Source organism: Acomys russatus, chromosome X, assembly GCF_903995435.1.
Source record: "Acomys russatus chromosome X, mAcoRus1.1, whole genome shotgun sequence".
Taxonomy (NCBI): domain Eukaryota; kingdom Metazoa; phylum Chordata; class Mammalia; order Rodentia; family Muridae; genus Acomys; species Acomys russatus.
In genome coordinates this window covers 8,744,085-8,816,173 of record NC_067169.1, presented here as the reverse complement: position 1 = coordinate 8,816,173, position 72,089 = coordinate 8,744,085, and the positions used below count along the sequence as shown (strand labels likewise).

At 40.5% G+C, this 72,089-nt stretch overlaps 1 protein-coding gene and 1 pseudogene across 1 annotated transcript; both read left to right on the top strand.

Moving 5' to 3' along the window:
* The first annotated feature begins 24,400 nt into the window (after nt 1-24,400).
* Nucleotides 24,401-50,362, top strand: Rp2 (RP2 activator of ARL3 GTPase). The gene is made up of 5 exons (XM_051141289.1): nt 24,401-24,680; nt 31,451-32,116; nt 37,478-37,592; nt 49,438-49,523; nt 49,802-50,362. Exons 1-5 carry the CDS (start codon nt 24,579-24,581, stop codon nt 49,883-49,885), a joined length of 1,053 nt encoding a protein of 350 aa, XP_050997246.1. The 5' UTR covers nt 24,401-24,578; the 3' UTR covers nt 49,886-50,362.
* An 11,181-nt stretch (nt 50,363-61,543) lies between these two features.
* LOC127184700 (chromodomain-helicase-DNA-binding protein 1-like) lies at nt 61,544-62,113 on the top strand (annotated as a pseudogene).
* The last annotated feature ends 9,976 nt before the right edge of the window (nt 62,114-72,089 follow it).

Here is a 72,089-nt window from a genome sequence, read left to right as displayed (position 1 = left end):
TCCCTTCAGAATTCAGTGTGTCTCTGATAGGTCCTAGAAATCTGTATGTTTTTTAAATTTTTTATTCTTATTTTTATTTATGGTGGCAGAGGCCACATGTGTAAGGTGCCTGAGGAGGCCAAGATGGGCATTGGGTTACAGGGACTGGAGTTACAGGCATCGGATGTGGGTTCAGTAACACAGGTCCTCTGGATCAGAGCCATCTCTCCAGGCCAGGAATTTGTGTTTTCAATACGCTCACCAGCCAGTTTCAGAACAATAATCCAATCAGGCCATCTAACCTTTCATCTAGGAAGTAACACATCACTTCCCTTTCCTGTGTGCTGTCTCTCTCTTCCCCCCCCCCAAGGTTTTTTTTTCAAGTCTCACTACAGCCTAAACTGGCCTCCAAGTTACTATTTGCTTCTCTCAGCATCCAACATGTTGAGATCACAGATGTGTGCAGCCACGCATGGCTTCTTATGGGCCTTTTTCATTGATTTTGTCAGTCCTTTAGGAAAAGGGAACAGCCTGTTTCTCTCTCCTTAATCATGCCCTATCTTGTAATATTCTTATACCAGTAGAAGTATGGGAGTAATGTGTCAGGTCCATGTATTCTTGGACCTTCCATTCATAGTCCGTCATTGTTGGATTAGTTAGACCACAACTCTAAGCCATTCTAACAAATTCCTTTGTATACATAAAGAGAGATTTCATTCTGTAAGTTCTGTTACTTGGGTTTAATGCCTGGTTCTTAAGAGGCCTGGAAATGTTCTTTTTTTTTTTTATTTTAGAAATTATACATAAGAGAACTGGGATGCCCAGTTAAAACCCTCCACCAACTTCATAGCTGTAAGACCAAGGTCATCTAGATTCCTTTACCACTGTGGGACTACCTCAACTGACACCACACAAAGAGGAATCTAGAGGGGCCTGTCATTAGTCCAGGTTCTCTAGAATAACAGAACTTACATAATTGGTATCTCTCCCTCTTACAGGCTGTGTGGTCCAGCTAATCTAAGCTGGGCTGCCAATGAACAGAATGTCCAAGACTCCAGTATTGTTCAGTCCAGGAGACTGGATGGTCCAGCTGGTCTTCAGTATAAACTAGCATCCCAAAGAATACGTTCTAATGCCAGTGAACAAATGGACTTGCTAGCAAGGTGGGTGAGCAAGCAAGCAAAGAACAAAAGTTTTCTTCTTTCAGCAGAAGGTGTGGCCCAAATTAAAGGTGTCTCCTTACCTCAAGCTCTGGATTAGAAGTGGATGTTCCGACTTCAAATTAAGCAAAAAAATCCCCCCACTGGTGGGCCCTCCACTTTTGGATTTTAGTTCATTCCAGATGTAGTCAAGTTGCCAACCAAGAATAGTCAATACAGAGCCCAATGCTAGGCTAAACAGGGCTTTATCGACAACTGCTACATCCACTTAAGGCATCCCTCCACACTTCCGCAAGTTCCTACTGTGAGCAAGTAAATAGGGCTTGACTATGTCCCTAATTTTGGAGTAGACTGTTACAAGGTTATCGGTAACTAAAACATATACCATTAAATTGCTTTGATAATGCTGTTAAAACTTGACAAGCCCAAGATGAGCTAACTCACAATCATCTCTTTAACTTTCCTTTCTGCTAAACTTGCAGCCCAGAAAAATCAGATTTTTACTGCTGCAGTGCTCTTGACTTTGTAGTAAGACATGGGCTTGTGTCAATTTGTGGCCTGGGCTAACTTAGCCAAATTCTCCTAGTTTTACTTTATTCATATGCAATAATAGAAATGGTACTGTGCTGAGATCATGTGTGAGCAGCACACAGCAAATGTTAATAATAACAAAATGGAGCAGGGAGGTGCTGTTCAGTGGTACAGTGCATTGAGAGGTCCTGAGTTTGATCCCAGCACCACAGAAAAATTAGATTAATTACTATCTTGTATTCTAACTGCTCGTCTATTTTCTACCTAGAACACGCTCTATGAGAACAGCACACTTTGTATCTCTGGGGACCAGCATTCTAGATGCACATAATTGATGAATATGTGACTGAATGAATAGAAGTACTAAAACATACGTGGGTTATGTTGACTTCTTCCTTAAGAGCATGGCTTTAGGTATGTGTTAGCTCCATTTATTTAATGATGGGGTGAAGTTGTCTCAGGGTCCAAATTAGCTCATGGGATCACAGGCAGCTTGATCTGATCCCTTGGTTATGATTTTTTGTACTATTTTCTTCCAACACAGATGCTACAGTTAGGATCTTAGTTAATTCTACCTCTGAAAGTGATACATAAATATCTAAATTGTATCTTTTAGAGGGATTTAATTTTTAATTTTTAAAAATATGTTATTGTAATGGGAGAAATCACCATAGTAGGGATGTTTGTTTTTGCAAAGGAAAGGCAATTTTCTATGTACTATACCTAAGCTGCTGCAAGACTGTTGTTTGTTTTTGAGGCATGAGCAAGGAGTAGTCAAGGAGATAGTATCATTACTGGCGTCTAGGAGCTGAAAACATCCAGATGTGTCACATTATTAATTAATCTGCAGCACCATTTTTCCGTCTTATCTTCAAACCCAGTCCCTTGCCACCCTGGTTATTAACAAGTAGCTTAATTTATCCCTTAGAGGCCCAGGGAGTGACATAATTCAGAAGTACAAAACAAAACAGGAAGAATCACATATTTTACACCAAAGCCTGCTAAGAAAGTTAATCAGGCATTTGATGACAATGAACTATAATTTACAGTTTAATGTGCAACTTAGAGAACATGGAAACTGGGACGAAAATGGTGGAGTGTTTTGGGGTTTGAGTGGGTTTTTGGTTGCTTTATTTTGTTTGCTTGTGTTTCTTACAAAGCACACTTTCACCATTCCACACTATAGTCATTGTTGCTGGTTCTTCCCCTTCCAGTTTCTTTCCAGCACACTCCAGTCAGGATATTGTCCCTACTTCGGTGTCACAACCCTTCCCATTTAAGTCCTTTAACAATCCCCATACAAACAAATCCTAGGTTACTTAAGTCTATATAAAAGATTATTCCTTTGGCCTCTCTAGTCTTCTTCTACCTCACCAACTTCTCGACAGTTTGGTTTTTAATATTTTATCTTGAAAAGCAGCAACACAAATACTCTAGAGTGACCCTGTGCAGCCAGCTTTACCCTTACATAGATGTCCATATGAACATACTGTATAATCAAAGTGACATTACAGATATTGTTGGGATTTTAATTTTTTTATATGTGCTTATTCTGAGAGGATAATGTACAGTTTGTTCATACACTCATTTTTACAATCAAGAAACAGAAATGTGGGGTGACCACAAAAATATTTCCCTTGCCATTTCCTTATACTTGTGCTAGTTAGCTTTCTGTAACTGTGACAAATATCCGGAAAAAAAACAAAACTCCTTAAAAGCCAGAGGGTTAGAGTATGGCCAGTGAGACCCTGTGTTTAACCGCTAGGCCTGCAGGAAATACAAAAGGAGGAAAGGTATAGTTTGATTAAAGATTTGATTCCAAGATTGATGGATCCTTTGCTTGCTTTTCGCTTGAAGAAAAACAGAATTTTATGGCAGCAAACAGAAACCTGTGGCAAAGTCGGCTCACTTCCTGGTAGTGATGAACCAGCCTGACTCCGTATTATGATTAGAAGCCATCTTATTACAAGGTTAGAGTAAGTTTGTTTCTTTCTGCTTTCTGTAAAACTTAGATTTCTGTTTCTTGGAATTTGACTTGAACATACCTTGAACCATCTTGGAATTTGACTTGGTCTAGAACCCTGACTGTGCCCTGCCCTACACACCTCCACCCTCATAAGATGTTCAGCCAAATAACTTTGAAATAGTCTGCCAAGTTCCTATATAACCAAAATTCCTGGAAAATTTCCAATCCTTGATTACCCCCTAGCTTTGCAATTTAGGGACTATAAAAAACCCACTTCTATATTTGGAGCTGTCCTCTCAAATCCTGCGTTTAGGGAGAGGTAGTCACCAGACTAGCTATAGTATGCATATATAATAAAGCTTACTTATATTTGGCTAATTTTAGTAGTGGTTTTTACTCTAGTTTGGTAGTATTAACAGTAGCTAAGAAGCAGAAACAAAACAAGACTGGGGTCCACATATACAATCTTTAAGGACATACTCCCAACAACCTACTGCCTCCACCCAGGTCTCACCTGCTACAGTTCTACCACATCCCAATAGTCTATTGAAAATTTGAATCTATCATTGTATTAATCTATTGATGAAGGCATAGTATAATGAAGGAATAGTTAGCTTTAATTATTAACGTGGGAAGAAAATGCCAATGAAAGATTATCTAAATGAGTTTGGCTTATAAGCATGGATGTGGAAGATTATATTACTACAGCCTACTGTAGGAGGCACTATTCCCTAGGTAGAAGATTCTTAACTGTTTAAGAGTGGAGAAAGCAAGCTCAGAACAAGTATACATATAATATTTTTTTTTCTTTTCTGCTTCTTGACTACCATGCAATGTGATCAACTGTCTCTAGCTCCTGCCACTGTGATGTCTCTGAAATAATGGTGGTTTTTCTCTGCCTTTATTTATCTCTCTTGAGGTAGGGCCTCACTATGTATTCCTCGCTGGCCTGGAACTTGCTGTATAGGCCAAGCTGGACTCAAACTCATAGATATCTGCCCGCCTCTGACCCCCCAAGTTCTAATATTAAGGAAATACAACATGACACCTGGCTCCACCTTGTTTTTGAAACAGGGTCTCTCACTGAACCTACAGCCTGAAGAGCAAGCTAAGCTGGTTGACCAGAACGCCCCCAGGAGATGCTTGTTTCACCTCCCCAGCTCCGAGGTGCATTTTTATGGTTTGTGTGGCTCCTTAACTTTTTAGGCTTCTGCATTTTTTTTATTTTTATCATTTCCCAAACCTGCTCAGTTTTTCCCTCTATTGTTCATTTTAGATATTTTCTGTTGATCTATCTTTTGTTTTACTGGCTCTTTCTTCTGTCTCCATTCTGCCATTGCATATATCAAGTGAACTTTTCATTTTAGCTGCTGGATTTTGCAGCTCTGAACTTTCTGTATCTTTTTTCTTTCATGAGAATTTCTATTTTTTCAACAGCTTGAATATTGTTCAGGACTGCTTGTTGGAGTATTTATATGGCAAGTATTTTTAAATCATTGTGAAAGAGATTCGAAACTCTATCATCTTGGTCTACAAAGCGAGTCTAGGACAGCCTAGGCTACACAGAGGAACTCTGTCCCAGAACAAAGCAATACAAAAGTAGCACAGGAGAGGTAAGGGAAGGGGGAGTGTGCGCTGGGGGTGAGGGTGGGGGAAGGGAAGGAGAGAGAGGGAAGCAGGGAAGAGAGGAGAGAGAGAGCATGAGAGAGAGAACCTAAAACATCTGGTTTATATAGTGAATGTCTGGGAGAAAAGAAACCCCACCCCTCAGTAGAGGGCAAGCCATGCAAGCCACGCCCTGCAGCAGGGCCTAACATCCCAGCCTTTCATTGCTATTTAGTGGATAAGGGACATAGAAATCTGGTCTTTTGACTTCTTCAGGCTGACCTTAGGGCAGCAACAGGGTGTCAAAAGACTGAAATGTTGGCCAAGTCCAGGAAAAACAGGCTGTCGTATTTGCTGTCCAGAATCTGTGAGGTCAGCTGTGGCTAAGAAACTGCAAATGCATTCTGGATGCAGCACCTGGCAGGATGCTGGAACACATGGATGATAGGAGCAAGATAAAGTTCAGGAGTTTACATTTGAAACTTTTAGGCCTATGGTCTTGGCAGTTGGGGTAGGGGAGTCCCAAACCCAGGGAACGAGAGAGGATCCCACCCTCTAAAATAAGGAAATACTTATCTGGAGTGTGGCCTATGGATTCCAGTGGATCTCCTTAAGCTTACATAATCTTTTTAAGTTAGAACATTTAACATTTCATTAATGTTAAAGCTCTGAACATTCTAAATACAACAGTAGTATACTGATGGAAAACTTTTTTTCTTTTTTTATGTCCCTTAAATCACTTTCTTATTACCAACCGTAAAACACCTTGGTTAGGACATGAACGGCAGAGCTATACTGAGGAATAGAATCGCACCACGCAGCAGACCCACTTAAGAAGTTCATTAGGGAATACAGAGACAGTCTCTGGAGACACAGGAGAGAGAGAGAGAAAGAGAGAGAGAGAGAAAGACAGAGAGAGAGAGAGACAGAGAGAGAGAGAGACAGAGAGAGACAGAGAGACAGAGAGAGAGAGAGAGAGAGAGAGAGAGGAATGGGAGGAGTTCCCTTTATAAACTACCTAGCACAGAGGGTGCACACGCAGCTTACAGGGCCTGAGTCCTGCCGGTAGGTGGTGACGTGTTTCCGCCAACACGCTTCTGGAGTGACTTTGGTGTTGCCTGTTTTCCCACCGTCATCAGGGCCTTTGGGGATGACTGTATCTGGCTTATTACTAACAACCTTCTCACTCTCAAACACTTCTTAGATCCTCAGACTTTACATAAACTTTCCACTTTTCTGAGAAGACAGTAAAAAGATAGAAAAGTTGTTTTTCAACCCTGGCCACTCAGTACCTTCCGAGATGGCCTCAGGGATGCTCTATACTTTCTGAGAAAAACCACACCCTCATACCTGTCCCGAACACCTGACAACAGCACATGATGTCCCGAACACCTGACGACAGCACATGATGTCCCGAGCACCTGATGACAGCACATGATGTCCCGAGCTCAGCCTGTCCCGAATACCTGACAGCACATGATGTCTGGAGCTGAGCTCTTGCCCCCTCAGGGATAAAATAACCAGTAACCAATCGTTTTAAAGGGCATTCTTTTTTTTTTTTTTTTTTTTTTTTTTTTTTTTTTGGTTTTTCGAGACAGGGTTTCTCTCTGTGTAGCCTTGGCCATCCTGGACTCACTTTGTAGACCAGGCTGGCCTTGAACTCACAGCGATCTGCCTGCCTCTGCCTCCCGAGTGCTGGGATTAAAGGCGTGCACCACCACGCCCGGCCTTAAAGAGCATTCTTAAGACCCAACCATGGTCCAACAACTCTGCTTAACTGCCAATTCTGCTTCTGTAAAAGTATGAAAGACCCAAGCTTTGCTTATTCGGGGTCTTCCAGTTCAATGGAGCTTGGGAGACCCCGTCCTGATGGATCAATAAAGCATCCCCTGCTATTTGCATCGAACTGGACTCTCGTGTCTCATTGGGCTCCGGGAAGTAGGACCTAGGCAGGAAGTAGGACCTATGCGGGAAGTAGGACCTAGCCTTCAGGCCTCACAGCAGCTGAAGCCTTGGTTTTTGCTGTTAAACTAATCTTCAAACCCAGAGACCTGAGAAAGATAAACTGCCACGGGGAGCATAGTCCAAGCGGCCTAAGTATTGATTAATATGACAGAGGCTTACCCATATCCCGAAGGCCTTCCCCATAAGCTTCTATGGAGTCAGTGCCTTCATTCTGGGCACAGATCTTAGGGCAGCATTACAGCATCAGTCCTGGCCCAGCAAATCTGAGAGGTCTTTCTATGGAAGAGGACTTTGGGTGGATATCCGACCTTATTTTGTGTGGGCAAATTGGGGTTGTCATCTCTCTAAATGTCCACAGTTCTGGGCTGGGCCTTTGTAGCAGGCCAGTTAGGGCAGATTTGCCCAGTATCACAGACCAGGCGGAGTCATATCTGGTTGCATCTGAGTCTTCTTGGATGCCTTGGGGTCACCGCTAGAAGCTGTGGTCTCTGTCACATTGAGCTTTTTTACTAAGCATTTAAATGTGCTTATTCTACAGATTCTCTGACAGGGTTGAGGACCATCATCTATAAAAATACAGCTGATCGAGCTGGGCGTGGTGGCGCACGCCTTTAATCCCAGCACTCGGGAGGCAGAGGCAGGCGGATCGCTGTGAGTTCGAGGCCAGCCTGGTCTACAATGTAAGTCCAGGATGGCCAAGGCTACACAGAGAAACCCTGTCTCAAAAAAAAAAAAAAAAAAATACAGCTGATCTAAACAAAAGGTAGCTCCAGGTGAGGGGGTGGGGGGTAGGGCAGTCTTCAGGAATGCCAGAAATGCATAGGCTTCCCTTGGAGGGGCGGGTTTGGAGAGAGGGGTTGGGACCATGTGGGGGAGGGGGAGGGGTGAAAGCACACTTAAAAACAAAACAAAACAAAAAACCTTGGACAGATGCAGTTTGGGAAATTTTTCATGCAGACACCCAGTGGCAATCTTGTCTCCCAGCCTTTGCCAAATCACAAGACTGTGGAAGTGGTGTCCCTATTCGATATCCTGTGACTGCTTAAATTTGGTGAGGTAAATCCATGAACAGATATCTCTGAAATGTGAGATTACCTCGAAACAAAGGTCTGGCTTTGTTCCGGAGGACTCGCTCTCCTATCCTATGGCCACGTCTTCACAGAGCCAAGTCCAAGGGAGTCCTGGACACCCCAAATAGGCACCCGGTGCCTCTTGGCAGCAGGTTGAGGGCAGCCCATGCTAGCCACGCCCCGCAGCAGGACCTAACAGCACCAAAGTAAATGCTTTCAGAAGTACATTCAATTTCTCCTCCTCCAAACTTTGCTGTCTCTGTAAATAAAAATCTTATTCCACAAGGTGCTCAAATCATTCTTTATTTCTCTTTTATGCCTTTCCTATTTAGGCCCATCAGTACTTCTCATTGACTGCCTTTAACAAAAACACATTCCTCAGCATTTGTCCACTCGCCTTCCTGGTTCATCCCAGTATCAACTGTGACCCGGATCACTGCAGTAGCAGCCTGTTTACCCGGCTCGCATTCTGGCCTTCCCTCTGTTCTGCATTTCCACGTGAGCCTTTTGACATGTCAGCCAGACCATATTATACCTTTTTTTTCCAGAAACTTCTTGAGTCCAACTCATAGTTCTGTTTGTGTCCCTGCCTACTCTGATGTTACCAATCCATTTCCCAGATTCTCTACAATATACTTAGATGCGAAGTTGAAAGAAATGGAAAATTTCCTCAAATGTAAATGGATTTATACATTTATATATCTCAATGTAATAACTAATGTGTGTGTGTGTATATATATATATATATATATACATTTATATATCTCAAATAGCAAAAGCAATCTCGATGGCATATGTACGGAGCCATACAAATTACCACTTCATATTCATAGGCCTAGTGAAGCAGCACCTCCCCCACCATGGTAGAGCTTTTCTTGAATGGATGGCACATGTAAATTAGCATGCTAACGTGCCACATGAAACACTTTTTTGTTCCAGATGGAGTGAAATGGGATTTTAAAGTTGAAGTACAGTACTTATGACATCTTGTGTAATAAGCTTGTGTGCAAATATTTCTTGTCCTCTGGGAAATTCTCTAGGCCCAAAAGGCCATTCTAAAAGGTCCCATGGCTCCTGTTTGATAAATCCGTAAAACCATTCACACAGGAAGATTTTGCATTCTAATCACAAGCCTGACCAAAACCAAATCCCCATTCCATGTGAGTGAAAAGAAACCCCCACATACATCTTTGAGTGGTTTTTACTGCCCTAACAAAGGGACACAGACTGGGGAAGGGAGTTTAGTCAACAGAAATGCATTGTCTGACAGAGCTAGAAGTCCAAGATCAAGATATTGGCAGGGTTAGTTCTTCCTGAGGCCCTGGGGTCAAAATTTGGTGTAGATCTCTTTCCTCAGGTGGCTATATTTTCCATGTCTCATCATGCCTTCTTTTCATGGATCTACCTGTGTGCAAATCTCCCTTTTTTATATAAAGACATTAATTCTATTAGATGAATTCTAAGAGCTTCACTTTATCTTAGTTACCCCTGTAAAGACTGTCTCTAGCCTGGCATGGTGGCACATGCCTTTAATCCCAGCACTCGGGAGGCAGAGGCAGGCGGATCACTGTGAGTTTGAGGCCAGCCTGGTCTACAAAGTGAGTCCAGGACAGCCAAGGTTAACACAGAGAAACCCTGTATTGGGAAAAAAAAAGATTGCCTCTAAATAATATCACATCCTTGGGTACAGAGGGTTAGAACCTCAACATACAAGTTCTGGGAAAACTCTGCTTAACTACTACACAGTCTAGCAGGGACTCACCTTGTTCTGTCACTGAAAGGCACTGTTGCTTCTTTGTCTTAGTTGACAGTGCTCAGTATAGTTAGACTAGGAGGTTAGAATGCATAGCATGAAACACATTTTCTGCGATTCTGAAAACCAAAGGAAAGAGTCAATTTGGCCTTAAACTCCAGATTCTTGACTGAAGATGGAGCTTACTGAGCACAATTAGCAGAAGACCCTGGGTTCCATCTCTAGCACAGAAGACAAAACCAAAAGTAAACAAGATCCTTCAGGCTCTTGAGGGACACCCGAATGGCAAACCTCAAATATTGTGATTCAGCTGTAGATTACTGATAATTGTGGAGCAAGAAGTCATGAGACCAGGGGAGTGGGCCTGGAGTAAGAATGTTGTCGTGAAAAGATAGAAAAGTTGTTTTTCAACCCTGGCCACTCGGTATCTTCAGAGATGGCCTCAGGGCTGTTCTATACTTTCTGAGAAAAACCACACCCTCATACCTGTCCCGAACACCTGATGACAGCACATGATGTCCCAAGCTCAGCCTGTCCCGAACACCTGACAGCACATGATGTCTGGAGCTGAGCTCTTGCCCCCTCAGGAATAAAATAACTAGTAACCAATCATTTTAAAGGGCATTCTTAAGACCCAACCATGGTCCAACAACTCTGCTTAACTGCCAATTCTGCTTCTATAAGACTATAAAAGACCCAAGCTTTGCTTATTCGGGGTCTTCCAGCTCAATAGAGCTTGGTAGACCCCGTTGGGATGGATTAATAAAGCATCCCCTGCTATTTGCATCGGACTGGACTCTCGTGTCTCATTGGGCTCCGGGAAGTAGGACCTAGCCTCCAGGTCTTACAGTCAAGGTGTGTCCAAACCCCAGAAATCTCGTTCTGAGATTGGCAGGAGTAGGACCAATCCCTCCCTGCCCCAGGCATGCACCCCTACCTAAGTTAATAATACAAATGAATGGTGTTGAATTACAAGGGTTGGTGGATACCGACGCAGACATCACAATTATTTCAAACAATTTTGGAATCCAAGTTGGCCACTTCAAAAGGTTTATACCGAAATTATAGAGATTGGTAAATTATCCCAAATACAACAAAGCATCCGGTGGTTTAAGTGTATGGGACCAGAAGGGCAGACAGGGAAGCTGAGACCCTATGTGGCTGACATACCCATAAATCTATTGGGAAGGGATCTCTTACAACAATGGGGTACTCAGATTAATATTCCTGCAATTACAGAGATAAGCAATGATGAAGCTAGGGGTGAAATGGTGCATGCTTCTGGGAAAGGTATTAAAATGAATAATCAGAACAACCGCAAGCTATGCCCATTGTCCGGGCTACAGGTCATGTAGCCTGATAGCCTGGTTAAACCTCCTCTCCCCTTATAAAGTCATGTCCATCAGCATTTGGAATTCCACCTTATGCAAATTAGGCACCCACAGTGCCCTGTCCTTGGTCAATAGTGTACACTCACCCCAAAAGTCCCTACTCACACCCAAAGGTTTAAAGTTGCTTTCGTTCCCCCTCATTACTTGAGCTGTCTCACTAAAGCTGTAGCCTAAGATTCTGTTCTCTTTGTAGTCACAGCCACCTGAGGTCTCTTCTGCTCCCAGCTGTTCCACCTTGTCCCCTCTGAGGATCCCCCAGTAGCTATCAATGGCTGAGGCAAGTTGATCCAAGCTGCTAGGGGAGGTGGAGCCTGAATGGCAAGAGCATTGATCAGATTATTCTAGAGTATGTTAATGATTCGGGGCTGGAGAGATGGCTCAGCTGTTGGGTGCACTCCTGCTCTTGCAGGAGACCAGAGTTTGGTTCCCAGTTCCCTTGTCAGGTGACTCATACCACCTGTAACTCTAGGGGCCTGTTTCCACCTCCCATTCCATCATAACTGCTGGCATTGCAGGCATGAGATACTGTATCTGGCTATGAGAGTCCTGGAGATTGAATTCAGGTTACCAGTCTGTTGACAGCAGCCTTACAAGCTGAGTTATCTCACAGACTCTGCATCTGTTTGTTTGTTTGTATTTTTAATGTGGGTTCTACGTGTTAAGTAAACTAAGTATCAAATTTGAGTCTTTGTGTTTGTGCAGCTAGTACTTATATATTAGGAGCCATCTCTCCAGCCCCTCCCGCTAAGATTTTTTTGAGACTGGGTCTCACTATGTAGCCCAGGTTGGCCTTCCTAAATGGTGGCATTACAGGTGTGTGCCATGATGTTTGCCTTGCATGAACTTTAGAAATTGTTCTGGAGTGTCATACAACAAGCCCAGTTAACTTTCAGCCAACTCTGAACCAGGAATTCAATAGGTTTGATACATTTAATATATTTGGTGCAGTTTTCTTTTCAACTTGAAAGCAAAGTATGGATGAAATTTGGGAGTGGGTTTCTTTCTGCTAACAAAGAAACAAATATGATAAGAACTCAGACTTTCTTAATTAGGAAGCATTAGTGTCAGTCTGTAAATGTTTAGAGAAAAGAAAAGCTTGTAGTCATACTAATTTAAATCTGAAATATTGGGCCTGCACATAAATTTCAAGGTACTAACTTAGCTTTCTTAGTGGACGATTGGAAAGTATTTGATTAAATGTGTGCCTCTGGTCATCAGAATGTTTGTGCACTTGCCTTTACGGATTGCTAATGAGTTTAGAATGTATGCATTGGGATTTTTCTTGGGAATATCTGGCTCGAACAGCTAATCCTTGACTGGCTTTCATCAGACTACACCTCTTTGCTTCTCTGCCCCCCCTTGAGGATTTCATGAGCTGTGGCAGATCTGAGGTACTGTAGGCAAACAGTCTTTGTTCATTGCCCATGTACTACGCTCACATGGAGGCATTCAGAAGCCAAAGGGTGTGCTTGCTTCAGCAGCACATATACTAAAATTGGAAGGATACAGAAGCCAAATGGTATGTGAAAAAAAAATAGAGAGCATGTGTACATGCCTCAAGAAATAATATATCTGATACCTTTGGGCAGGCCATGTATTTTACTTGTATTTCATGTGTAGGAGTGTTTTGCCTGCATGTATGTATGTATGTGTAATGTGTGCATGCCTAGTGCCTATGGAGGCCAAAAGAGGACTTCTTTTTTTTTTTTAAGTTTTTTTTTAAAGATTTATTTATTTATTATGTATGTACACCTGCACACCAGAAGAGGGAACCAGATCTCATGATAGATGGTTGTGAGCCACCATGTGGTTCCTGGGAATTGAACTCAGGACCTTTGGAAGAGCAGACAGTGCTCTTAACCGCTGAGCCACCTCTCCAGCCCCAAAAGAGGACTTCTGAGCCCCTGTAACTGGAGTTAAGAATGGTTATGAGCTGCCGTGGAAATGCTGGGAATAGAATCCACGTCCTCTACAAGAACAGTAAAGTACTTTTAATGACTGAGCCATCTCTCCAGCCCCAGTATTTTTTTTTTTTTTTTTGAAGACAGAGTCTCACTATGTAGCCCTTGCTACATAACCTGGGACTTGCTATATAGACCAGGCTAACCTCAGATTCAGAGATCTGACTGTTCCCCCTGCCAAAGTACATGGGTAACACCATGCCCCGCTAGACAGGTAGTTTTACAGTACAGCTAATGAAATGTAAACTTTAGAGCCCTTTGCTTGCATGAATCTTGCATATACCCTAGGAAAAGCCCTGGTTATTTTGCCATAATCATTTTGAACTATTTTTCTTTAAAAGACATGGTACACATTACAAAAAACTTCAGACTCTCTAAGTCTTGAGTTTCTTCTGGTCTTTGAGTGAGTTATTGTTGATTAGACGCCATTTTCTGTACGCCCCTCCCTGACTCCCATGTGCATCCTTGTCTAAAAAATGTGCTTGCTGTGCAGCTGGGTGTTGTGGTGGGGAGAAGCAGAAGTGAAAATTGTACCAAACCTAGCAGAAAAGCTCAGAGGGAAAATGTTAGTCTAGGATAAGCCTTGGTGTGTTTTGTTTGTTTATCTGTTTTGTTTTGTTTTTCTTTGTTAGAAAGCAAAGGGGAGGAAAGGAAAGAAAACAAATTCTACTTTTTATAAGCACCCGGGTGACTGGGTCTGCTTAGGTATAGGCTAGCTGCATAATGCTAACAGTTTTGTGTGTGTGTGTGTGTGTGTGTGTGTGTGTGTGTGTGTGTGTGTGAATTTTTGGAATTGTTATTAGAGATAACTTTTTAAAGGGCATCTGAACTTACTATGTAGTCCAGGCTGAATTACACCTTGTGATTCTCCTGCCCCAGTCTTCTGGATGCTAGGATTACAGGTATGTGCCACATTTGACTTTTATAACATATTTCCTTAACTAAACTTTTGTATTGTGACGTCAGTTATATTGTCCAATCATTCTCTGCAACACACACTGTTTTCAAATTATATAACTGTTGATGGGTGACAATCATGTCAACTGAGATTCTAGGTATCAGATTACTATATACACAGGAAGAGGAAACTAGCAAAATCTTTTATAGGTTGAATGAAATGAGAAGCAGCTCTCTCTTTTTCATAAAGTAAAATCCTAAGGACAAAAACAGATTTTTGAGCTCAGGGCAACACCCCCTTGCTCAACCACAGGCTGCATCTGCCAGAAAATCAGATAGCCTGCAGGCCGACCTTCTCCTCTCTTATCTGTTCCCGAGCAGACCCAATCCCTCTGGCACTGCAACAGAACACCAGCTGCAGCTTCCCTTCCCCCACTCCATGCCTCTCGTGGCTTCCACAGACCTTCCCTTCCTAACCTCCTCCCCTCCCCCAGCTTACTGTTTCCCAGCCTCAAACCCCAGAAGGCATTCCCTAGGAACACATTAGCCCAATGGAGCAGGGCAGTAAAGCAAGTAACACACAGCTGTCCCACTCTCTGAAAATCCAAAGAGGAAACAAAAGAAAAAAAAAAAACAAGGAAGAAAACACCCACCCAACAAAGACAAACCCAGAAATCAGCATCTAGAACTATAATCACCCTAAACCCAGATGCCTAGACACCAGCATGAAAACACAACCAATAACAGCCAGGGTGGTATGTCTCCACTAGAGCCTGGCTATCCGGCCACAGCAGGCCCTAAATATTCCAACATGGCTGTAGTACAAGAAAAAACTTTAAAATTTACTGTAGGAAGATGATAGAAGTCTTTAAAGAGGAAATGAATAAATCCCTTAAAGAAACCCTAAGACCCCCACAAACAAACAATTGGAGGAAATGAATAAATACCATAAAAAAAGCCAGGAAACACAACCAAACAATTGGGGAATTGAATAAACCCCTTAGGGAAACCCATGAAAATAAAAACAAGTGAAGGAAACTAATAAAACTGTTCAAGGCCTGAGATGGAAATAGAAGCAATAAAGAAAACACAAACTGAGGAAATTCTGGAAATGAAAAAAAAATCTAGAATTTCAAACAGAAACTACACAGTCAAGCTTTACCAACAGAATGCAAGAAAGAACCTCGGGCATTGAGGATACCATAGAAGAAATGAATACATCAGTCAAAGAAAATATTAAATCTAAGCTAGGCATGGTGGTGCATGGCTTTACTTTCAGCACTCAGGGAATCAGAGGCAGGCGTATCTCTGTGAGTTCAAGGCCAGCCTGGTCTACAAAATGAGTCCAGGACAGCCAAGGCTACACAGAGAAACCCTGTCTCAAAAACCAAAAATAAATAAATAAATAAATTAATTAATTAATTAAAAAAGAATAAGATAATGATAGATACAAGGCTCAGATATTATGTTGTAGAGGAGTTTATTAAATGAGCATGGGGGAAAAGGGGGAAGGGTTACCCCAGAGAGAGAGAGAGAGAGAGAGAGAGAGAGAGAGAGAGAGAGAGAACATGGAAGATCTGTCTTTTATATGGCCAGGGCAGGGCCACTCCCCTATGGCAGGTAAGTGATAACATCACAGGTAGGCAGACTGAAGCAGAATGCTAACATTTCTACCTTTTCCTATAATTAAAAAAAATGAGGACAGTTGGACTGTTTTTTCTAAGGTAAGTTAAAATATATAAATGTAGGTTCATTGGAGGCAGCATTTGGCTGTCATGTGAGGAGAAAAGAGAGAGAGTAAAAAGCAATAGCAACAAAATGTCCAGATTATATAGTGAAGGGGAAGGAAAAGTTCTGCCGAGGAGTGCTTGGGAAACCTGGAGCTGTTTGTCCTGGACCTGGAGCACACCATTTCAGCCTTTTGCAAATGGACAAGGGGCAAAGCAATCATCTTAACTGCTTCCTGCTGACAGTAGGGTGGCGCTAGAGGGTTTAAAAGGCTGAAATGTTGGCCAGCTTCCCAAAGAACAGGCTGTTGCATTTGCTGTCCAGGGAAATGCAGGTCCAGCTAGGAGGAGCAATGCAGGTCCTGCTGGCATGATCTGTGAGGTTGGACGGGAGCACCTGTGGGTAGCTGCTTTGGTGATGTCCCAAAGTAGGCAGTCTGGCAGGATACTGGAATATATATGTGGGCAGAAGACAAAGTTAGTAGGTTAGGGAGAAAATTCCCTTGAGGTGTACATTTGAAACTCTTGGGAGAGCAAAGAGAAAAGGTTTGAGACAATGCTGAGAATTTGTGAGAATTTTGGGAGAGCAAATAAAAGGTCTGGGTATAGGGAGCTTCCTTTCATTTTACCCGATTGTTGGCAATAATTAAACAGTTTAGTTTTGGATCTAAGTTTGGTTACAGAGGCGTGTTAAGCTTAAAAACCCTTAATGTGGGCATAGGGATTTGAGATTCTCAGAAGGCATCCCAGAGGAGCCTGGAGAAAAGGCATAAGGACTGTTTTTCATGGGGGGTGGGGTGGGCAGCGGAAGCAGAAACAGCGGAAGCCAGTTCCTCCCCCTCCAGCCAGTCATGCAGATGGGGCTTGCCAGCTGGTGTTGCTGCAGAAAGGTGCCAATCAGGTAGTTAGGGAGAGGGGAGTCCAAAACCAGTGAAAACAAGAGGAATCTATGAAAAGACCAAATCTAAGATTAATAGGAATAAAAGAAGAAGAATCCAAGCACAAAGGCCCAGGAAGAAAAAACAATTTTTTTTTTCGAGACAAGGTTTCACTGTGTAGCCCTGGCTGTCCTAGACTCACTTTGTAGACCAGGCTGGCTCTCCCTCTCCCGGTGAGGGTCAATTAGAAAGACAATAGTCCAGGTGGGATTCCCAGGTCTGCTTCCTGAATTCCAGACCCAGGATGGCTCCACTCAGTCTGTCACAAGGTATTCATGGGGTGCCCCAAGGGTAAAGCCCACCAAGACTGCTCCCACCTGTGACAAGGCTTATTTTTTCCCACACATCCCCCTTCTCTTTTAAAAAAAAAATTAAGAACTATATACACACATATACATATATACATAATCATCAGGTATCAAGGACATAACCAAGTCCTTTTATACTCGTTAACCTGAAAGTATTCCACTATCCTACCAAAGAGAGTCCTTTTCTTTCATGAGAAATTGCAATTATCCATCTATAAATGTGTTTTTAATTCTTAAACTAAAGCTTCTAGTAACACTGTGGCTATCTAGTCTTCAATCCCATCAGAGACCCAAGAAGGAAAATCTATCTAATAAAGGACGTGCTGGCAGGCAACTTCCAAGTTTCATAGGACAGAGAGAGCAGACCGCCTGGATAGTCACCGGATTCTCTCCTTCATTGGGGCAATCAGTCTTTAGCCTTATCAGCCCAAAACATCCAACAAACTGCTTTTTGAAGCAGGAAATCCGACGGTCTGGTCCATCTAGCCCCAGGTCTGCTTCCTGAATTCCAGACCCAGGATGGCTCCACTCAGTCTGTCACAAGATATTCATGAGGTGCCCCAAGGGTAAAGTCCGCCAAGACTGCTCCCACCTGTGACAAGGCTTATTCTTTCCCACAGTAGTGGGTCTTAGGTGGCCAACTGAATGCAGTGGAAGTGATGTGTAGCTTCTGAGGTGATGGCATACATAGCCTTATAACATTTGCTTTGGTATCATGACGATTCACTTTTGGAGCCTAAGCACAACATATGAAGTCCAATTCTGCTGAAAAGATGATAAAGAGAGCCCCTGAGATTTCATATAGAATAATCCCTGACCAGCCTTTTCACTATTAGAGCTAGTCAAGCTTAGGCTGTAGACGTACTATGGATCAAAGTTGAGTTGTTGCTGTCAATTTGTACCTAAACTGCAGATTCCTGAGTAAAATGAGCAATTTTTTAAGCCATTGGGTTTTGGATGCTTTGCTATGCGTGAATAGATAACTGAAATGCGCCTCCTCTTCCTTCCTCTTTCTTTGAGATGAAGTATGTCTCCTCAGGTGAGTGCAGACTGAACAAGGGCATGTCTTCTCAACAGAGGGAATTTTCTAGCTAACATTTCTAGAGTTACTGATTTCTTCATGCTGTAAAAACATATGGTTTCTAAATAACAAGGAGGGCCCAAGGGAGGAATAGACATCTGAAGTTGATGGAGGGAGGGAGCAAGTGAGGGGGGAGGGTAGGGAGGAGAACAGGGGTGAGAATCAGGTGTGGGAGAAAAGGAGGAAGGCCGGAAGAGAGAACTGAAATAGGTGTGGGGGCATCTCTAAGATGGGGGAGGCTCAAAAAAACCAAAAAAAAAAAAAAAAAAAAAAGATGGGGGAGGCTCCCAGGAGTCTAGGGTGGTGACCCTAGCTGAGACTCGTAGCAGCAAGGATATGGAGCCTGAAGTGGCTACCTCCTGTAGCCAGGCGGGACTTTCAGTAGAGGGAGAGAGACACCAACCCATACCAAAAACTTTTGACCCAGCCAACCAATGACCGGCTCCACTTGAGTCACATGCCACCACTAATACTATTAATAATATTCTGCTGTACTTGTAGACAGGAGCCTAGCATAACAGTCATCTGAGTGGTTTCATCCATCAGCTGATGAGAACAGATGTAGAGACCCACAGCCAAACATTTGGCAGAGCTCAGGGAAGCTTGTAGAAGAGGGGAAGGAAAGATTGAAACAGCCAGAGAGGTCAAGACACCACAAGAAAACCTACAGAATCAACTAGCCTGGACCCATAGGGACTCACAGAGACTGAATCACCAACCAGAGAGCATCTGTGAGTCAGATCTCGGCCCCACACACATATGTAACAGATGCACAGCTTGGTCCTCATGTGGGACCTCTAACAGCAGGAGCAGGGGCTGTCTCTGACTCAACAGCCTGCCTTTGCATCCCTTTCCCCTAACTGGACAACTTTGCTTAGTATCAATAGAAGATGCGTCCATTCCTACTTGATATGCCAAGGTAAGTTGTTACCCACAGAAGTTCTCCCCTTCTCTGAGAAGAAAAAGAAGGGGGGTATTAAGGGAGGAAAAGGGAGGTGAGAGGGAGGGTCTGGGAGGAGAAGAGGGAGGGTAACTTCTTACCAGGAAGTAAATTTAATTAAGTAATTCATTAAATAATTAATGGAAAAAATAATGACTTCAAAGCTGTCTTCTGAGAACTCGGTCACGTCTATGGTCAAGACATAGGAGAAGCCCGGTGTGGTGGCCCACGCCTTTAATCCCAGCACTCGGGAGGCAGAGGCAGAGGCAGGTGGATCGCTGTGAGTTTGGGGCCGGCCTGGTCTACAAAGAGAGTCCAGGACAGCCAAAGCTAACATAGAGAGACCCTATCTCAAAAAAAAAAAAAAAAAAAGACATAGGAGAACCAGAATTATCTCTGAAGCTTGTGGCCAGGTACTACTCAACACTGTAACACAGATGAATACGTGTATAAAGCTAAACATAAAGGGAAATTTTCCACAGAAAGAAATAACAGGAGTATAAATAGTGAGAAGAGTCCAGGCAGAAGGAATAATTGAACTTTGCTTAGGCCTAGAACAGTACCTTTCCAGGAGTTGTTTACCACCTATGTTATGCCTTTTTGTTGTTGTTGTTGTTGTTTTGTTTGTTTGTTTGTTTTTCGAGACAGGGTTTCTCTGTGTAGCCTTGGCCATCCTGGACTCACTTTGTAGACCAGGCTGGCCTCGAACCCACAGCGATCCACCTGCCTCTGCCTCCTGAGTGCTGGGATTAAAGGCGTGCGCCACCACGCCCGGCTCTGTTATGCTTTTTTGGTTTTTGTTTTGTTTTGTTTCATTTTTGAGGCAGGTTTCTCTGTGTAGCCTTGGCTGTCCTGGACTTGCTTTGTAGACCAGGCTGGCCTTGAGCTCACAGAGATCTGTCTACCTCCCAGAGTGCTAGGAGTTAAAGGCATGGACCACTAAGCCCTGCTCACTACCTACTTTTTTGTTTGTTTGTTTCTTTTGTTTTGTTTTGAGACAAAGTTTCTCTGTGTAACAGAGCCCTGGCTGTCCTGGACTCTTCTTTGTAGACTAGGCTGACCTCAAACTCCCAGAAATCTGCCTGCCTCTGCCTCCCAAGTACTGGGATTAAAAGGCTTGCGCCGTCTCTGCCCCGCCACCACCACCAGGCCACCACCTACTTTTATAATATGGAACTCATTCCTTCCATTGTGACAATTAGAACATGTGTGCATATGCATCTATAGACAATTAACTGGCAAAAAAATTGTCTGATTAGCTCCCTTCAGAGTCTGAATTAACATTAACATTGTATTACTGGGACTGAAAAGCCAGGAAGTCTCAAAGTAGAGTGGCAGTTGGCAACAATGTATATGCTGATTAGGAAGTACAGAGCTGGTTTGCAAAAAAAATAGTCTTGGGAATTCATGGTGAGAAGAGCTAAAGAGAATCAGGGAGAAAAAAGAAAGATGACAAAGGCCCATAATCCCAGCTACTTAGGATATGGAAGCAGGGGGACTCAGTTTAAGACCTGTCCGGATTACCTGGCAATTTAGCCAATTTCTTTAATTTGAATTTTTTAAAAAATTCACTTTACATGGCAATCGTAGCCTCATCCCTTATTTCTTCCAGGTTCCACCCTCCTATCCCTCCCTCTTCCCCCATTATGCCCCCCCTAGTCCACAGAGAGAAGGAGGGAGCCCTTCTCCCCTATCAACTGGCCCCAGCCTACCAAGTCTCATCAGGGACTGCCTGCACCCTCTTCCTCTGTGACCTTGTAAGGCACCACACCAGGGGAAGTGATCAAAGAGCAGGCAACAGAACCCATGGCAGGGACAAACCCTGATCTCCTTCCTAGGGTTTGGGCAGAGCATGGTGCTAATAACACCAAGGTCAAGGGTTTGATCCCTGTATAGGCCACAAGCAGAAAATTTTAGAAGCCCCGGGTGGCTCCGTTGGTAAAGCATCAGACTTTAAGTTTGGAGGTCTGGGGTTCAAACTCAAATTTTAAAGTATTAGCTGTGCGTGGTGGTGCATGCCTTTAATCCCATGACTTGGGAAGCAGAGCCAGGCGGATCGCTGTGAGTTTGAGGCCAGCTTGGTCTACAAAGTGACTCCAGGACAGCCAAGGCTACACAGAGAAACTCTGTCTCAAAAAAACAAAACAAAAAAAATTTTTTAAAGTCTTTTCTAAAGGCACAGGGAGATGTTGAAGATACAGCTTGGTGGCAGAACACTTGCCTAGCATGTGCAAGGCCTTAGTTCAATCCCTAGCACCTTTGAAGAAAAAAAAAGTAAGAGGGAGCAGAAGAGATCACTAATCCTACCTTTGTTTATTAGCTTTCTAGTCTTGCATATTCTTGGGTGGGTAGAGGGCTATGTGGAAAAAAGGAGACATTGTCTCAAGTAGCCCAGGCTGGTCTTGAACTCCCTCCTGCTTTTAACTATTGAATGCAGAAATATATCACCACCCCCAATTTCAATGTAATTTTAGTTTAATTTAATTTGGGATTAGACTGACAGTGGGATGAAAGTTAACAGAGAGGAGTTTCGGCCTTTAGTTCACTTGAAGATATCTGAAAAAAATTACAGGTTGATTCAGGTTTGGTTTCATGTTTGAGTTTCTCATGAAAACGTATTTCTTTTGTTGTTGTTGTTGGCGGTGGTGATGGTGATTTTCGCAGACAAGGTTATTTCTGTGTAGCCTTGGCTGTCCTGAACTCGTTTTGTAGACCAGGCTGACCTCGAACTCACAGTGATCTACCTGCCTCTGCCTCCTGAATTCTGGGATTAAAGGTGTGCGCCACCACCCCTGGCGAGAACGTATTTCTTTTTGTATTTTTTTCATTTTGCTTTACTTTGTTTGTTGATTTCTTTTTTCTTTTGTTCTTTTTTTTATTAATTTATTCATATTACGTCTCAATGGTTATCCCATCCCTTGTATCCTCCCATTCCTCCCTCCCTCCCATTTTCCCCTTACTCCCCTCCCCTATGACTGTGACTGAGGGGGAACCTCCTCCCCCTCTATATGCTCATAGGGTATCAAGTCTCTTCTTGGTAGCCTACTATCTTTCCTCTGAGTGCCACCAGGTCTCCCCATCCAGGGGACATAGTCAAATATGAGGCACCAGAGTACGTGTGAAAGTCAGACCCCACTCTCCACTCATCTGTGGAGAATGTCCTGTCCATTGGCTAGATCTGGGTAGGGGTTTGAAGTTTACAGCCTGTATTGTCTTTGGCTGGTGCCATAGTTTGAGCGGGACCCCTGGGCCCAAGAGAACGTATTTCAAAGCAATAAATTTTAGAGATTATTTCTCCAAAGTTAGTCTTATTGAGATGTGTCTTTGTGTAGAACATTATCCATCAGGGACAGAGCTCCCATAGGCACCAGAAGGCCAAGGCAGATGCATTTCTATTTCTTTATCAATGACAAATTTGAGAGGAAGAAGATGAAGATAGGAAAAGGCTCCAGACACCACAGGATCTGAATTTTTCTAGTTCCTGCTCAATTATTCTCACTGTGGTCACAGAGTCATCTTTGGATCTCTGCTTCTTACTGTACACTCTGCAGTGATCAAAGTTTTATATTCTATGAATATAAACCAGCAGCAAGGCTCTACTACAAAACTACCCTCACATAGAACGTTAATCTGACTACAGAAAAAGGGTATAATGGACAGCTTTTATTGTCCAAGATTTGGAACTTAACTTTTCAGTCTTTTATAATTCTTAAGCACTGTACATTTTTTCCTGATTATCCAAAAGGACAGGAAATGAAAGAAGGAACATTTTAATGCCCCCAATTAAGTCAGATGCTCCTTTTTTTGTTTGTTTGTTTGTTTTCTGAGACAGGGTTTCTCTATGTAGCCTTGGCCATCCTGGACTCACTTTGTAGACCAGGCTGGCCTCAAACTCACAGCGATCCGCCTGCCTCTGCCTCCCGAGTGCTGGGATTAAAGGCGTGCGCCACTATGCCCGGCCAGATGCTCCTTTATAATCCACAGTAAGTTTGACAGGTATGGTCTAGTAAAATGATAACCAAATTTGAAACTGAGATGATGTGCCTTTGATGTCCTATCATGATGATTTAATACTGTATTTCAGAGAAATCAACTTATCTATTATGAAAGCAATGCATGGGTATTATACTCAAAGTCCACCAAAATACAACAAAAGCTAATGCATGTGTATATTTTTCTATCTTCAGGCAAACTGTCCCATTTGCTTTGAACAGATCTGATTGTTTATATGACAGGTTTTACATCCTTTATTGGGCTTTGCACTGCTTGAGTTCTTAAAATCCCTTTTGTGATAACTCCAGATACCTACCTCACCTCTGCAACCAGGTCACTTTCATTGAAAAGACATAGGGGAAAGCTTATATGTGCCTCTGTCATTATATACTTAAAATCATTTGATTGACATGTTATCGAGCACCTAGTCTGAGTGATTCAAAGGTACATGCCCCTTCACCATATCTCTTTGCTCTCAAATCCAATTCCTTACTGTTCTATAAAGGAGGCAATACTCGATTATTTTACGAGATACTTGTCCAATTTTGAAGCCCTCAAGGGGTTAAAGAAATGGCTAAGTGTTTAAGAGCACTTGCCCCTCTGGCAGAGGACCCAGGTTCGGTCCCCAGAACCTACTTGGTGGCTTACAACTATCAGTAACCAGAAGATTTGAGCCCTCCACAACTTGACCAGCTTGTGGGGCCCAGGAAAAGGGTGCTGAGGGGAGGAGTGAAGGACATAAATTTGCCTTACAATGTCAGCAAGAATTCTTTTTCCCTCGCGAGTTACGTCATAAAACAAATCTGCTATTGTACATAGCATCCCCTCCAGAACTTAGAATTTGGAAACTTTGGAAACTTGAGCGCCAGGGAAAGTCAAGATATCAGCCAGCTAGCCAAGCCTAGTCCCTGGAGGGGAGGAACTGGGGGCGGGGCAGGACAGAACTGGGGGCAGGACCTTCAGTGAGAGCCCCAGAGAGGGTCAGCCCCGCAGCTGACGTAAGAGCCAGGCTTGGATTGGTGAATGGGTACTCCAGCCTGAGCTCATAGGTGCAGGGCAGCTTGTGGGACTTTGATTGGCTCAGTGGCTGCTGACCGCTTATTGGTTGCAATAGGTCGTCACGGCAACCGAGGGGTGGAAAAAAAAGGAGAAGGGTGTTGGGCCTGGCGGGAGTGCTGAGGATTGCGGGCGGCTGGGCTGCTCTCCTGGGCGGTGTCCGAGGAGCTGCTGGCCAGGTCGCCCTGGGTTTCCACCATCCTCTGAGAGGTGTCCGAGCGAGTTGGTTCTACTAGCGAGCCCCTTAAGCCGGCGCGATGGGTTGCTGCTTCTCTAAGAAGCAGAAGAGTGAGAAGGAGTCGCGGGCTGAGGGACAGGAGGAGCAGCCCAAGCTGTACAGCTGGGACCAGCGGGAGAAGGTGATGTTTTGGGGGCTTTCCGGCTCTGCGTCCTCCCCGAATGCCTTCTGGGGGTCCCGAAGGAGCAGACAAGAGCGAGGAAGCTTGGCGGGCGGCCCACCACTGCTTTTCTCGCGCGCGCACAGGCAGCTGAAGTCGCACGACTTTGGTGGCGCTCTGTGAAGGGCTCAAAGGAGGCTTAGAGTTGGTCAAGCTAACTAGATCCCCAAGGGCCTTTCCCTAGGCTCTGCACCCTGACTCCCAGGATGGAGTTCTGGGAGGGAAAGAGCCAGGAGGGTGCTGGATCTCCAATCAGCTCTTTTCACCAGCAGCGGCCAAAGGGGTTTGGTCCAGTGGTTGAATTACTCCACACACAAGACTGATTCTCATCTTTTATGCGGCTTGTGTTCCCAAGCTGTTACTCTTTTGTCTTCCTCCCTTGGCAAATCGCTTATGGTGCCTCTTGCTGTTACTCGGTTACTAAATGGACTGTTTCATGTCCACCTTTACTCTCCCTCCTCTTCCATTCACTAGAAAAGAATAATGAACAGTGAGGCAGTCGTGGACTGTATTGTGTAAGGTGAAAGTACCCAGACAAACCAGGAAGTAGTTGCTTTATATGAATGAAAACGCCCTTATTTTTTATCTTATATATATCTAGAACCCCAAAAGGTTTTTTTAAAAAAAAAAGTACCCTAATCTTGCACAAAACACACTTACTTAGGCATACATTTCACAATGGTTCCTCTTTCTACATAGTTCTTCATTTCTGCTTAGGATAGTTACTTAGTAAAACATTTTGATAGTTGGTTTCTCAAGTAAAACGAGAGAGCTTTTTTTTTTTTTTTTTTTTAAATGGGTATCGTGAACAGTTAACTATTGCTTAATGCAACACTTTTGATAAAAGATATTTTATAGGGTCTTATTGATGTTTTGGTATAACAATTTATCCTGTATCATTTCATATTGCAAACAAAATTTAGGCAGTTCATATAAATGAGATTCTCACAGTGTTGTCTTTTTAAAAATGGAAGATTCTGATGGAATTCTCGGGCTCAGCTTTTTGCCTTTGACTCTGAAACCCTTCTTGGGCCATGTGGCCTTTTGTTCCTCTTATAGCAGTATTTTGTCATATAGGAAAGTGATCTAATTCCTGTTTTATAAGAAGATTGTACACATCAAAATTACTTGGTGGGTGGATTTTGAAATATTTTCGACAGCCTTGGGATTTCTAATAGTGCTGTTTAAAATTTTTCTTCCCAGTGCTAGGGATTGAACCATGATAGGCAAGCATTCTACCACTGAGGGGCATTCCTAACTGCTCTTTTAACTTGAACTTCCTGCTCCAGAGAGAATTGGTTTTGTTTGTTTGCTTTTTTGTTTGTTTTATTTTAGCTTTTTGTTTTAAAATAACAGGCAAAATCTGAAAGTGTGCATTGTTACAATAGTTTTGGTTGGCTGTGGTACTGTTTCATAGTAACTGTCTTTCAGCTAACTTCTACTAACAGAGTTCTGATTAGTTGGCCTCTTCTGTTCTTGTTGCTATATTATGTTGTTATTTTTTGCAACAGGATCTTTTTTATTGTATTTTGAGGCAAGGTTTCATGTCAGTCTAGCTAGCCCTGACTACCTTTCTGATTTCCCTGCCTCCGTCTCCTAGAATTGCAAGTATGTATCACCAACTCAGGTTAGAGACAGTGTTTTGTTAGGTACTTCTGGCTAACCTGTGCAGGCTGGCCTTGAATTTCTGGCAATCCACCTGCCTCAGCCTACTGAGTACTGAGATTATGGGCTTGTACTACCACACTCTGATAGTTGGGACCTTTCATGTGGATGTGTTCTGTGATATCCTTTTCTTGTGCGCTTTATCTAAGAAAAGTACTAATAGAAAAAAAAAATAGTGGATACTAACATCTAGATGTCCCCTCCCCTACCATATGAGCATGCATTAAATTTTCTGGTGTAATAAGATCATTTAAATTTTTTTAACATACTTTTATCCAATACAAAGTTGTCAGCCCTGAAACCATATACATACAAACAGTAAAAACAAATTCAGCAGGTTGTGTATATATATATATATATATATATATATATATATATATATATATATTTATGCATACTTACACACACACACACATATATATATATATATATATATATATATATATATATATATAAAAGAAGTCTTTTTGAGAACATTCCTAGCTCCTGTAGTTGTAGAGACATAAGAGCTGTTAGTGGATGTGTAAAATAAGCTCATGCTTCTGGATATGTATATAATACAAGTTCAAATCTCTTTTGTGGTGCGGAGAATAGAACACAGAATGCTAGGCAGGTGCTCTACCACTGATCTGTACCCGCAGCCCTCCAGTGGTGCTTTTACTGAGCTTGGTTTTGCTATCTATTATAACTTTCAGTTTTTTACTAGAAGGAACTGACTGTAAATACACAGCCTACAGAAATAACAGATACATTGTATATTTAGTAACAGAAATGCTTTGTCTTAGGTTTTCATAATGTTATGGAATATCAAAACAATTAGTCAACCTGTAAGACTTTTTTAAAAGAGAGTTGCCTGTAATTTCCATACCATTGGAAAAGTGGTGGTTAAAATTTCGTTAGGTTGTATAATCAGAGTTGATGGGTACCCCATGGGTTTTGGGTTTTGCATTGGGTAATTGGGTCAGCCTTAAGGGACTGAAGCTAGGAGAAATTGTCTCAATTAGAAAGAATGTTTGAGGACTAAGTAGTGTCATGGCAACTCACATACTGCTGTCAACAGTGGAAGAAATTCATTTTCCATTGCTGCTGACTTTGAAAAAAAAACTTACTACACTGACATGATGAAATATTTTTGGATTGCAAGATCTCTGTTTAAATCGTTTAGAAAGAAATGTTTTTTTTTCATTATTTGTATGCTGTATTCAATAGTTCAGCAAATTATTTGATGTATATGTATTCAAACATCAAGGAAGAGCCAAAATTATTATGTTTGCCCTCTAAAAGCTTACTGGTCTTTTGGAGTGGTAACAGGAAATATTGAAGCAAAAATGAGGCGAAGATGAGTGGCAGAAAGGTAGTTTTTAATTTCCAGTTATTCATGCTAATACTCCTAAATAATAGAAATAAGAACTTGTTCTCTTGGCTGGGCGAGGTGATGCGTGCCTATAATCCTAGCAGGATTGGTGCTTGTGAGTTCAGTGCCAGCCTCCTGAGTTTCAGGCTACTGTGTATGAGTGTGGTCATTGTGCGACTGAGATCTTGACTCCCTAGGAAAAAAGAAGAATTAGTTAACTAAATGATAGCCTAAGTATGAAAATTGTGGGTTGAGTCTAAAGAACACACTTGTATCTGCTACATTTGTCTCAAGATTATCAGAAATAGTACTTATTAAAGCCAAAGCCTTAGACCAGAAGTCTATCTGTGCAACCTTGGGTAAACTAGCCAATTTGTGCATTTCAGGTTTCTTAGCTCTAAAGTTTGCTAGTGCTAAAGAGTTCTGCACAATTTAGCAAGGTGGAGGCCTGCCCTAAAGAAAGAGACATTAGACAGTAATTACCATCTCCAGAGACACACTTTGACCATAACTAACAGGAGATCATAATTCCCAGAATTGGTCATCAGTAGAAGGGGTGACTTTGTGGGGGAACCAGTGTCTATGTTAGAACCTTCAGAAGTTGATGATCTGCTACAAAGAAGTATCTGTAGTGGGTAGGAAGTTAGATGCTATTTGCATCATCTTCTAAGTTATATGAGGTAATTAGCTGTCCACTGACATGAACTAAACCATCCCCAAATGTAATACCTTAAAACACTGGCAAATTCTGACTTTGTTTATGACCCTGCCCTTTGTGTATGCCTAAACATGGCTGACTCTATGTGGCATAAACTGTGGCAACTTAAGTAGGGGCTGCAGCATCGACTTCAGGGGCCTTAACTCCAAGGTTGCTGTAGGCATTCAGTTGGGAGCTCAACTGGAGCTGGAGGCCAAGCACTCTCCATTTGTATTCTGGCCTTCAAGGTCTAAGGGTTAGGGTTAGTGACTTTACTGAGTCTAGGAGATGCTACATCTCCCCCCCCCCCCTCCGCAAATAACTATTTCTGATTTCAACATTTTATTACATATATATCTTAAGGTTTTTATTTTACAACTATGTGTGTATATGAGTGTCTTAGTGTAGGTTTGTACACATGAGTTCAGTGCCTATAGAGGGCAAGAGCAAGCTTTAGATCCTTTGGAGGTGGAGTTTTGTGCAGTTATGAGCCATCTGACATGAGTGCTGAGAACCCAGGTCCTCTGCAAGAACAGTATGTACTCTTTTTTTTTTTTTTTTCTTGAGACAGGGTTTTTCTGTGTAGCCTTGGTTGTCCTGGACTCACTTTGTAGAGCAAGAACAGTATGGACTCTTAATGGCTGAGCCATCTCTCTAGCCCTTCATTACATATATTTTAAAAGAAAACCTTTGATGTATGTGGCATCAAAGCTAAAATAAGCGTATCTGCTAAGAGCTGCTTTTTTAAAAAAATATTTATTTAATACTATGTATTATATAGTGTTCTGTTACCTGCAAGCCAGAAGAGAACATCAGATCACATTATAGATGGTTGTGAGCCACCATATGGTTTCTGGGAATTGAACTTAGGACCTCTGGAGGAGCAGTCAGTGCCTTTAACCCTCTGAGCCATCTCTCCAGCCCAAGAGCTGCTTTTTAAAAAGATTTCCATTAAAGTGAGCAAATTCGATTAGTATATCTCAGAATATCATTACCTAAGTTAACTATGGAAATGGAATTTGATGAAAATTTTGGATATTAATATATTAATTCTAACTCCTGCTACACAGCAGGTTTGGAGACTGCCCTCTTAGCTTTAGATAGCTATCTTTTTGCTGTGTCCGTTTGTGACTTTTGTTCTATATGATCTCTGGCTCCATCACTCTTCTTTCCCCATCACGAAGGCCTCTAATTACTTCAAAGTCCCCACCCCACCCCCAAATACCCTGATATTGAAGGCTAGGGCTTCAAAGTAGAAATCTGGGCAAACAGACTGGAGATACAGCTTAGTGGTAGAGCACTTGTCTCACATGCATGAACCCCAGGGTTCAACCCCCAGTAGCATCAGAAATGGGGGAGAATGGATATTAAGTCCACAGCACACTCAAGCCTATTAAACAGCTCAGTAATTTAGCAATAACTCTTTTTTTATTTTTATTTTTATTTTTTGCAATAATTCTTTTGTCAGTATGTGCAACAAGAGATCTTGAGCTGGGCATGGTGGTGCACACCTTTAACCCCAGCACTCGGGAGGCAGAGGCAGGCGGATTGCTGTGAGTTTGAGGCCAGCCTGGTCTACAAAGTGAGTCTAGGACAGCCAAGGCTACACAGAGAAACCCTGTCTCGAAAAACAAAAAAAGAAAAAAAAAGAAGAAATCTTAACTCCTAATATCCTAGTAATGAGTGTATGTGTGTGTGTGTGTGTGTTAATTTGTTTGAATGTGGGCCCACACATGCCCTGGTGTGTTTGTGAAGGTCAGAGGACAGTCTTGGATGTCACTCCTGACTTTCCACATCATTTGAGACACTGTCTCTTGTTCTGTGCTGCCTGGGTCAGGCTGGCTAGCCTGTGAGCTTCCAGAGGTTACACATGTATGTTGCCATGCCTGGCTTTATGTGAATTCTGGGGATCTGAACTCAGATCTTCCTCACACTTGTGCTACAAGTGCTTTTCCCATTGAGCCATGTCCCTATTGCTTTTTTTTAAAAACTAACTTACTTCTCAGATAAATATGCTTACAAATGTTCAAAGTTATCTGTGCCTTACGGAAAGATAGGTTAGCCAGAATCTCCTGCTCCAAATTAATTGTCCACAAAACGCACACACAAAATTTTATATATTCTTGACCCTCATCCTCCTCCATATTATTTTTGTTGCTATACAGATTTAAAATAGGCTGAAAGACTATTAATAGTAGCAATGATCATATGTCACTTGGATTAACTCACAAGAAGACCCAAATCATAGTGTCACACAGACTTCCTTTTAGGTTTGCATGCCCAGGAATGAAATTTGATAGCAGAAAGAGTGGATCCATTTCCTGGGAGGTAGATGTATATTAACCAGGGTTATAAACTTTATATTATATTCACTCCTCTTGTAACCACAATGCTGTTATCACATTTAGAAAATGGGGTGGGGCATAGCTGGGCGGTGGTGGCACATGCCTTTAACCCCAGCTCTCGGGAGGCAGAGGCAGGTGGATCGCTGTGAGGTCGAGGCCAGCCTGGTCTACAAAGCAAGTCCAGGACAGCCAAGGCTACACAGAGAGACCCTGTCTTGAAAAACCAAAAAAAAAGAAAAAAAAAAGAAAAACCCAAAAAACAAAAACAAACAAAACAAAACAAAGAAAATGGGGTGGGGGGGAGCACTTTAAGGCTATCTAAAGGCTTTGTATATGTGTGTGAATATCCCTAGTTGCCTCAAAAAAAAAGCATATTTACAGTTGAAATGGTTCAAACAGGATCAAAGCAATGTGTACACATAGTACTTGGTGAGTGTGCCCTTGAACTTTGGTTTCCTTCCCCCTTTCCTCCCTCATTCATTTTATTTACTGAAAACAAACACAAACAAACAAAAGTGCCCTATTTATTTTCTAGCTTACTGCAAAGTCAATGAGAGTGGGGCACTTTAAGTTTCAGCATTAACAGCAGTGCCTGGCATCCAATGGGCACTTACTTGGTTTGGGTGAATAATGTTAACAATACTCAATGTGATGTGCTTTATCTCTACAGGTTGATCCAAAAGATTACATGTTCAGCGGACTGAAGAACGAAACAGTAGGCCGCTTACCTGGAAAAGTGGCAGGGCAACAGTTTCTCATTCAAGACTGTGAGAACTGTAACATCTATATTTTTGATCACTCAGCTACTATTACCATTGATGACTGCACTAACTGCGTAATTTTTTTGGGACCAGTGAAAGGCAGCGTGTTTTTCCGAAATTGTAGAGATTGCAAGTGCACATTGGCTTGCCAACAATTTCGTGTGAGGGACTGTAGAAAGCTGGAAGTCTTTCTGTGCTGTGCCACTCAACCCATTATTGAATCTTCCACAAACATCAAGTTTGGCTGTTTTCAGTGGTACTACCCTGAATTAGCAGCGCAATTCAAAGATGCGGGGCTCAGTATCTTCAATAACATATGGAGCCATGTTCATGATTTTACACCTGTGTCAGGAGAGCTCAACTGGAGCCTTCTTCCAGAAAATGCCGTGGTTCAAGACTATGTTCCTATTCCAGCTACTGAAGAGTTCAAAGCTGTACGAATTTCCACAGACGCCAACAGAAGCATTGTTCCCATATCCCGGGGCCAGAGACAGAAGAACAGTGATGAATCATGTCTGGTGGTGTTATTTGCTGATGATTATACAACTGCAAATGCAAGGAAACTAATTGACGAGGTAAGGAGAAAGAGAAGAGAAATAGACATAGAGAGGACCATGCTATTTTGGAGAGTTTCTAGGTTTTGTTGTTTTCAGATTAATTATTTAGAAATACTGGCAACCCTTAAGTTGGTCCCCTAACTTCCTGCCTCCCCAAGGTTTGCCTTAGAAGCAGATTGCGTGGGCCTCAAAATCCTTCCTCAGGAAAACTTTTTGGCCAGGCGGTGGTGGCGCACGCCTTTAATCCCAGCACTCAGGAGGCAGAGGCAGGCGGATCGCTGTGAGTTCGAAGCCAGCCTGGTCTACAAAGGGAGTCCAGGACAGCCAAGGCTACACAGAGAAATCCTGTCTCAAAAAAACAAACAAAAAAAAAGAAGAAGAAGAAGAAAGAAAGAAAGAAAAAGAAAACTTTTTAATCTAGTTCAACTCAGCAAGCATTCATTAGCACCAATTCTCAGCAGGTTATTTTGTTACCGTATCTCATTCATTGTCTGATGCATGTTTCCTTTCCACCTCTTTGCTTAAATACCTTGTAATTAGTTGCAACTTAGAAATAATTGATCACAGCTGATGCTGGAAATGAAGGTATAAAGATACAGTTCTCTGCCTCAGAGAATTTTCATCACCATCATCAACAATTTCTCTACACACAACCGGACTGCATATCGAAGCGTGGCCTTTTCTGATATTTACTGAGGAAATTTCTTTGGAAATGTAGTTGGTTGGGAATGACTTTTCCGAATAGAACTTTTAGACGCTGCAGTGACAATGCATATCCCCAGCCCACTCCACACTGGGCTCCTTCTTTTCTTGCCCCATTGCTGCAATAGATGACTATTAAGGATAAGATGGGAACTGAAATGGCAAAAGCTCTTAAGACTTGTGAGTGGTGGCTTTTAGTGAACTCTTTAAGTAGAGAAGAGTTCATGCAGAACAGCTTCCCCTTGAAAAACATTCGAGGAGGGAGAGGTTAAGTCTCCAGAAGCAGCAGTTCTTTTGGTGGTAGGTGCACCAGTAGGAAGATCAAGCAGAGCTTATCCAATAGGATCTGTTTAAACTTAAAAATCAAGCTTCCGGAAGTGGATAAGAAAGTATGTTTTTTCTTTCTTTTCTTTTTTTTCTTTCTTTTTGTTTTTTTGTTTTTGTTTTGTTTTTGAGACAGGGTCTCTCTGCGTAGCCTTGGCTGTCCTGGACTCTGTAAATCAGGCTGGCCTTGAACTCACAGAGATCCACCTGCCTCTGCCTCCTGAGTGCTGGGATTAAAGGCGTGTGTCACCACGCCCGGCAGTAAGTTTCTTTCTAAAGAGATTGTTTTAAAGTTGAAGCATACCAAAAGGAATGATTTTGTTGACAAAAAGTAAAAATGACTAGTTCTCTATAGCTATGCACCTGTAACGCAGAGAATCCATGTCTGAAATCTACAAAGTATGTTTGAGGTATAGATTTTAAAATTATAGAAGCTAAAGCTTGATTTTAAAACTTTGCTATTTTCTTTTTTTTTGCTTTTTGACTTGGGGTGTCTCTGTGTAGCCTTACTTAGTGTGAAACTTAGAAAGTAGACTAGGCTGTGTCTTGAACTTCCAACACTCCTTCTACCTCTGTGTCCCAATGGTTAAAGCCTTTGTGTCTGGCTTCAGATATTGATGTTTTCTTCTGTTATGCCAGTAAGTTTTGTAAAATATAGAAAAATATGCCCGTAGCTTTTGCACTATCTAGTCACATGTTAATTCAATATCTGAGAAGTAAATACCTTCATTATGTTGTATGGCAAATTTATTTTGTATGATGGATTTTTACTATATAATTTTCAAAAGATTAATCATTTACATTAAACTCCTTTGGTAGGTCAGGAGTGGGTATACAGATACATTAACATGCTTACAGGAAAAAAAATCAACACAGTCTTTATTTATGAGTCATGAATGTTCTGAACCTTTTGACCTTTGGTATCTGATGTGTGAAATGACCTTTGCAAGAATATGGCTTAGAAGAATTATGTTCTTTAAGTGTCCTTCTGGAAAGCAAAGGAAAAATCCTACACTAATTATAGTAGCTTACTGCTACATAGTGTTAGATATATAGTTTTGCTGTATGTCAGACACTGTTATAAGGGATTCACGTGAATTAACACAGTGTTCAAAACAACCCTTTGGACCCCAGACAAGGTAAGTAGCTTGGCAAAGGTCACTCAGCTAGCTGGTAAACAGCAGAGCTGTGATTCACCCATGCAGGCTGATAGTGTTCCTTTGTATTAACCTTTAAACATAAAGCTGTTGTGCTGTCCCAGTGCTGCAAGAAAGCTGATGGATGGTGGATGGTAGGTGTAGGAATGTAACCCAATGAATGTTGACTCAGGGGGGCGTCAACCTAGAGGTGCAAACTAGAATTATCTAGTTCTGAAAGCACAAAATTAAGAAATGAATTATTTAAAAATAAAGCTCTTCGGAGGTCAGCAGTGTTCCTGTAAGTAACACCTCATCTGTGCTCCGTAAGTAAGCCCAATGACCTAACTGGTTCACACAAAAAGAAAAAAAAAAAAAGGAAGCATGTGCAAGAGAGAGAAATTGAAAATGAAAATTGCATATGGAGTGTATCAAAGCATGCTGAATAGTAAAAGGCAAGCACATTTTTTATTGTAAAACTTTATTTTTTTTAAAAATAAAATCATTACAGATTTAAAATGTGGGAAAGTTCCTTCCACCTTCCCACCTAAAAAGTTTGTAGTGTGGGCTGTAAAGCATGGTCTTCATTTAAGATGGTAATTTTGGAATAGGTTAAAGATGATTACCACAGGCAGTGCACTTTGCAGCCAGCCGCAGTCCCATAGTTGGTCAGCATCCCTCTCCACAGAATTTGTAGTTTAATTCCTATGTTTAATTAGCAAGGTTAAAGTGCAGAAGGGCACCAGAGTTTTCCATTTGATGTTAATTTGATTGTTTTGTTTTGTGTTTTGTGCTTTTTTTCAAGACAAGGTTTCTCTGTGTAGCCCTGGCTGTCCTGGACTTGCTCTGTGGACCAGGCTGGCTTTGAACTCACAGTGATCCACCTGCCTCTGCCTCCTGGGTGCTGGGATTAAAAGTGTGCACAACCACGCCCAACTTTGATTTTTTTTCGGTTGATTTTTTTTTTTTGTTGTTGTTCCATGGCTATTTTCTTTTGCCTTTTCTCCCCACAAGTGAATATAAGCTTTCTTTGTATATAGCCTAATACTGGCAAGTGACCAATGATGTTTGAATTTGTTGGATCATACATGATTGAGTTTTCTTTCTTTTATTCTTTCTTTCTTTCCTTTTTTTTTTTTTTTTTTTTTTTTTGAGACAGGGTTTCTCTGTATATCCTTGGCTGTCCTGAACTCACTTTGTAGACCAGGCTGGCCTCAAACTCACAGCAGTCTATCTGCCTCTGCCTTAAGTGCTGGGATTAAAGGCGGGTGCCACCATGCCTGGCATGATTGAGTTTTCAATGAGTATCTTCATTGCATCCTCAAAACCATTAATGAATACAAAAGGCATAGGGAGCCCAACTAACACACTGAGGGTCTTCACATCGCAACTCAGTCCGTGATATGTGAAAAGGAGAAAAACCTAAATGTTATATTGAGAGATTACATAGTACTTTAAATATTATTTGTTAGCAAAGAAACAGCTCAAGTTAAGGTATTCTCACAGCACAACTGTGTCAGGATAGCTTAGTCTTGGAAATGCACTTAATATCTCTAGTTTGTTGAGTAGTAGCATAAAACTGCATTTTGTATGGTTTTTACAAATGCAACACATGGGTGTCTGAGCTAGGGAGTATCAAACTTGAGAACGTAGGGCATTCTAGAAAGGCTGATTAAAGCAGAAAGCACCCTGCATAGGGAGTTAAGGGAAGTTACTAAGACTTGGTTTTCTCACCTCTAAAATTACTTGTTTGCTTCTATATGAATCATATATACATACTGGATAAAATCAAGTAAACAAGGTTTGATTTATATAAGTATATTTTATAATCTAAGTGGTTAGTTACCACAATTTGTAAGTCTTCAGAAATAGGATTTTCATGTAAAGGAGTCTCTAAATGTCTTCAGTGAAAATATTAAAATAGATATAGCTGCATAGTTCATGTTTTGTTTTAGATAATGATATTTTTAATTAACCATTTGTTTTGAGAATATGTCTTGTGTATCCTATGTTGGCCTGGGCCTGGGTATGTAGCTAAGATGGCCTTGAATTCTTGATACTCCTGCCTTCACCTCGTGAGTCCTAGGATTATAGGTGTGAACCAACATGCCCAGCCATTTAAGCATAATTTTTTTCATATATATGACTCTAAAATGTCCTCAACATTAGAAACAGTGAGGAGATTGATTCTGATATTTTAAGTAACTTTACAGATACCATCTAGCAGTGCTGTCCATATGATTTTTTTGGTAATTTTTAATGTATTGTTTTGTCTGAGTCAGTGTTGAGTGAGAGTTCTGAAATAGGATTTGAGTTTGATTCAATTTGATGGTAAGATATTCAGTAATATAACCACAGCATAAACATATTATGAGCTGTTACTGCTGCTTTTATAGAATGGGTTGGAAACTGTTCACATTCAAGTATAAGTTTGAAAAACATGTAGATAACTGATTTTTTAAAAGGATCATATCACAACTTTTGGTTTTTTGAGACAGGGTTTCTCTGTGTACTCACTCTGGAACTCACTCTGTAGACCAGGGTGGCCTGGAACTCAGAGAGATTGGTCTGCCTCTGTCTCCTGAGTGCTGAGATTAAAGACATGTGCCACCATTGCCTGGCCTAATAAAGAATTCTTTAATCTAGTGTTTGTTACATTAACTTGAATTAAAACCATAGCTCCATTGACTAATAGTTATATGGCCTTGTACAAGTTTCTTAACCATCTCATGTCTTAGTTGTCTCATGTCTAGAAGGAAGATGGCGGTAGTACTCATTTCATGAGAGGTTAAATATATTATGCTAATATATATAGATAGATTATATGTATAAAATTCAGAAAACTTCATGTACATAGTAAATGCCCCCATAACTGTGGTCTAGCATTCTTACACCAAACTATAAAAATTGATGTGATGGCCTTTAAGATTAACATTAGATAATATTTTTCCATTTTATTATAACATCTTTATTATAGTTAACAGATTATATTTATTATAATGAACTATGGTATTTTTGTATTCAGCAGTTACCATATCATTATATTAAGCTTCCATTTAGTACTTGTAAAGAAAGCACAGCAATGTGAATTAGTCAGCACTAAAGCAAAAATCAGAATGCTATATTGCATTATATACAAAAAAATGCTGAAATAACAAAATCTTGCTTTCATCCCATCAGTTCATTTAAAATCTAAAAAAATATTTATTCTCCACAGATGGTTGGTAAAGGCTTCTCCCTGGTGGAGACAAAGGAAGTGTCAATGAAAGCTGAAGATGCTCAAAGGGTTTTCCGGGAAAAGGCATCCGACTTTGTACTTCTTCTGAACAAAGGTATTTTCTGAATGACTGGGGTACTTTTGTGGTTATTTTCTTGATCGACTTTCTTAATACTTTCTCTTCCTTCTGTGTTGTCTTCTCTTCCTCTTCTGTTTCTCAATAACTAAGAAACCCTATATAGCTCACTTTTTTCTTGTTCTGTGTTAGGTACTTAAACAGTCACATTTTTGTATTATTTTAGTTTTTATTTTATTACTATTTTATCTTTGTTTTGTTGCAAAGCACTTGATAAAGATGTGCTTTAGCCGTACTGAAAAAGGAGTAAGAGAGCCAGGCGTTGTGGTGCACGCCTGTAATCCCAGCATTCAGTGAAGCAGAGGCAGGCAGATCACTGTGAGTTCGAGGCCAGCCTAGTCTACAAAGCAAGTTCAGGACAGCCAAGGCTACATAGAGAGCCCTGTCTAAAACAAAACAAAACAAAACAAACAAAAAACAAAAGAAAGAAAAGAAAAAGTAAGAATATAAAGTCAATATTTTCTATTTTCATATAGTATAATTTCATATAATATAATTAACTTCTCATGAAAAATCAGAATTTTCTCTAGTAAGTGAATACTACCAGTAAATTTCGGATATTGAAGAAATGTATGTAAGAAAGGAGCTGGAGTACATGCCTTGCTGAAGCGCTGCTGCTTGCTTATATTTTCTTAAATGTGTACTGACTCTAGAGGCCAAAGTACTATCTCTCTGTTGGGAGTAGAGACATTGTTTGCTCAAGGCTCCAAGATGATATGAATAGCAATATGCAATGCTAATTAGGTATACCCTATAGACAGGACACAACTGCATGTGTATTCTTTATGTATAAATAAGTTATAATTAACTTTAAAATTGTGTATGAAAAAATTGTAGAACAGTTAAAATAATTTTAATCAGTAATGCTGTGTGTGGGCTGCTAAGTGTTGGCACAATATTTCATATCCTTTTTAAAGTTATTGCAGTAGTGGCAGGGACTTACTCCTACACAGTGTTTGAATCTCCCTCAGAATATATTCTGACATAGGAATATTCAAATGAAATCTTGAAAATGAACCTTAAAACTCTCAACAACTATCAGAAATGGAATTGAGCGATAAGTCTAATGCATCCTAAAGTTGTGAGGGTTAGGGTTGAAGTCAGTAATCTGAATCAAGGGTTTGTGTATTTGTACACAATTAGTAAAGAAGCATTGTAGAACTGATTCAACCTAAATAGTATCTGTCTTTAAATAACATAACGTTTCCCATGGAAATAATAAAATGTTTTGTTGCTTCCAAAAGCAGAACTAAAATCAGTGAGCAGATGTTATAAGAATTTCAGGAAATAAACGTCATACAAAGAAGTCTTAAAAAAAAGAAGATGCCTACAGGAAGCACTCAAAAAAAGACTGACGTGGTCATATAAGGTCAAAGAGCCAACTTGAAGGACTTTCCATTGGCAACATTTGGGGACAGTTTGACCATTGAATAGAATAATGTGTTTGGGGTATACTCAGTGGTAAGAATGCTTGCCTAGTGTGTTTGAGGACTTGGATTCAATTTCTACTATAAATTAATAAATAAACCCAATGAAAAAATAATCAAGGTAATGTAACAACAGCACCTGTGGAAAAGGAGAGGGCCGAGTGAGATGGTTCACACCTGTAATCCCTGTGCTTGGGAGGTAGAGGCAAAGAGTTCAGGAGTTCAGGGCCAGCTTAGGCTGCTTGAGACAAACATGGGAGGTGAGTATTAGGATTACAGGCTGCCTCTTACTTTCTGCCTCTTCTGTCTTTGCTTGTTCTTTTTTTCCATTCTTTCTTTTTCTTTCTTTCATTCTTGTTCTTTGTTTTTTGAGACAGGGTTTCTCTGTGTAGCCTTGGCTGTCCTGGACTTGCTTTGTAGTTTAGGCTGGCCTCGAACTCACAAAGGTCTGCTTGCCTCCACCTCCCCGAGTGCTGGGATTACAGGCCACTGCACTCAGCTCTGTTCTTTTCTTTTTTAAATCTGGAGAAAGGGATTTGTTTTTTCAATCCCTGTGATGTATGAATCAAGATAGGAAAGAAAGTTCCATGACATCACAGGGAAACGATGAAGCAAGTCCAAAATACAAGGCTCCTGTAAGATTTCTTCAGATAAGGGAACTCTTTTGGATTAAAATAATCTAAAGAGATGTAACAGTGAATGCAGTGAGAGAACCTTGATCGGATATGGGATTGATATGGACTAGGCTATTAAAGGGAGAATTTAAACTAGGAGTTTGAAGATGATAGGAGTTGCTTAATTCCCTTAGGTATGGAAATAGTGTTGTAGTTGGGTAGGATGTGCACACTGAGTATCATGGTAGCACCAAAACAAAAATAAAGCATGTTTGTGCACATGACGTATAGTATATAGAGGCCAGGAAAATGACTCAGTCAGTAAAAGCACTTGCCACCAAGCTGGATGACCTGAGTTCATCTCCTCCATCCCCCATGGAAGGGGAGAACTGACCTACATAAGTTGTCCTCTGACTTCCATAAGCATGCCATGACATGAGCACCCACATCTCTAAGAATAAATAGATAAACAAACGAATCAATGTAAAATAAAGAAAACCTTTGTGGCCAAATTTTGACTCTTGGTAACTACAGTTAAAGGTAAGATGAAATTTTTTGATGTTTTTTCTCGTTTGGTTTTTTGAGAAAGGGTTTCTCTACGTAGCCCTCGCTGTCCTGGAACTCACTCTATAGACAGGCTGGCTTCAGATGGTAAGATGGATATTTATGCTGTTCTTTCAGTGTTTTTATAATGTGTGCTTTTTCTTTTTTTCAAAACAAAAATTGGAGGGGTTGGAGTAATGGCCCAGTGGGCAAGAGCACTGGCTGCTCCTCCAGAGGATCCAGGCTGACAACTGGCTAGAATTCCAGTTCCCATGGTTCCGATGCCCTCTTCTGGCCTTTAAAGGCACTGCATGCACATGGTCCATAGGCACTCATTCAGGCAAAACACTCATACACACAAAATAATAAAAAACAAAAATAAAAACTTTTAGTTATAAATTTTTTTCTCATCCCCCCCAATTTGAGAACAAGTCAAGATGCCCACTAGTGAGTATATTAGTTCATGTGGACTAGCAGGCAGACTTGGTGCTAATGTTCTAACAGGGTAGACTGGGCCCTCTATTAAGGTAACGAGTAGTCTTTCTCAGGCAGGATTTCTCAGCCTCAGCACCATTGACATCTTAAGTCATATCATTCTTCGTCCTGGGGAGGGTTGGCCTGTGCACTATAGAATGTTGAACAGCATTTCTGACTCCCGCCCACTAGATACCAATTTCTTTAGTTGTAGCAACAACAACAAAAATGTTTTTAAACATTGCCTGGTGTCCTTTAATGGGCAGAATTGCTCTCAGTTAAAACCATTTTTCAAAAAAAGGGTAGGCTTACTCTTGAAAATGTACTTTTATTGTAATCTACAGCTGAATCTAAATTAGTCTTTAATCACAATTATCTAATTGTAGTTAATAAATATCACTATTTGGCTATTAATAAGAGAATCTGTTGTTGTCCACTCCAAGAGTTCCAAACCTGACTAATCTTAAAAACTATCTGGGATGTTTTAAAAATACACATTTCCAACTACTATCTCAAAGGGAGTGATTTGGAAATCTTTCTGAAGTGGTTTTGGAATGAACGTTTTTGGTAGTTTCTCAGATGATCCTGAGGGTCTTTGTTCCTTTGTTTTAGAGCTTCCTTCTATTCAGCACACACAGTCTGTGAGTGTTAATAGAGAGCAGTTAGACAACACGGCACTTTGTAGGCCACTGCAGGTTTGGTAGTTTAGTCTGAATGAGAGAAGCTAGTAGACATTTTCTTTTTTGTTTGTTTGTTTTTTGTTGTTATTTGGGGTTTTTGTTGGTTTTTTCAAGACTAGGTTTCTCTGTGTAGCCTTGGCTGTCCTGGACTCACTCTGTACACCATGCTGGCTTCGAACTCAGAGATCCACCTGGAGTACTGGGGAGTACTAGGATTAAAGGCTTGTGCCACTGAACCCAGTGCTACTAGACATTTTCATGCTTTTTATTTTTAACACATTTTTAGAATACTTTTAATTTACAGAAAATTTGCAAAGACAGTACAAAGAGTCTGTGTACCCTTTACCTGCCTCTCCAAATGCTAGCACAGCCAAGACACACTTGTCAAAACCAAGAAATTTACATTGGTAAAACGTTAACACATACAATCTGTTCTCATTTCACCAGATTTTGATCATGCAAATCTCAATTCCAGAATCCACCTCCAAATCTCACATTGTCTTTAGTTGCTGTGTTTCCTCCATCGCCCCAACTCTATGACGGTTTTCAACCTTCCTTTTGTTTTTCCTAATCTGAAACGTTGAAACACTTCCAGTTAGTTTGAAGGATATTGCTCTGTCGGGGATTGTCTGCTGTTTTCTTGGGTTATAAGGGGTTGTAGGTCTTGTAGAAGAGGCGAAGAGATGTTGGTCTGCTCTGGCTATTTGCTACAGGATGAATGCAGAAGTCAGGAGATAGCTTGTGGGAGTTGCTTCTCCTCTACCATGTGTACCCCAGGGATGAAACTCGGGTTGTCAGACTTTTACTTTCACTTGCCCATCAGTCTAAAGATTTATATTCTGTTTCATAACTTTAAGTTTGTTCAGCTTTATTGCTGTATAATTACCAGACATTACATTTTAAGGTATCTAATGTAGTGATCTGACTGCGAATATGCCATATATTATAGATGATACCACCAAGCGTTACCTCATACGATTACCTTCACATTTTTGTTTAAAATCTATTATTTTTGTATGAATATATGTAGGTACATTGCCATAGCACAGCTGTAGAAGTCAGAGGCAACTCTGTGAAATCAGTTTTCCGTTTCTACCTTTACTGGGTTCTAGGCTTATGTAGCAAAGTCTACCCGCGAGCCATCTCGATGACCCCTATAATTGCCTTTTTGTGGTAAAAACCTTGAAATTGAATCTTAGCAATTTTCCAGAACGCAATATGGTATTGCTAACTATAGTCACCATGCTACACATTAAGTCTTAAGTACTACCTGTGTGTGTGTGCGCACGCACGCGTGCGTGTGCGTGTGTGTGCAAGACACTATTTTTTGAGACAACACTAGATGACCTGGAGCACACAGATATCTGCCTGCCTCTGTTCTGCAAGTGCCAGGATTAAAGGCATATGTCACCAAGAATGGCTCACATTGTACTTTTTCTTTCCACTCATCTGTCAACAGATCCCTAAAGTTGATTCTATTTCTTGGTTATAGTGAACAGTGCCTCACTGATCATGGGGAATGCAGAACTTCTTTCTGGGTAGTGAGTTGATTTCCTTTGAATATATACCCAGAAGTGGGGTTGCTGGATTATATAGTAGTTCCACTTTGGAGTTTTTGGAGTATTTTCATAATGGCTATAACAACTTACATTCCCACTGGCAGATCACAAGGGTCCCCTTTGCTTCACATCCTTAGCAACACATTTCTCTTCGTAATAACAGCCAACCTAACATATATGAGAAATTGACATCTCATTGTGGGTTTGATTTGCATTTGCTTGATAATTAGTGACATTCGGTACCTTTTCATGTGATGTTTCTAATTTCATTGATAGTTTCAAAGCAGTGCTTTGCATTTCACTTTTCTTTTCAATTCCATTAGGTTTCTGTTCTCATATTTATTCTTTCCTTACTTTCCCTAGCATTAGGTATAATTTATTCTTTCTCTGGTTTCTGAAAGTTTGAGTGTAAGTTACAGAATGTATTATGTTTTTGACATTGAAAACTTACATGTAACAGCATGCCTGATGAAGCATATGTACATACATGTTCTCATGAGACACAGCACTGCCTTCCTCACTTAGGTGCAATGGACACCACGTTTGGGGGCCATGTCAACACCAAAATCAATAGGAACCCCAGAAATGTGATAATTAAGGCAGGGATTCTTGCTTATCTATGAGGAATAAAGCAAGAAGGCTGAACCTCACTCAGTTGGGAACATGCACAACAAGTATGTCTGAGAACAGCTACTAAATTGAGCAGATATCAATGGGAGGGAGGTTGTGTACACTTTAGAGACTTAGAGGTGGTTACAGAAGAATGCTAACAAGTAGGCAATTGAGAATCTACTGTATTTGTATTTAATACTGATTTTTTTCCCCTATAAGTATGATTTTAGCTATATTCTATGAATTTCAGCACATTTTATTTTCATCTTCATTCAATTCACGAGTTGGAAAAACTTAGTTGATAACCTGCTTTAGAAAATGAAATTTTACTCCAGGCCATGGTGGCCTATGTGTATAATCCCAGCACTCAGGGTGCAGAGGCAGGTGGATCTCTGTGAGTACAAGGCCAGCCTGGTCTACTATAAAGTATGTTCCAGGACAGCCAAGGCTACACAGAGAGACCCGGTCTCAAAAAACAAAAACAAAACAAAACAAACTAAAATTCTTTTCAGTCCAGTATGACAGTCTTTCCTGTAACTGTTGGTTTAGAACAGTCATGTTGAAGGAGATAATTGGTAAAGTTGGATCAAACTGTATCATCTTACTAGCATTTTTTCTGTTACATTGTTTTTACCTCTTTTTCAGTATAAGTGAGCATTTTTTTTACAATTCCATTTAACCTTCTATTGACTTGTTGATTGTACATGTTTTTCTGAAAGTTAGTTTCATAAAAGTCAATTATAATTTAGGTCATTTACATTCAGCTTCACGTATAGTATAAGAACCTGCTAACCTGCTAATGGATCTCCCTTCCCATCTTATGTCCTTTATCCTTTCCTTTGCTATTATGCTTATTATGATGCATTGTTATAATGGATTGTTGATGTTATTGCTTTGAATTGCCACATATGTTTAGAGCAATATAAAATAAGAAAATAGAGATCATATTTAACTGGAAGTTTTAGACCAGAGGAATGCCATGGTCCTTTAAAGTGCAATTATTATTACTCTCCTTATTGTAGGGGGAAAGCAGAGAGACCATATAGGCTATTGTTCTAATCTAATTGATGCAGGATAGTGGTTTGTTCACGACAGCTGAGATGCCTAAATTTAAAGCTATTGCAGAGTATTTGAATATGACGTTTACATTGAAATACTAAAATAAGACCAGGATCCTGCAGGGCATGGTGGCGCACACCTTTAATCCCAGCACTTGGGAGGCAGAGACAGGCGGATCGCTGTGAGTTCGAGGCCAGCCTGGTCTACAAAGTGAGTCCAGGACAGCCAAGGCTACACAGAGAAACCCTGTCTTGAAAAAAACAAAACAAACAAACAAAAAAAACCCCCCAGTATCCTTGTTGATCTCATACTTCCCTTTGAAATAATCACAGTAATTTCAGTATTATCAGACTAATAGGACTAATTAAGGAATATACAAGTTTTCTTAAATTTAGGATTATCCTAGTGTAAATGGATGCACTTACATACCTGTTTAATACATAGGTATTATGTTAAGAAGAGTCATCAACAGATTCAGGTGGGACCTTTTCAATGTGAATTCCCTATAGGATGCCAAAACCATAGGAGGTTTGCCTGAACCAGCTATTTTAATAAGAGTTTCAAAATGGTCACTTTCTGCCTATATCAGCACCTCTACATTTATCAGCAGATGTTAAGAGAACACCTTGTACACCAGCAGTGTTTGCTTGGCTTTTCATATCAGAAAAGCAGAGTAAAGAGGAAAAGCAAGCACCAATTTTCAGAGTAATGAACTGGTACCCTAGCAACCCTCAGTAATGTCTAGTGAGTTTGGTTCCATTTTTGTCTAAATACCATTATGAACTCAAAGATATTTATATAGTCAGTGTGTTTTAATAAGCTCTAAGTATTCTTCTGACTTCACCATGTCTCATGTTTAGCCATTGGGAACCTCTTTCAGGTTATCTTTTATATCTTTTGAATATTAATATTTAATATCATATTGGCCTTGCAATGTCAGTGCTTTTTGGCTCAACAAGATATTTCAGCTAGGTATGATGATACATATTTGTAATTGTAACACTCAGGAAGCTGCAGCAGAAGGATTGTGAGTTTCCAGCAGGCCTGGACTATATGACAAGATACTAGCCTCAAATTTGCTATGTAGCTGAGAGTGGCCTTAAAGTCCTGTTCTTCCTGCCTCTTACCTCCTGTGTGATAAGATTATAGGCATATACTAACTGTATCTTTCTTTTATTTCAGTGGCAAAATTTTAACATACAGAAAGTAAACAGAAGAGTCTGGTATGGTGGTACATGTCTATAATCCCAGTTGGGAGGTCGGTAGAAACAGAGGCGGGTGGATCTCTGTTAGTTTGATGCCAGCCTGGTCTACCAAGTTCAGGCCAGCTAGTGATAAGTAGTAGGACTGTTTAAAAAAAAAAAAGAGAAAAGCAAACAAGATAGACAATGGTATAACAAAGACCTGTGTCTACCACCCTGTTTTTATAGTTACCAAATATGTTCATGAGTTTTCCATTGCTATAAAAAAAACTGAAATGATTGACTTAATAAAAACAAACCCCTTTATTTTGACTTGCAACTTTTGGAGCTTTCAGTCTATGACTGACTGCCCTTGTTCCTTTGGCTTTCTGTGGCACAGAAACACCGTGATGGCAGCATGTGTCAGGAAGAAGCCCATTCTCCCTGTGCCTGAAACAAGGGAAAAAATGAGGCCCCGCAGGGCTCCTTGTGGATAGCCCTTGAGGGTTCTGGATGTAAAACCTCCCATTCTGGACCACTGCTTATATATTCTACTACCTTCCATTAGCACTTTGGACTGGGTACTAAGCTTTTAACACACAGACTAAAATCCAAGCTATTACACCAGCTCATAGCCAAATAATATAAGACTTAGTTATGTTTTTTCTTTTTCTTTCTTTTTTTTTTTTTGGTTTTTCGAGACAGGGTTTCTCTGTGTAGCCTTGGCCATCCTGGACTCACTTTGTAGACCAGGCTGGCCTCGCCACCACGCCCAGCTGATTTTTCTTTTATAATACTTTTCTTCTGGAAGTTTTGGTTCCTTACAATATTGTTCTAACACAATGGTTTTGTAATAACCGCAACTTTTACTACCAGAGTAAAATTAATGACACTTTAAAATCTTCTATCTTTTTGTACTTAGGCCATATTCTACTGAGGGTATACAGACAAAGCATTGCCTTATAAGGTTACTTAAAATAAAGTTTTTGTATGGTCATATCATTAACTTGATAGATGCATTTATTTTAGTTCATTTTTAAGTTTTAGAACTGCTTTCCCCCCCCCACATTTACTTTTGGCTTTGAGATGCTGACATGTGAAGGAGAGATAAACATGTTTTTTGTTTAGATCCCAAGTGTGGGGTGAGAAACAGACTTGTGAGAGAGCAGGTGATATTTATCCCCTTAGACATTGAAGCAGCTTGGTTGTTACCAGTTGAAACACATCATTGAACAGATTCTGAGAGGAGATATAAATGTGAGCCAAAACCAGGTGGCGGGGCATCTTTGGAGACTTGGGATTGTTTGGCTGTTCATTGCTCCACTGACATGCTTTCCAATGTTGAGTTATATGGAAGGGTACATTGAGAGAATTTTCACCTCATCCGTGCTACTACACTTGACCCCTTCTTTCTTCCAAAAGGTAAACATTAGAAGATGGGGGTTGATATTTACCTTTTTACATCATAACCAAGCTTTCTGAACAGGTCTGTGGGTTAGAGTAGGTTCTCTAACATGAGAACTTTCCCCTAAAAAGCTACCTTTAGAATTATTCTCCCTTGTAAGGTTTTATTTGATACCCTCTTTTTTTTCAGTGATTCATCTTTTCTTATTTTATGTACATTGATATTTTGCCTGCTTGTATGTGTGAGGGTGATGAAACCCCTGGAACTGGAGTTAACAGACAGTTGTGAGCTGCCATATGGGTTCAGGGTCCTTTGGAACAGGTCCTTTGGAAGAACAGCCAGTGCTCTTAACCGCTGAGCCATCTCTCCAGCCCCTTTAATACCCTCTTCTTACAATCCACATTTTCCAGAGTCTTTTTGCCTAGAGCAAGAAAATATAACCAGTTACCTTTTCTGTTACTCAGTATCTATCACAATCTGTAGACGCTGTGGTGCTGTGAATTCAGAGTTTGGCTTGTTCTCTAGGTCTGAGTGCACTGTTGACTGCCATATTGCTTGCCTTTATTGTATGTTTTCTGTATTAAATTGCAGCCCTCCAGTTATTTTAGTGCCAAATATAATGAGATCTTTCTCATTCTTGTCCTTTGTTCAGGACACATAATTACATTAAACAGCATTTCATATTTGTTCACTTTAGTATCTCATACTTAGTACTACATTATTCTATATTGCTTTATGTTTGTTTAATCAGTTTATACCTGTTCTCAAGACACATTTGTAAACCCCTTGACGTCAGAACTTCTCCATCATCATAGGAAATAAAAAGCTGATCTGTTAGGAATATAGTGATAGCTGAATGAATGAATGAACATTAATTGAATTCAAATGTACATTCTGTTGGTCTGATTGGCCTTGGCCATGCTTGCCAACAAATTTGTGTTATAGTCCAGGTTACCAAAGATTAAATCATGAATCTTTACCCCAAAATGTAAGTCCCGGGGGCAAGGGGGAGGTAAAAGTACTCAAATTAATGGATGAAAAGGAAGCACAAATATTTCTATTCAGAGGATTAAAAACAAAGGCTGACCTTTGCTTTTGGAATGTAGCTTTAAGATACACTCAAGGAAAATCTTTTCAAGGAGATGTTGCTTTGGTGCCTGGCCTCGATTCCCTTTTGGTTTAGTTCCATCGTTGGTAGGCTAGAACTTGGTTGGTGAGTAGGGGAGCTGGAAAGAAGGTTGGCTGCCTGACAAGACTTGTTTATGTTGACTTGGATTGTTTTTGTTTTTGTTTTTTTATCGTGTTTGGTCTTTTGCCCACTATTCTTTGTACTGCTAGGTGAATGGAGATTCTTTGGTTTTGTGTGTTTAAGTTTTGTTTTTAAAAGAATACAAACCAGACAATATCTAACAGTTAAAAATATGACACTAAGGGGGCTGGAGAGATGGCTCAGTAGTTAAGAATGCTTGCTTGCAAAGGACTGGAATTTGGATACCAGCACCCAAATCTGGCAGCTCAAAACAAACTGTAACTCCAGCTGCAGGGACTCCTGTGACCTCTTCTGGCCTACCACAAGGCACCTGCACTCCACATGTTCACCCCCCCCCCCACATACACACATAACTTTTAAAGATGTGACACAAGTCCTATAATAGTTTCGGAGCTGCTTATCATAGAATGAGACTTGGTGTTTTATGATAGAGATGGGGCAGGGTGGGGGCTGAAGTTACAGGCCCTTCTATTTACCCCCTTTTCCCCCTCCTGATGAAGATACTGGAGATTTCTTAGGGAAGAATCCAAAACTGAATGCTGGGTGTAGTGCATACCTGTAATCCCAGTACTCAGGAGGCAGAAGCAGGAAGATGAGGAAATGTTAAAGACAGCCTGGTCTACATAGTGCATTCCTAGGCTACTCAGGGCTTCGTAGGGGGCCTGTGTCAAAAGTCTAAAACAACGGAACACAAGGAGTTTTGGGTTTGGGTTTTTTGTTTGTTTGTTTTTGTTGTTGGTTTTGTTTTGTTTTTGGGTTTTGGTATTTCTTTTTTTTTTTTTTAAGGGTTTTGGTTTTTCAAGACAAGGTCTCTCTGTGTAGCCTTGGCTGTCCTGGACTCACTTTGTAGACCAGGCTGGCCTCGAACTCACAGTGATCCGCCTTCCTCTGCCTCCCAAGTGCTGGGATTACAGGTGTGCGCCACCATGCCCAGCGTAAGGATCAGTTTTGTAATACATTTGTATTCATGCTATGAAACAATTCTTGGGATGCCTTTCAGGTCCTGTGATTGCCCTAGAATTTAATGGAGATGGTGCTGTAGAAGGATGCCACCTTATTGTAAACAAGATGTTCAACGGGACAAAGGTATAAGATCTTATTGACTGTGCCTCAGTGCAACGTTCCATTTCATTTCCTTTTCCTTACCACCAAATAGTACTTGTATCCGTGCTATATCCTTTAACCGGTAGGCTGACGACCATCTGTAACTCCACAGGACCCACCACCCTCTTCTATCTAACCTCAGAGGAAACCACTTTTGAAAAAATAAAACCCCAAGTTTGTGACTTTGTTCGGTGAAGATGTAGCTTTTGACATTTAAGGGCTACAGAACTAATTCTTTGTTTGTCTTGCATTTGAAATAGATGTTTGTATCAGAGAAGAAGGAGACAGCATCTGGAGATGTTGACAGCTTCTATAACTTTGCTGAGATACAGATGGGAATATGAAGTGAACGGTGGTATTAAGCCCTTTCCAACCTTTATATAGAGAGTCTGATAATATACTTAATGTATATTAGTCATTTAGCATTAGTAATTTTTCTAAAGCTAAAATTGTTAAAGGCTATTTTTTAAAAGAACTTTGAATACCATATGATTTACTTGAGAATCTGAAATAGTTCATTTAAATTAATTAGCTCTAATCATCTTATAAACTATTTAACCTCCTACAGTAAGCTTGCAGTTTTATTTCTTTTCATATAATACTCTTATTAGAAAATAGAAGTGGATACCAGTTCATGATTTTAATACTAATTACAAGCTCTTTCAAAGCCGGGTGGTGGCGGCTCACGCCATTAATCCCAGCACTTGGGAGGCAGAAGCAGGCAGATCTCTGTTGAATTCGAGGCCAGCCAGGTCCACAAAGGAAGTCCAGGACAGGCTAGGGCTACACAGAGAAACCCTGTCTCAAAAAAACTGGAAAAAAGGATCTTTTCAAGTTTCTGGTAATTTAAACTTTCCAACTTTCCTTACTGCTCTATGATAACCATTTAAGAGTATATTTTGTTACTTTATTTTCTCTTCTAATTTAGAGGAATTTGTTACTAGGTGATAAATAAACCTATGCACTTTTTTCAAAAATACATATCCAGTTAGATCATGTCAATCCTGCATTATATGACTAATCAGATTTTGTACATGGAGTTGACTATTTTGTAAATTGAATTTTTTTTAAAGAAATGGGTATGTGAAATCTAAGTGTGGTGGTGCCATCTGTACTCCCAGGCTTCTTGGGATGCTGAAGTGGAAAAATCACTTGAGCTCAGGAGTTCAAGGCCAGCCTTGGCAACATAGTGAGACTCTATTTCAAAAGAAAGAAAAAACTGAGATAGTCAGTAACCAGCTTTGCAAATACTTCTAACTGATGCTGGCATTGTTGTTTTAAGGACTACTTCTGAAGTAGTATGGCTGTTTTTTAAATAAAATTGCCACCAGACGATTCCTCTGTTTTCTAGTAAGAAAAAGTATATGGCAACATTAAACTATAGAACACCAATCAGCAGATTTGACAGAGGTGATTGCTGTCTGAAAGCTCTTATGACTTATCAAGAGACTTAGAGCAAAACTTGTGACTTTTAGGTAAAGAACACTTAGGTATGAGGATAAGCTACACAGTTTAGTCAAATTCTCCATACACTGAGCCAGATGTGGTGACAGACGTCTTTAATCCCAGAACTCAGGGAGGCAGAGGCAGGTGGATCGCTGTGAGTTCGAGGCCAGCCTGGTCTACAAAGCGAATCTATGACAGCTAAGGCTACATAGAGAAAGCCTGTCTCGGAAAAAAACAAAACTTTTTTTTTTTTTACTCATGCCAACTAATGTTCAAGTATGATAAAAAGTTTTGGTTACTTAAAATCATTATTTCTCAAATTCATTTAATCATAGTAAATTTCCTGGAGACATGAGAATTGTTCAGAAATACACATTGATGGGTCCAGGCTAAAGTTGCACAGATTCAGTGCTTTAGGGTGTGTTGTCGTCAAAGGTATTGCTAGGTTGATCTTCTGACATTTGCCATCTAATAGGAACAGCTTTCATAGGCCCATTTAAAGGAATCTGAAACTCTATTTTTATAAAGCTTAGATTGAAAATGGCCACTTGTAATATTTCCTTTCATGATTGTTACTAAAAGTGTATTTTCATGTTTAAAGTGGTTTTGGATATTTTCAGGCCAACTTATAACTACCATGTTGAATTGTTACTGTGTAGAAATTATACTTTTTAAAATTAATAATATTGAGCATCTACACTGTGCCTAGCCTTGTGCTGACTCAGCATTTCAACATTTCTGTTATAAGAGCATCATGTTCTACAAAGTCAATATGATCTCATAAGGTTCAAATAAAAACTGCTGGCGGGTATAATAGAATTTCTATTGTAATTTACAAATGATCTTTGCAAATAATGGTCAAAAAGCATTAACGTTCCTTTAGCTAAGCTAAATTAAATGCATTCTTTTCTGTCTATTATATTACTAAATGCCATTCACATTTAAAATAATTTCAATACTTGGGGTTTTTTTTTTTTTCAGAACTAAAATGCAATGTTATATAAAGCTATACATTGACTTTTCTATCTTATCTATGGCATTGTGTAAAAACTCAGGAAAATAATAATGTAAAGGAGACATTAATTTCAGTTTTCCCCACTAAATTTAGTATGTTTACCAAAGCCTGAAAATTTCTATCCAGCTAGATAAAAACTTTTACTGATGTTGGATATTTATTGACATTAAAAACTGTCAGTTGTCTATTGAATATTGGAAACATTTTTAAAATAAGTAGTTCTGTGCTAGTTGTTTCTGCAACTCTAAACTTTGATAGTAATCATGATATACTAATTATATATGATTTTTGAATAGCCTTTAAATTCATGAAAAATTAATAGCAATGGAAAGTGATTTTTTATTCTAATTTGCTTAAACATCTTATTAGTTTACTTCTCTTGCATTAATAGTGCTGCTCTATTTCTTTTGTGTCTGTATATTTATATGTAGCTTTTATATGTAAATTTATCCAGTGTTTATAAAATGTGCTTTGCAATAAAAGTTAAAATTAAAATGGCTTAACACTAATTTTTTGAAGAATACTTCTGTATTTACTCATACATATACCAAAATTTGATATAATTTTTATTTTGCTTTTGGGTGATTTGTTATACAATTTTTAATTTTAAAAACAAAATCAAGTGGTCTAATCTATGTCTCACACTAATGACAAATGAACTGCATGCTGAGTGCATATGTGGCTGATGTATATATAATGCATGTGTAGATACACAAGATACTTTGAAAAATGAAAAGTAACATTTTAATATAAGGAATTTCCAGCATAGTGTTTTCTTTGCTAAAATAAGTCACATTTTATTATAGCTGAATATTTGGTAAGATTAGGCATCTTTTCCCTCTTCCATATTTTAAAAAGGCTAGCTGTAGCATATACAGTTGTCATCTCAGCACTTGGGAATTCAAGGCCAGCCTAGGTTACATATTGAGTTCCAGGCCAGCCTGTCTCTCTCTCTCACACACACACACACACACACACACACACACACACACACACATTTTATATATATATGGGGGGTAGGGAGACCCTGTCTCAAAAAACAAAAAATTATGATAAACTTTCCTTCGTGTTTATAAATATAGATGGTATTTTTTTTTATAGATGGTATTTTTATTGTCAAATTTACCAGTCTTTGTAATACTTTCCTAGCTCATAAAACAAATACTGAAAGTGCAAAATGATTAGTTTTTTTAAAATGTAACATTGTTTATTTCTACTTAAAAAGGTCCTACAAGCACTTTAAGAACATTTGGAACATTGGGAACAAGCAGAAATGACAACACAATAATAAAATTACTTCCTGTTGGATAATGCTTGATGTCTAAATTTTTTTCTCACATAGGATATATTTAAGTTTTCTATATAAAAGTGATTTGGTGCTTATTAAAATTTGAGATGCTCATTCTAGACTGTTCTCCAAGCTCTGGAATCAAGGTGCTTTCAAAACCCATTCTGGAGAACATTTTAGCTTTTAAAAGTATCTTCTTGCAGTAGATGGCAATTAAAATGGAGTCTCTCAACTAGGTAACATGCAGAGTAACAGACTGTGGAGCGCTTGGCCCTGTACCACACCCCTCCCTTCCTCCCTCCAAAGCTCACAGATCTTCTTGGAAGAGGAGGTTAGAAAGATCTAGAGGTTGTGGATAATATCAAGGGAATTATTTTCCACATACAGACAGTTGCACATGGGAACTATAGTGATTGTGACAGCACACATAAGACATGTGCAAGCTCCACCCAGACAAAAATCTCATTATGGAGGGGGGGGGGTGGGCACAAAAATCCCATCACTAGCTAAGAAGCTATTGGTATTTGATAGTTTCTAGGAGAAGGAGAATCAGTTTTTTTTTAAGGATGTGACCCTGGGTAGGTTGATCACAGGCAGGCCACACTCCCAAGACAAGCTAGCAACACAAACTGGACTTGATGGGAATGAAACAAAATTAGAAAATTATATGAGAAGGAATGGGAGAGTAGAGAGGTCAGTTATGGGAGGAGTTGGGGGTAGAGTAAATACGTTCCAAATATGTCACATGAAATTCCCAAAAAATAAATTTGTCTGAAAAATGGGTGCAGGAGGTATGATGTAGATTATCTCATGAAATTGAGTTTTGTGGTTTTATTTTGTGTCCATAAATACTGTGCTATTTAAAAAACAGCCCAGGATCCTTAAAATAGATTCTTTAAAGTGTAACACTAAAAAATTCAGCCTTTATGTGAGTGATAGTCATGTATTGTAGCTTCAAACTGAACTGTCCCTCAAAGGTCCATGTGTTAGGCTCGGCAGGCAAAGGGATTAGCTGTTCAAGACTGGTAACCTGAGCTTGAACCCACATAAAGGTAGAAATAAAGAATTGATTACACCTAATTGTCCTGACACATGTGCGCTCTCACCATAATGAAAATTTTAGAAGGTCCATGTTTGGGACATTTGTATTTTTTTTCCCCAAGGCTCAGGAAACATTGCAGAAGAGGGGCCGAAAGATTGTAAGAACCAGAGTTCAGGAAGGACTGCTATGAAAGTGTCTTCTGAATATAACAGGTTCCCTGCACTCCTAAGCTCAGCAACTGTGGTTGCTTGCCCAGCATTTACACCAGGTCAATCTAATCTGCCTATGATTGCCTGCATGGTACCTGCACAAGATCAAGCCCATCAACACTGCAACATGGCTATGGATGGGGCTTATGAGACTGTAGCCCTAACTGTTGAAAGGGGATGTAGTGGGAGTCCTGGGAGGAATTGGGAGGGAGTTAGATATGATCTAAATACATTGTATTCATATATGAAATTACAAAACTGAGACAGTGGTGGCACATTCCTTTAATCCCAGGACTCTAGGGGCAGAGACAGGCACATGTCAGAATTCAAGCCCAGACTGGTCTACAAAGTGAGTTCCAGGACAGCTGTGGCTGCTACACACATAAATCCTATCTTTAAAAGCATGCATATATAATTTTTTAAAGTTCATGTGTTAAAGGCCTAGTCACGAGCCCATGGTGCTGCCAGGTGGTCGTGATTTTAGGAAATAGGGTTTAGTGAAGGTCACTGCTGACATGCCCTTCAAAGGGATATTTGGACCAGGCCCTTTCCCCCTCTCTATATGCTTCCCAGTACCACTAGGTGAACAGTTTTGCTGTATGTCCAAATCTGTGCATGATGCCTTGCCATGGCCTTAAAATGGACAGTTGACCATCGGCTGAAATAAACCAGTCCTCCTTAAAAGTTGGTTTTCTGCAGGTATTTGGAACAGCAATATAAATCTTAATAGTAAAAAACTTTTTGTTAAGTGCAATAATTCCTTCATCGTGGGCTTGGTTTTCTTTCTTGGTGTATACAGAATGTTGAAGAGGGGTAGAGATAGGTCATTATAATATTTCATCCCTTTCCTTATGTGACACTGTGGCTCTCAGTGGTAAGATGTTCACAAACAAATTTCATCCTCTTGTAATGATTTCATCCTTTCTTGGTAAAGGCTTGTTCTTACCTATAAATAGTGAACATAATTGGTAGAGCCTTCAGCATTCTCACCCTAGCTCTGGTCCTCCTGTCACCAGCTTTCACTGTTAATTGGGCCCACATGTAATTAGACTAATGAAAAAAAAACATAAATTGTATGAGAACTCTTAAATGATGTTTTGCTATGTCCGTTTAAAAAGGTAATTTATAAATGTGAGGTATCTTTGTGCTGAACAAAGTGGAAGGGCCATACACCTCACCACAACCAGGTAACTGAGTAAGAAAAAAACAGTGTGTTGCACTTCAGTTGTAAAATGCAGGTTGCAGGACTAGAGAGATGGCTTAGAGGTTAGGAGCACTGCCTGCTCTTCCAAAGTTCCTGAGTTCAATTCCCAGCAACCACATGGTGGCTCACAACCGTCTATAGTAATAGTAAAATCTGGTGCCCTCTTCTGGAGTATACTTAAATAAATAAATCTTTTTAAAAATGCAGGTTGGTTTGTTAGGCTCATTAATAGAATCTTTTTATACTGTTTTTCTTTTTTTAATATTTTTTATTTAATTTTAATTTATGTGTGTTGGTGTGAGGGTGTCAGATCTTGGAGTTACAGACAGTTGTGAGCTGCCATGCTGGGAATTGAACCCTGGTACTTTGGAAGCACAGGCAGTGCGCTTAACCACTGAGCCATCCCTCCAGCTCCTTATACTGTTTTTCTTATAAACAGATAATAAGTGATTTAAAACTAATTTTAAGTGTTGGGGATGGAACCCAGGACCTTACATATACTAGGTAAGTGCTCTATCACTGAGCTACATGCCATCCTTATATTTTCTCTCATTCAAGTCTTAGTCTTAGGGCTTTAAAGAGTGTAATGTTCTCAATTTTGTATTTTGCAGATAAGAAAGAAAACTGAGGGTCAGAAGTTTGGATGGACTTTCCAGCTCATACCATAGTCACTGAACTGAACTGCAGTGTAGGCATCTTTGCTGCCCCCTTGTGGCTAGTAGGGGGACAAGATTCACTCACTTCAGCCTCCCTTGTGAAGCCTTTTCCCACAAAAAGGCCTGGCCTCTGCTTGATGCTCACACAATGCCTCATACAGATTTCTAACAGCCCATTTTCTATGCCCTTCTGGCTCCTCCCATATTCTAGTCTAGCATCTGCATTACATAGGAACTGGTTAGGCCCCACTCTAGACCTGTTAACTAAACATGTATGAATGTATGATACAGGCATTTAAGTGTATTCATACTAACGTATGAGAAGCTAGCTCATTAGCATTTGACACCAAGCTCTGAAATCAAAGCTCAGGAAGCATTATGTTCATAGGGAATAGATGTCCGATAATGTGATCTGCGTTTAATAAGTTTATTCACCATCTATTATACAAGGTTAGCTTCATGTGTAATTAATTCCTCTCCATGTACTCTCCTTGGTTTGGGAATTAAAAACAAACCCTTTTCTGTATTAAACTTGTTTTTGTTTGTTTTGTGTTGAAGTAGTAACTACCATCTCTGCCCACAGAGGCTCCTGGGAAGGGAGCTTTAAGAGATCAGCGATGTTCACTAGAAATAAGATCACAGACATTTCTGACTTAAATGTGTACCTGCTGTGTGTCTATGTTGAGGCTTAGGTGATTTGTTGATGCTGGGCTGAATTAAGATAAAGAACAACCAACTACTTGCTCTGGACTTAAATGAGAAGTTACTTACTTGGTCCCCTCAGATCTGTCACCTTTGTTTTTTGTTTTTGTTTTTGTTTTTTTTACATCTTTCCACTTCAGACGTTCATATATGAGCTTAGGCATCTGTAAAACATGTGGCTGTCCAGGAAAGCTCAGTGTTTCCAGATTTGGGACCTTACTTTTTTTTTTCCTAGAGTGAAGGCTTAGCTTAAGTCTAAGCATTAAAAGAAAACCCAAATGTCAAATTCATAATTTGTATCAATTTTTATAGCTTTTCTTCCCATTACTCATTAAAAATACATCCATGTCTTTATCTGAGACTTGGACCTTCTTACGTAAAGGGTGCTTACATTTAGTCAGTGGTAGCAGACCAGGATCCACAAGGCATATGATCACCCTCTTCCCATTACTATTTTTTTTCTCCAGATCTGAGGACCGAACCCAGGGCCTTGCGCAAGCGCTCTTATCACTGAGCTAAATCCCCAACCCCAGCATGTGATTGCTGGGAATTGAACTCAGAACCTCTGGAAGAGCAGTAAGTGCTCTTAGCCACTGAGCCATCTCTCCAGCCCCCTCCCATTACTCTTTTAATGATAGCATAATCAAGAAAGAAAAGAAAAGAGGACTGGTGCATAAATGCAGTGGTTAGATCTGGAGTCAGATACTTCTGACTTGAGCCAGGCCTCAGCTGTTCAAAAGGGGGAAAAATGCTTACCATCCTTTACACATCTTTGGTCAGCAGCCTCATAAATCTTTTGGTGTTAACACATATTTGTAGAGCAAATAGATGATCAAAGGTTAAAGCAGTGCGGTGTAGATAGGGCAGCGTTTGAGTCCAATATGTTCAGACTGCATCTGGCAGACAGCACTCCATATAGGTGCCATTCTGGTTATTTTTATGTTAACATTAAATACAAGGGAAAAAATAAGCCTGAGAATATGTAATACATGCTCAGGATGTTGCCCTCTAAAACTTTCCCCATGAGCACACGTTTTTAAACTGTGAGGGAAAAAATATATGAGATTTACTCTTAACACATTTCAAATGTTCCACACTGTGCACGTACTTTTATAGGGAAACTGTTTATAAGGAAATACACGAAGAAATATCCCAACCTTAACTGAAGGAGCAGAAATCATTTAAGTATAGTTGGGTTTGGGTTTTAAAATGCATCTAAGGTACGGGAACTACTTAGATATTGGGCTCAGTGTTAAGCACTATATAGATGAAATCTGCACAAATAACAAAAGTTCTGTTTCTACGTGTTTTTTATGATTGGGGAAATTGAGGTTAGTTAACCTGTAGCAAAATTTGTTTAATTGTCTGGACCAAGGTCAGAGAGAGAACAGTTTAACTCCAAAGCCTCTACTTTCAAACACTCTATTGTCGTCAGCAACATTTTTAAAATGGGACACCTGCATGGTAACTAGGCACCGTGGTAGTGTTTTGCATACATTGTCACTTAACCTTTATGTCAACTGTGTAAAATCTGTATGGTTGGTTTCATTTTTTCCAGATGAAGAAATTGAAACTTAGGTCAAACACCCTCTTTGTTCAGAGTGTTCATATTTGAAGTTGGGTAATGGGGCTCTCTTAAGATATAAGGTCAAAGCCCATATTCTGTTTGTCTCTTAGTATACTGATGTGACCTCTGAGTCTTACCTGTGAGTCCTAGAGAAAAAAAAATGGAAAGAATGTTGTTTTGTAGCTAAGAGCCTCTGGATCTAGGCTACTTCAGAGAGGCCCGAGTAAAAGGGTACACCCAGACAGATAAAAATGACCACATAACTTTAATACGTTGAAAGTTCTCTGTGACTGTGGTTAGCCTCCTGCCAAAGAACCTTCCCAATCCAGTTTAACACACAGAGAGTTTGGGGAGAAGAAAAGACAACTTCTGAGCCGCTTTCCCCCTAAAGACCGGCATTACCAGAATGAATTTGTGTGTTGGGGTATATAACCCAATGTGTGTTTCTTTCACTACTCGAGCGGGAGGCATGTGCCAAAATAAAGCAAGAGTATTTTTCTCAAAGCACAATTGGCCTTCCACTTAGAAAGCCTATACATATTGAGTGTGCAAAACATTGAAGGTGAAAGAGTGGATAAAAGATGGGGTGATCTCACCTCAAAAAACAAAACAACAACAACAAAAAAACCAGAAATCTCTTTGTATCAAGAAGAAATCTTGATGTTAGGTTACAAAACCAAGACCCAAAATAATGTGTCCACTGTGTGCTCCTTTATGTTCAAAAACAGAGTGATGGTAAGTTTGTGTGTGTGAGTTTTACATAAAGAATCACTGCTCAGTTACTCTGTTCCTATAAATAATCCTTATTAAATTCAGCACACACACACACTCACACGAAAGTAGATGGGGATTAGTTGGGAAGAGGAAAGATCAATGAAAGTAGGATGGACACCAGAGAAGGTAATGGTAAATCTGATCAACATCCTTTATATCCATGTATGGAAATGTCATTGTCAAGCCCATTCGTAGAACTAGTAGAAGAGAAAGCCAAGTTATCTATAGGAAGAAAGCATGGATGAAGGCAATGGGAGCCAGAAGTATGACTGACAAAAATGGACTCCTCAAACATCAAAAACATGAGAATGGGACTTTATAACTCTTACAGTCCCGATCTTTAAGGTGTATAAATGGATTGTCTACTTCAAAATAAAATTGGAACATTAAAGAAAACTGTTGGGCCGGGCGTGGTGGCGCACGCCTTTAATCCCAGCACTCGGGAGGCAGAGGCCGGTGGATCACTGAGTTCGAGGCCAGCCTGGTCTACAAAGCGAGTCTAGGACAGCCAAGGCTACACAGAGAAACCTTGTCTCAAAAAAAAAAAGAAAAAAAAGAAAAAAAACTGTTGGAAGGAAATGATACAAAAGAAACAGCAAGTAGAAATGCTTCTTTAAAGACAAGGTTTTTATTTTTGAAAGGGACTCGGGGAAGGCAAGGATTAGTGCTCAGAGACAGCTGGAAAAGGAGACCTTTGACTCCAAACCAAAGACTGGCCCTGGGGCCCAGAGAGGAGGATGCTTGCCTAATGACGGGTGGAGTGACGGAGTTCAGGAAGAGCTAACTTGATTAATGGATAAGAAGTGAACAGGGAGGAGTAGGTAGCTATCAAGTCAGCTAACACAACTTTATTGTTGCTCCTCTATCCCTCACCACTGTCCACATCATTCATACTTCACAAGGGTAATTTCAATCGTGTCAAAAAAGTCCCTAAGTATGTCTTTTTTCACACTCTCCCTGTATCATGTTTTGCTGTGTATGAGTCCATTTTTTAAAATTTAAATCATTAAAAAAATTTTTTTTCTGTGTATGGGTGTTTTACCTACATGTGTATATGGGCACTTTTCATGCCTGGTGCCTGCAGAAGTCAGAAGAGGCCATTGGATCGCCCAAACTGGAGTTACAGATGGTTGTGCGCCACCATATGGACATTAGGAACTAAATTCAGGTTTTCTGGAAAAGCAACAAGTTTCTCTTAAGCACTGAGCCATCTCTCCAGGCCCCTTCCAATTATTCTTTAAAATGTCTCTCCTAGATTGATTCCTTACATGGATAACCGTCCTTTTGCCAGTACTTTGGTAGACTCCAATTTTCCAATTTTTAGAACTTATTCTCTTTGACTAGATCCTCTAGCCTTCCTTTACCCTTCTCCAACCCATTTGTCATCATGATAGAAGATTCTATCATGCCTAGGTGTATCAGTGCTTGTCCACTTTCAGCACTTTGAGTACAGGCCGGAGGACCATGAGTTCAAGGCTATGGTGGGCTATATAATGAGACCCTATATAAAAAACACAACAACAAAACAAAACAAAACAAACAAAAAACAATCCCAAAACCAAACAAACGAACAGCAAAAGAGTCTAAAGTCTTCTGCTTTTATCTCTATGTTTTCTTTTCTTCTAGGTATTTTTCTAGACACAGTCTCATTATGTAGCCCTAGCAGGCCTGGATTTCTCTATGCAGATCAGGCTGGCTACACACTCATAAAGATCAACCTACTAAGGTTAAAAGTGTGCACCACCATGCCTGGATAATCTAGATATTATTATTTTGAGACCATATGATTTTTTAAAGATATATTTATTATTTATACAGTATTCTGCCCACAAATGTGTCTGCAGGCCAGAAGAGGACACGAGATCTCATTGTAGATGGTTGTGAGCCACCATGTGGTTGCTGGGAATTGAACTCAGGACCTTTGGAAGAACAGTCAGTGCTCTTAACCTCTGAGCCATCTCTCCAGCCCCCGAGACAATATGATTTAATACCAAATGTTTAGCAAGCACTTATTATAATTTCTAAACTTGGAAATGAGCATTATTTGTATCTAACTGGCTATACAAAACTTGATTTTCCTTTTGATAAAAAAAAAAAAAATGAGACCCAAGCCATGTTTCCTGGTCACATCGCTCTCCATTCCCTTTAATAAAGAGGAGCTGTCGGCCATTCTAAAATTCGGTGCTGAGGAGCTTTTTAAGGAGGCTGAGGGAGAAGAGCAGGAGCCACAGGAAATGGACATAGACGAGATCTTGAAGAGAACTGAGACACACGAGAACGAGGCAGGGCCCCTGACTGTAGGGGACGAGCTGCTCTCCCAGTTCAAGGTTGCCAACTTTTCGAATATGGATGAAGACGATATTGAATTGGAACCTGAAAGAAATTCAGAGAACTGGTAGGAAATCATTCCGGAAGATCAAAGAAGGCGCTTAGAAGAGGAGGAGCGGCAGAAGGAGCTTGAGGAGATTTACCTGCTGCCACGCATGAGGAACTGCACGAAGCAGATAAGTTTCAACGGGAGCGAAGGGAGGCGCAGCCGGAGCAGAAGATACTCAGGGTCTGATAGTGACTCCATCTCTGAGCGGAAACGGCCGAAGAAACGTGGGAGGCCACGCATCATCCCTCGGGAGAATATTAAAGGATTTAGTGATGCAGAGATTAGGCCGTAAGAGGATACAGACCATTTGTTTAACTCGCTGGTTTTAGAGCATGAGACTAAACATAAAAACTAGATTGAGTGGTTTGAGAGGGTAAAAATGGGTATTTGTATAGGAATTGGGGAGTTCTGCCTATCTATTGATTATAACATTAGAAAAAAGGTGTAACATGTAATGTTTGCATGTTATTTATTGTTACACCACTTGTACATTAAGATTGTTTCCTCTTACTGTCTTCATAATGACCACCTTTTTGAACAATAAAACTACATTTTTACACAGCTCAAAAAAAAAAAAAAATGAAAGAATGAGCTGGAGAGATGGCTCCATGGTTAAGAACACTGTCTTCTCTTCCAGAGGTCCTGAATTCAATTCCCAGCAACCACATGGTGGCTCACAACAATTTATAAGGTAATCTGATGCCCTCTACTAGCATGTAGGTGTACATGCAAATAAAGCACTCATGTATGTAAAATAAATAAATACATCCTATTTTAAAGGATGCAAGAGGGGGAGGCCTGGTGACACTCAGAGGAAGGATAGCAGGCTACCAAGAAGAGACTTGATACCCTATGAGCATATACAGGGGGAGGAGGTCCCCCTCAGTCACAGTCATAGGGAGGGGAGTAAGGGGAAAATGGGAGGGAGGGAGGAATGGGAGGATACATGAGATGGGATAGCAACTGAGATGTAATATGAATAAATTAATAAAGAAAAAGATGCAAGAACTACAAACAAGCAAGGAGACAATTACTAAGTATCTTATTTTGTCATACAGCATCAAAAGTGTCATATTAGGACCTCCCTGGGATCTTGAAGGCCAGAAAGAGATGAAACTGTTGGGGATGTAAGGGTTGTTTTTCACTTGTGATCAAGTTTTTGTTTCAAGTCACTGCAAGATCCAGCAAGGAGAAAATTCCTAAATCTGGAGATCAAATCTGGAGATTCTGGTTCAGACTGCAAAGGGGGCTTTGAAAGCTGGCAAGATCAGTATATCCAATAAGTCAGACTGGAGTGGACTTCATGTTGGGATGCAATTCCTTTAAAATTGCTTTAATTTTTTTAGCCAGGTTTGGTATGCCATAGTTCTAGACAAGATACATTCTAGCAACATTGTCAAAGCATATCCAGATAGTAAATGGAACAAGGCACTGATTAGAGCTTTGAGAGGGTGCAGTGTGTGAAGGACAGCTGTGGTTTTTGTTGTTGTTATTGTTTTGTTTTGGTTTGGTTTGGTTTTGGGGTTTTTTTGAGACAGAGTTTCTCTGTGTAGCCTTGGCAGTCCTGGACTAACTTTGTAGACCAGGATGGCCTCGAACTCACGGCGATCCACCTGCCTCTGCCTGACGAGTGCTGGGATTAAAGGCGTGCGCCACCACACCCAGCACAACTGTGGCTCTTATGTTCTTTCCTTGACGTACATAAACCTTTCTCACAGCTTCAAGGACCCTACCAAGCGCGCTGGCTGTTCCTCTGGTTGCATTTTCTCAACCCCAACTTTCTACCCAACATGTGCACTTAAATAATAACTAAAGAATAGTCCTCTTGGTCTTCCATGTAAACAACTGAAAGTAGCACTTTGGTCCTTCCAGACAGTCTCACCACTCATCTCTTTCCACAGGTGACAAGCAGTTCTCTCAGTTCTATTGCTCACATTTTAGGATTATCTGTGTGGTTTTGCACCTTGCTAAGCAGCTCTTAACTAGGATGGTTTGGGCCATGCTTCCTTTCAGACATGGTCTTTCAATGTTTAACCTCAAACCTGCAGTGACTTCATCAGCCTCCTAATTAGGGTTCTTACTTGAGAGCTTGTCTCCTTGCTTCCTCTGTTGCCTCCGTACACTGAGAATAAAAACACAATAGAGAAGAGCATTGCTCTGAGGCTTATAATCTTTAGTCCTTTTTTTTTTCCTGAGACAGGGTTTCTCTCTGTTAGCCTTGGCTGTCCTGGACTCCCTTTGTAGACCAGGCTGGCCTCTGCCTCCCGAGTGCTGGGGTTAAAGGCGTGCGCCACCATGCCTGTTTTATAATCTGTAGTCTTGGATCAGTTTGTGATGTTTTCTGTTTTGGAACTCAGATAATTCTTCTCCCCAGCTAGGTAAGTCCAAAACTATCAAAAATGGAGCAGCAACCTGGGGATGTAACTCAGGGGTTTGCAATCCAAGGATTCTGGGTTTAATCCTCAGCAGGGAAAAGGGGTAGAGTCAGGAAAAAGAAAACCGAACAGCAATTATATCCCATGTACCCCCCCCTCCACCAAAATGAACAGTGATTTTTCCACAATTATTATCACAGGCCATGATGTTAACAGATAATTGTTTCAAGAAATCAATCCCCTGCTTTAGTCATTAGGCTTCCTGACTATTGAATCAGGGCAGTCAATGAAAACTGATTTTTGCTTAGTTTTTTCAGCCGGGTGTTGTGGTGCATGCCTTTAATCCCAGCATTCAGGAGGCAGAGATAGAAGGATCTCTGTGAGTTCAAGGCCAGCCTGGTCTACAAAGAGAGTCCAGACCAACCAAGGCTACACAGAGAAATCCTGTCTCCAAAAAACTAAAAAGAAAAAAAAAAGAATCCCTTTTCTCACTCTCATCACATATTCAAATTCCACATAGCATTCAGCACAGGCCCAAGTTCCCTTTACATCCAGAAACCACTGATCCCTGATCTTTTTTTCCCTCCACATTAGTCGTGTCAGAGTTGCCCCTACCAAAAAAAAAAAAAAAAAAGAAAAGAAAAAGAAAAAGAAAGAAAAGAAAAGTGGAGAACCCCCAGATCTGAGAATGACAAACTTCCTGCTACAGAACCACTGTGAAAAATCTCTGTCACTTAAACAATATCTTTAATTTCCTTATCTGAAAACGAGAATTCTGGCTTGTTGAACCATTATTTGGAGTAGTCTACCAAATAAGGTAAAAAATATTAGCCTTTAGTCTCAGTTTTCCTCTGTAAACATGTTTTTCTCTTTTCCTTATATTTCCAAAATGACACACAGCTCTGTGGACCTACACTAAGACCTCTGTACACATCCGCCTCTGGGCTCAGACAGCCTGAAACTGCCTGAAGCTGGATGAATGCAAATATGGCCTTGTTTGAGGAGACTCTTGGACACCCATACCATTAAATCAGTAACTCACTGAATGCCTCTCATGAGCTACCAGTGTGGAAGGGTTACTAGGGAAAATTATTAAGCAGGGTTCCGGGAAGGCAGCTCAAAAACCTTAAGTTAGGCAACCCAGAATCTCCTGCTATCTTTAAAGTCCTAAGCCCGTCTATCTCTCTGGTGTGCTATCTAAAATGTGGCTTTGTTTTCTGCAGCTGGAGTAGCTCTCATACCTCTAAATCCTGTAATTGAATTCTAAGCAGACAGACTCCGGGGGGGGGGGGGGCGGGATAAGAACTAGTGAAGGCTGTCCCCTTTCATCAAGAAAACAATAACCCTGCCGAAAGATTCACTCAGTACACTCGTAGCTCATTTGCCAGAACTGGGTTACATAGCTATCCTAACTTCATGGGAGCCCAAGGAGATAAGTGCACTAGGTACATTGTTGCTTTGAAAAATTGAGATTCTAACAGAAAGGATGAAAAGAGTAGATAGTGGGTAAGCAGCTATCACTATTTATCATGTTAATCTGACGAACTGCTTAGACGACATCAGACAGCTGGCTATCAAGGACCAATGTCCCAGGTTGGGAAGTACCCCACCCTCACACATGCATTCTCTTTACTTTGTTTGCTTTCCGATATTCACACTGGGTCAACAAACCCTTCAAGAGGATCCTTGGTCTCTGACCCTACACCTGGCTACCTCCACCACACAAAGTGGGTCCTCGGGTCAAACATTAAGTAAGAAAAACAAAGACTTCATTACTTTTTGAGCAGTTATAGAGAAGTTCTTCCCAAATTAGGGCAATAGAATGAAATGCAGAATTAGAAAAAAAGTCATTACCTGAAAATATCTTTTTAAAAAGCTTTCCCATGGTGCTTGGGGTTAGAGACATTGCTTCATGTGTTTTTAAAAGAAAGCAAAAGGTTAAGGCCACAGTAGCAAACCACAGGAGATGGTGCTTCCCTTTACCTCAAAAATATTTGTAATTCTTTTAAAGAGTTGCTTTGATCTCCTCTCTTGAACCTTTTAAAGTGTGTAGTTTAACTTTTTTTCTAGTATACTAGACAATTTTTTAAATAAATGAACAGAATCATGGGTCTCCATATGGCATTGCTACCCATGTACAACACTCCCTCCCTTTGTTCTCTGCCCCCATCCTACTGTGGGCCTGCCTCCCTCCCACACAACTCCCTCTTGCTAGAAAACTTAAATCACAAAATGTTACAGATAATTATACTTTTTTTTCCTGATCTCTGGTTCCCTTTTATTCCCTACTGTCTCTTTTCTTTTTCTTCTTTGCTATTTCTCTGTCCTCTACCAAGTTTTGTTTAGATGTTTTGCTCTGTGTAATGCATATATGTTGTTCATATTAAGTACTTTTTGAAAAGGCTCAGCTTTGTGTAATACACGAACTGAAAAAAATTTTTAAATGAAAAGGAAACCCGTTTCTGAAATTTGCCTAGAAGTTCCTTCTGGGAAAGAGTTGGGTGAAAAACATTTGGATAATGTGTCCCAGAAAAGTTAAACTTCTCCAAGGACTTTCTGGAGAACATAAGGAGTAAAAATATTGTTGTTGTAATTTTTTAAACCCCAGGTTGGTTGGTTAGTTTGTTTTATCATGTCCAGCACACAGGATTTATGGATAGACTTGAAGAATCCATACATAGAAGGAGACTTAGAGTGATTTTCATGGCTTCTGTCCCATAAGGCTTTGGTGCTTCTATCTTCAGAAAGCTGACTACAGAGTCTTGTGAGAACTCCCTTAGATAATGGTTCCCAGGAGGAAGGAGTCGCTCCAGAGTCGGACACAGCACAGTTTACTTCAAATATGGATAAGGATGGTTTGTCTCTAAAGTTGACAATTCTCTGGAATTCTTTTTGAAAGAATCTCTTTGATTTATAAAAATAGAGTCTAAAGAAAGAACAAAGTTTGGGGAAAATTAATTCTTTTTAAATGCATGTAGATCTGGATTAGCAAAACAAAAGTAAAGTAAGTGGTTGTATTAGTTAAGATTCCAAGAGAGAGAGAGAGAGAGAGAGAGAGAGAGAGAGACTCATTTATATATACACATACACAGAAAGACAGTGTAGGTTGGGGGAGATATTATAGAGGCTGGCTAGGCAACTCTGAAATTTGTGATCTTTAGGGAAGGCCATCAGAGATGACAGGCTGCAGGGCGAAGATCTTGGGTACATGCTGATGCTGCCATTCATAGGCAGAATTCTTTGGAAGCTCAGTTGTGCTAAAGGGCCTCCAGCTGACTAGATAACCTTGCTTTAGAATCCCTTACTGATTATAGACTTGAATCATGTCCGTAAACACTGTCACAGGATCACCTTAGATTAGCAGTTAATTGAATAATTTGGGACTATGGCCTGTGTTAAGACATACAATTAACCACTACAATGAAATGTAGTGCTTCTTTTTAACTCTCATTAGTGAAAAGAAATTCCAAGGCTGCTGGGCGTGGTGGCACAAGCCTTTAATCCCAGCACTCAGGAAGGCAGAGGCAGGGGGAAATCTCTGTGGGTTCAAGGCCAGCCTGGTCTACAAAGTGTGTCTAGGACAGCCACGGCTACACAGAGAAACCCTGTCTCAAAAAAAAAAAAAAAAAAGAAAGAAAGAAAAAGAAAAAGAAAAGAAAAAAGAAATCACAAGACTAAACAAGCTTCCAAGGGGGAGGGGAGAGAGAGAGAGAGAGAGAAAGAGAGAGAGAGAGAGAGAGAGAGAGAGAGAGAGAGAGAGAGAGAGAGAGATGATACAGCCAATGTTGTATCAGCTTTAATATACCCTTTGTCTATAAAGTTCACTAACCACCTGGAAGGGGAAACTATAGTGAGTAAAACTAACTTTCCGCATATGTTAGTGCATTATTGCACTAAACTACTCTCCATCAACTGGTACAAAAATCTGGGTTGTTTTGTTTTGTTTTGTTGGTTTTTCAAGACAGGGTTTCTCTTGTAGTCCTGGCTGTCCTGGGCCTGGAACTCACAGAGATCCACCTGTCTCTGCTGGGATTAAACTGCTTTTCAATCGAAGTGAATACCTAAAAAGGAAGGATTTCAATGAATAACTGTGTATTTCTTTCTTGAATTTTTTTCTCATGCTACACATGTTAAAAAAAAGTCCAGGGCTGGCTTAGTTTTTAGTTCTTTCCACGCTCCCTTGAGATAGAAGCTATGACTACTGTAAAATATGTAAACCTACATGTAAGTTGAAAGCACTTTTATTTTAAAGTGTTGAGTAAGTTGCTTTCTCTCGGGTTTCCTTTGTCTACTTGTAAAATGTAATAACTATTACTATCATGAGGGCTTAAGAAGGAGTAGGTGAGGAAATATAAGTTAAATACACAGTAAATAGTCTACAAATAACAACATTTTGGTCACTTTTCATGAATATAGGCTACATATGAAATCTTGTGAGTTAAAAGTTCTCTCTAGATGAGTATGGCAATACATACCCATAATCCTGTCCCTCTGGAGAAAGAGGCAGAAAGGGTATGAACTTGAAGTTCATCTGTGCTACATGGGAAGACGCTGTCTCAAAAGCCAATGGCTGGGGATGTAGTCAGTGGTACAGCACATGTCTAGTCCATGTAGGCTGATTTTTATCACTAGTACATGTGTGTGCTCATGCGCGCGCACACGCACACCCACACCACCACCACCACCACCAGCAGCAGCAAAGAACCAAGTGAGATTTATAGTGCTCGTTAATTTATCACATTGACTATAAAACTCTCATTGTAGCTAGACTCAGAAAGACAAAGTTTTTTTCTCATATGCAAAATTTACGTGTGTGTGTGTGTGTGTGTGTGTGTGTGTGTGTGTGTGTGTAAGAAAGAGAGAGAAGGAGATGAAAGTAGAATGGGGACTACTGGGGGAAGGAAAGACCCTAAAGGGTGGGAAAGGGAAGTGGGGAACAAAAAAAGGTAATAGAAAAGATAAAGTAAAAGTAGCGCATATTTTCTCTCATGCATAGTCAAGAAAGCAAGGGGAAAGAGGAGGGGAAAAGAGGAAGGTGGGAAGGAGAGAGGGAAAGTGAGTTTGTGTGTATCTGTGTGTAACATATGAAAAGAGAAATGAGATTTATATGAAAGGAGAAAGGGGAGTAGGTTGGGAGAGGGACAGGGGTAGGCAGTGCGCTTGTGAATATGAATAAGATACAGTGATATGTGTGTATGAAAATGGCGTAATGAAACTCATTATTTTGAATGATAAATAATAGTTGTAATAACCATCTTCTTAGGTTTATTTACTGTATGCGTGTACACATGCCATGGTGCACAGGCTTAGGTTAGAGGACAACTTGAAAGAGTTGCTTCTCTCTTTCCACCATGTTGGTTCTGGGGTTTGAACTCAGATTATCAGACTCAGTGGCAGGTACTTGGAAGTCCTGAGCCATCTCCCTAGCCTTCTAAAGTTTTAAAGTAAAAAGGAAGTAAAAAGTTAAACTATCACCACCACCACAAGCTTCTTACTGCTGACTCCTTTGTATTTACTTCTGTGTGTATTGTGCTATTTCGTTTTATTTTTATCAGTGACAAAATAGGTCGCTTAATGAATGACAGATTTCCTTTGTCTCCTAATTTCAGAGGTTTTAGTCCATAGCCCCTGGCTCTGTTGATTCTGAGCACGTGAGGTAGCATCACTGCAATGGGAGCTTGTGATCTGGACAAACCACCTCACAGTACAAAGGAGACACATGCCCCTAGTAACCAACTACCTCCAGCCAGGTCCTCCCTCGGAAAATTTCTGCCCCCAGCCCCATCTCTGAACAGTGCCACAAACAGAGACTAGGCTTTCACATCACGAGCCTGTGGGAACATTTCATTTTGAAACCAAATACACAAAGACTATTTTACACATTATCATTTCAACCTTGAGGGTAGATAAAATTGTGTGTCTCCGATTGCTTTCATTCGAAGAGTCTGAGAGTTTCCTATTTTTATCTAAAAAAAAAAAAATGTTCTTGTGAGTCATGGTAGTAATGTTCTGGACAAAAGTAAAGGGTCGCCAGGTTTCACAGTGCGAACTAATAATTCGCTGAGCAAAAAGGAAGCATACCTTAAACGCTTTTTGAGAGTCAGACTCATGTGGCTTGGCCCACACAATGATTGTTTTGCTTTATTAATTGTTAACTATAAATAGAGGTTTATTTTCCCTGGAGAAAAACAAGAGCTAAATCTACAAAGCTCCTCACTCCCTACTCCCAATCGGTAACTACCATTATCACTTTGGCCAGCATCCTTTTCAGATCACTTGGGTACAAAATTATGTACATGGTGCAGTTCACAAACAGGGGAACGCATGTGGAGAGCGGGTATTTTACTCATCCGAGGAAAATGCTGCCTGCTACTGATTCTTCTCATGTCAGATTCGTGGTGTTATGGTCAAGAAAAAGAATGGTAGAAAAGGGACAGGAGATCGTGCCGAGATCCACCATTTGGTTCTCTCTACTGCCTTGTCCTTTTTACTTTGGGTCCCCCGAACTCATTTAAGGCAAGTTCCACCACCATAAAATTGCCTAGGCTGTTTCAAGATCTTGCACCCTGTTTCATCAACTAGTCGCTAGATGCAAATAGCTCAAAAAGTATAGATTAGCGATCCCTGGTGCCTCTGAAAGTATCTCTCCACCAAGAAAAAGAATTCTGTCTTCTAAGTGCAAACTGAATTCATTACCCTCAATGTCAAAGTCTGTCTTCCAACCGAAACAGAAAAACCTCTTTGTTTACTTATTTTAAAATATGAGATTGAACTAGGTGGCGCCCAGTTAGAACCCCAGCACTCAGGAGGCTTAAGACAGGAGGATTGCTGTGAGTTTGAGGTCAGCATAGGTTACATACTGAATTGCAGGATATCATTGTACATCGTGAGAGTCTGTCGGTAAAACGACAACAAAGGAGAGTTGGGAACACAGCTCAGTGGCAAAATATTTGTCTTGTGCGTGGAAGGCCCTAGGTTCAATCCTTAGTACTATAAAGCTTGCTTTATGGCTTAGAGAAGATGATAGCTAGTCAATTGTTCCTTGCTGCTCCCCACTAGGCACACCTGAGATTCCTGAAAACCTATGAAAAGGTTCATCAGAAGGGACTCTGCAGGGCAGAAAGCACAAAGCCAATTTGACAAGGACCTTAGAGTCTGAGGGATGGCATTTGGGTGAGCTCCTTGGCTTGTCCTTTTATCTTCCACATGGTGGAAAACAGGTACTCAAGAACTTCAATTAGAGCAAAGCGAACCGAAGAAAAGACCTGTTCTTTGTGTCCAAAGTACTGAGAAAGGAGAAAAATCTAGCCCAGTGAAGAAAACCTTTAACAACATCAGCAGTGAAAGGCAACCTAAAGCCCTGGTGCCAGCAGGGCCTAGGTGGGGTCCAGAGACTGTCATCTCGCTAAGATGGATCAAGGCAGCTGGAGAAAAAAAAAATCCTCCTCCCTTCAGAGAACACCAGCAGGAGTCTCAAAGGCACCAGGGAGCTTGGGGAAGTTCTTTCCTTCCTGTGCTGGTTGGTAGCATCAGCCAAGAGCCAGCAGGAGCTCCAATCCTCCAACCGCAGCAGGCAGCTGGCAGAGGCGTGCTCGGCCCAGCTGGCAGCTTTGGTGGATATACCCAGCAAGTAGCAAAGACCTCCGCCCCCACTTCACCACAGCAGCGGGGGAAACCAGAGTTAGCATCCTTACGTCTGCGGCCCACCCAGTGATAGAGGACATAGCAGACACCTTCCAACTCCTAAGCCTGCTGGCACCTTCAGGGGACCAAGTGAGGATCAAATCCCTGGACCCCCCCCCCCCCACACACACACACAAGACAGGCTGCTGGGAGGCACTTTCCTCTCTCTTGACAGTGGTGTCAACAGAGAGCTCCTGGGGAGTAAGGACA

What these genes read in the sequence shown, in the direction of transcription:
- Rp2 (XM_051141289.1), top strand. Translation starts at nt 24,579, where the DNA reads ATGGGTTGCTGCTTCTCTAAGAAGCAGAAGAGTGAGAAGGAGTCGCGG. An exon ending in CAAGGAAACTAATTGACGAG is followed by an intron (nt 32,117 to 37,477) that starts GTAAGGAGAAAG and finishes TATTCTCCACAG; the next exon opens with ATGGTTGGTAAAGGCTTCTC. An exon ending in AGATGTTCAACGGGACAAAG is followed by an intron (nt 49,524 to 49,801) that starts GTATAAGATCTT and finishes CATTTGAAATAG; the next exon opens with ATGTTTGTATCAGAGAAGAA.